General features: G+C 45.5%; 1 pseudogene; it reads left to right on the top strand.

Moving 5' to 3' along the window:
• The first annotated feature begins 21,691 nt into the window (after positions 1 to 21,691).
• Positions 21,692 to 58,835, top strand: LOC125506683 (annotated as a pseudogene).
• Positions 58,836 to 72,089: the final 13,254 nt, after the last annotated feature.

The following is a 72,089-nucleotide window of genomic DNA, read 5'->3' on the forward strand; positions in this document are numbered from 1 at the left end:
AGTTTTGGCTGAGGGTGATCATCTACGAAGGAGAATGTCTTCACAAATTTTTAGCTCAAAAGGAGGATCCTAGGTGGTACTTGCTTTGCAAAGTACCACGCTGGACAAAAATATGAATGTTGAAGCTGGGCTCAAAATAATGAATGAAGTGTGCTGAAATTTTGTGGAGGATGGTTATTTGGGCATAGGAAAGCATTGTAGAAAATTGATACCATTTGGACATGCCAAAGTAGTACTTCCTTCACAATGCTCTTCTATGGACAAAAACTTGGGAAAACTAGTGAGAGAGATTGGATGAATGAAATGAGCTCAAAATTGGTGTAGGTAAGTTACTTAGGTATGGTCATGCGCTGGTAAATTTTCAGATCATTTGGGTAAGCCTAGCTAGTACTTACTTCACAAAGCTTCTCTCGAGGTAGAAACTTTGGAAATTTCCCGAGAAAGATTTACTAGGAAAATTGAGTTGAATATTATCATGTGGCAATGATTTGGGTATGGAAGAGTGCCCGAAAAATTTGAGGGTAATAGGAGGGGTCTATATAACACTTGCTTTGCAACGTGCCAATTTGGCCATAAAATATAAATTGAACCTGGGATCACATAGATGATTTGACTGAGCTGCAATTTGGAGGAGGGTGATAATTTGGGATATGAAGGAACTGCATAAATTTCATGTCATTTAGAGATATAAAAAAGGTACTTCCTTCACAATGCTTCTAGGTGGACAAAAATTTTGGAAATTTGCCGAGGAAGATTTGCTAGGCAAATAGAGCTGAATTTTGTCATGCGGTAATGATTTGGATAGGAAAGAGTGCCCAAATATTCCGAGGGCAATCAAGAATATATAAATAGCACTTCCTTCATAAAGTGTTGTTGTGAACAGAATAGGAAAATGAATATTGTTGAATTAGTTTTGAACTAGGCAAGGAAGGATTTTTACATATTTGATGAACATATGCCCCAAAGAATTTATGAGATTTTTTTGGGAATTTTGGGAATGATAGAAATATAGGTTGCTTCACAACCTAGGGCAAAAACTGCCACATGGACATGACACATAGGCAAAACTGATGAGATGGCGCCTAGTCATCACAACCCACCACAATCTACAAGGCTATGACCATCTATATTGGTCATTAACAACTAGAAATAAGGCAGCGGACTAGCACTGTTTGCTTTGTGACCATTTCGTGTAAGGAAATTACGACCTTTCTGACCAAAATGGTCACAATGGTTTAGGGTTTGGAGCCCCCTGAACAGCTTTTGACCAATTAGTCTAAAATGGTCATAAATTTATGACCAATTCTTCGAGGGTCACTGACAGAAGGTCATCAGTTGACATATTTCTTGTAGTGGATGAAGAACCCAAGGAGATTCGTTCTGAGGACTACATCATCATCGACGACACCGACTCGGACCCCAACGATAGCGATGATGACTATCAAGATGAAGCTGGAGCAGACATTATGGAGTCTTCGACCGATTAATATTTCTAGAAGACCACCACATTAGTAGTAGTATTCCACCATGTATATAGTATAGTCCAAGCACGTTTCGTAACGATAGTTAGATCGATTGTATGCCCTGCTTGATTGATTGAGTGATATGATTGTGTTTGTCTCATGTGCATATGGGTAATGTTTTCTCACTAGACCTCATTCTATTCTATTCTCTTCCCTCTAAACCCTTAGATGCCTCCGAGGCGTGACCCCGGATTTACTTTCCCACCGGAGCTCACTCGGTTGATCAAGCAGCAGAATACCCTGATGCAGTTGTTAGTTCAGAATCAAGGCAACAACAACAACAACCCACCACCACCACCAGTTGACAACTTAGCCTGCTTCTTGAGGTTGCAGCCGCCGGTGTTTTCCAGTAGCACCGAGCCGATAGTGGCAGATGATTGGCTCCGCAGGATTGGAAGGGAGTTAACCACTGCAGGATGTACAGATGTTGAGAAGGTGCGTTTTGCCACACGTCAGATGGATGGACCAGTAGCCTCGTGGTGGGAGAATTACATAGTCACCTATCCTATAGCCACTGTTACATGGGATCAGTTTCAGCAAGCATTCCGCACCGCTCATGTCTCAATAGGAGCTATGAGCATGAAGAAGCATGAGTTTCGCAACTTGTGCCAAGGGAACCGTACTATGGGGTAGTACGTGGATGAGTTTAGTAAGCTGTCTCGTTATGCCCCTGACGATGTGGCCACAGATGCCGCGAAGCAGGAGAAGTTTATGGAAGGGCTGAACGATGAGATGAGCATGCAGTTGATGGTGGCAACATTTAACAACTACCAGGAGTTGGTAGACAAGGCTCTTATGATTGAAGGGAAGCAGCAGCAAATTGAGAGCTGCAAAAGGAAGTATGGACAAGGAAGGTACAACTCAGGAGCTCAGCGGAAGCCTCATCTAACCCCGAACTCGGGAGGACTTATTCATAACCATGGAGGCCACACCCACAATAGACGAAGTACCCATAATCATACTGGCCCAAGGAATGGGAATAGGAATGGGAATGGAGCAAGCAGCAATCAGACCCGCTCCAATCCAGCCACACCCGCCAAGAGAGACTTAAGCCACGTTACTTTTTTCAAGTGTGGGAAGACTGCACACTATGCCACGGAGTGCCCTGAAGCGAAGAATGGAAACGGTAATGGGAGCGCTGGGAAGAAGCCCAATCCATTCAACAAGGGACAAGTGAACCACGTTAACGTGGAGGAGGTTGAAGGGCAGCCAGACACAGTTATCGGTAAGTTTTTGGTTAAGTCTTTTACCGCCCTTGTTCTTTTTGATACTGGTGCATCACATTCATACATATCAAGGGGATTCGTGGATAAGTTTAAACTACCAACCCAAACCCTTAGAACCCCTCTGTTAGTAAGTTCACCTGGAGCAGAGTATATGGTCAGCCGATGTTGCGACCAGATACCCGTAACCATTGGTAGCCATGTTTTTCCGTCGGACCTAATAATCCTGGAGTCACAAGGATTGGATGTGATATTAGGCATGGACTGGATGTCAAAGTATGGAGGAAGCATTAACTGTGTTAGTAAATCAATTTGTCTCACCACCCCAGAGGGAAAAAGGATCAAGTATGTATCTAGACATGCGCCTAGGAGTAGCCAAATAGATAACCTCACGGGAATTGTTCAAGAGGAAGTGCCTGTAGTGAAGGATTACCCAGATGTTTTTCCATAGGAGTTACCAGGCATGCCGCCGGATCGAGACATCGAGTTTTTGATAGAGCTATTGCCAGGTACCGGTTCAATATCAAAGAGACCCTACCAGATGCCGGCGAATGATCTGGAGGAGATTAAGAAGCAGATCAAGGAGTTATTGGAGAAAGGTTACATCCGACGGAGTTCATCACCATGGGGAGCCCCAGTGCTTTTGGTTGAGAAGAAGGATAAATCTCTCAGGATGGTTGTTGATTATCGTGCACTGAATGAGGTGACGATCAAGAACAAATAGCCATTGTCGATGATCAATGATTTGTTTGACCAGTTGCAAGGAGCTAAGGTGTTCTTGAAGATCGATCTGCGATCAGGATATCACCAGCTAAAGATCCGGGAAAAGGATATACCTAAAACCGCATTTACCACAAGGTACGGGTTATATGAGTATACGGTCATGTCATTTGGACTGACTAACGCCCCTGCCTATTTCATGAGCATGATGAACAAGGTGTTCATGGAATATTTGGATAAGTTTGTTGTGGTATTCATTGATGATGTAATGGTATACTCGAAGAATGAACAGGAGCACAAGGAGCATTTGCGTTTAGTTCTCGAGAAACTTTGGAAACATCAGTCGTATGCCAAGTTCAGCAAATGTGAGTTTTGATTGAAATACGTTGGATTCCTTGGACATGTTATATCAGGAGAAGGTATAGCAGTAGACCCCACCAAGGTTCAGTCAGTCACTGAATTGTTGGCACCCACTTTAGTTAGCGAGATCCGCAGTTTTCTTGCACTCGCAGGATACTACCGGAGATTCATTGAGAATTTTTCCCAGATTGCGAAGCCAACGACGGAACTATTGAAGAAGGATACCAAATTTAAATGGACGGAAGAATGCGAAGCGAGTTTTCAGGAGTTAAAAAAATGTCTGACTACAGCCCTAGTACTGATTCTGCCGGATATACGCAAGGATTTCCAAGTGTATTGCGACGCCTCTCGCTTAGGACTTGGAGGAGTACTGATGCAGGATGGAAGAGTTGTTTCGTATGCCACGCAACAACTAAAACCGCATGAGTTAAATTATGCCACGCATGACTTGGAGTTGGCTGCCGTAGTGCACGCGTTGAAGACTTGGAGACACTATCTTATTGGAAACCATTGCGATGTATACACTGACCATAAGAGTTTGAAGTACATTTTCACACAGAAGGAGCTGAACCTTAGGCAGAGGAGATGGTTGGAGCTTATAAAGGATTATGACATGAAGCTTCACTATCATCCAGGCAAGGCCAACGTTGTAGCAGACGCTTTGAGCCGGAAGAGTTATGCCAACACACTCATAAGCGCAGGATTGCCAAAGGAGTTGGCGGAGGATCTCAGGGAACTTCGATTGGAGATTGTCCCTAGAGGTTTTGTTGCAACAATGGAGGTTCAGTCTACATTGTTAGGATAGATTCGAGAAGCTCAGAAGGAGGACAAAGAGATCGAGGAGATAAAAGAGAGAATGAGCAAAGGAAAGGCCAAAGGTTTTCGTGAGGATGAACATGACAACTTGTAGTTTGAGGACCGAGTTTATGTGCCCAATAGCACTAAGATCAGGAAGTTAATACTTCATGAGGCTCATGACGCACCATACTCGATACACCCCGGAAACACCAAGATGTATGTGGATTTAAAGGAACGTTTCTGGTGGACTGGTATGAAGAAGGATATTGCCGAGTATGTAGCCGTGTGTGATGTATGCCAGAGAGTGAAGGCAGAACATTAAAAGCCAGCCGGATTGTTACAACCCATGTCGATACCCGAGTGGAAGTGGGATAAGCTTGGCATGGATTTCATCACGGGATTACCCAGGACTAAATCAGGATATGATTCTATATGGGTAGTAGTTGACCGCTTGACCAAAGTAGCTCACTTTATCCCAGTGAAAACCACCTATACAAGTGCCAAGTTGGCCAAGATATACATGACCAGGATCGTATGTTTGCATGGAGTTCCAAGGACCATCGTATCAGATAGAGGAACCCAGTTTACCTCAAAGTTTTGGAATCATTTGCATGAAACTTGGGGAACCAAACTGGAGTTCAGCACAGCTTTTCACCCGCAAACAAATGGACAGACCGAGAGAGTCAACCAAATTCTGGAGGATATGCCGAGAGCTTTTTCACTAGATTATGGATCTAGTTGGGATGACAACTTCCCTACGCAGAGTTCTCATACAACAACAGTTACCAGGCCAGTTTGAAGATGGCACCTTTCTAAGCTTTATACGGAAGGAGGTGCAGGACACCGTTGTTGTGGGATGAAGTTGGAGACTGTCAGTTGTTTGGACCAGATTTGATTAAGAAATCAGAAGAGAAGGTTAAATTGATTAGAGATAGACTGAAGGTAGCTCAGTCCCAACAGAAGAGTTATGCAAATTCGAAACGCAAGGAGGTAGTCTATGAAATTGGAGACAGAGTGTATCTTCGGGTATCACCACTCCAAGGAGTTAAGTGCTTTGGAGTTAAAGGAAAGCTAGCACCACGTTTTGTGGGACCATACAGAGTTTTGGAACGTATGGGAGAGGTTGCTTATAAGTTGGAATTACCCGAAGGATTGTCAGGAGTTCACGATGTGTTCCAAGTTTCTCAGTTGAAGAAGTGTCACGCAGAGATGGCTGACATTCCCCTGAGAGATACAGTACCACTGGAGGCGATTCGGTTGGATAATGATTTGACCTATGAGGAGAAGCCAGTCAGGATTCTTGAATTTGCCAGCCGAGTTACCCGCAACACGGTTATTAAGTTTTGCAAAGTTCAGTGGAGCCACCATACCGAGGATGAAGCCACCTGGGAACGAGAGGATGATCTTCGCAAGGACCACCCACACCTATTTTCTAGCCAACCCGAATCTCGAGGGCGAGATTCATCTTAAGGGGGGGTAGGTTTGTAACATCCCAAATTTTCAATTTGGAATGTTATACACTAGGTCATCCTTGCATATCATATTTTATTGCATTTTGGTTTGATCCTCGAAATCCTAAGTAACTCAAGGACCCTCGGAGAGAGAGTTGGGGATTTCACTGTTTTCATATTTGAGATTTTATCAAATATTGAAACGAGGATTTTTGGTTTTAATTATTTTTCTCCCCAAAAATATTTCATGTTAAGATATATGAGAGGAGATAATATGACTTCTCCAAAATAAATGAAATATTGGATGAAAATATTAAAATCAAATATTTGATTTTATTAGGATTTTATTGCTATTTTATTTTGCTTTAGAGAAATTGTATGTTTTCAAAATTGCATTTTAGGGCCAAGAAAATGTTCATCTTGTTCTAAATATTTTATTCAGACGGTGAAAATTTGTTTTGGCATTTTTACATTTTTATTTTTTTTCTATGATTTATTTTCGGCGGAATATGTTTAAAAAAACTTCTTCCGCGCCCGACTGCGCCGAGGCCCAGCCAAGCCAGGCCACCAGCCCGCAAGCCATGTCGCCGCCTCCCGCGCCGAGTCCGGCTAGGACACGGCCGCCGCAAGCCGTCATCGTCCGGGACTCCGCCCCTCCCGCAAGCCACCGCCCCCCCCCCTTTATAAGCCGAAGCCCGAGGCCCCTCGGGACCAAAAGCCGCCCCCGAGCCGTCATCCTCGCCACCGCCTTCCCAAGCCGCCGCCGCACAGCCGCCCCGCCGCCACAACCGAGCCCCGCCGGAGCCTCGCCGGAGGTATACACCGCCGCCGCCGTCGTTCGCTTTTATTTTAAAACTGGTTCGGTTTTTTAAGAAAACCCTAGGTTTTTGAGAATAGATCAGTTCGTCGGTTTTCTCGGTTTAATTACTTAGCGGACGTTCGTCCGTACGTTCGTTTTAACGAACGGTGTTGACTCGTTAGCCGCAGACAGCGAACGTTCGTTCATTAGCCTGTTCATCAGTTTTTCTTTTTCTCGGATTTTTCCACGATTATTTCCGATCGCGATTTCTGATCCGATTTTCGTTTTAGTTTATCTTCTCGCTCGTTTATCAGAATCAGGCGATTCAAGCGCCTAGAGTTTCGTCTCGAAACCCTCTTTCCGTTTAACCAACTTGAACAAGATTTTGATACAGAAAAATTTGACCTTAGTCCAGATTAGTAATCGGATCTTGTTTCTTTCGCAGTTTGAGTTTCGTTGCTCCATTTGATTTGATTCCTTTTGCAAACTGGAGTTCTTAAGTTGAACTTTCTAGTTAGATCTCTTATTTGAGTTTTACCCGTGCTTCTTTGCTTGATTGCTTATGTATGCTATTGTTTGTTTGCGACAGAACACCCGGAGTGCGAAGCGTGCTACTACGAGTCTCTAGGTTTTGCGGATCATCAGCAAGGCAAGCAACACTTTGATCATATCCCTTTATCACCTAGTTTTTATGCATTAGTTTCAACCCTCACACATTGCATGGTTAGGACTTGATAATATGTGGGATTGGGAAGTAGTTGATGAGGTAGAACCTATTGCCCTGTTATTATCAAACCCCTGGGAGTTACTTTTGCGTATTGCTTATATTGCTATGGTATGCTCGTAGACGTGGATTGGGATTGAGTGAATCCAGGACAGATGTGAGATTGTTAGTTAATGGTTCAACTTAAGGTGGCAACTTTAATACACATCTAGGTGGATTGCTTGTCGGGCACCTAGAGAATCCAGTGTTGTCCTAGGATATCCCGGAGTACCCGTGTGATAATCCTACGGTCCGCCAACCAGGCTCAAAGGGAACTGAGATATTTCATGCTAGAAACTTCCATGTGCAACCACAAGCTATTATGGGCTCTAGCATAGTTGAGTCAGTTGTGTGAAGCTCTTGAAGAGGTAGACTAGCAGGTATTGGGTTGTAGGTGGTATAGTCTATCCAAAGTACAGAGTTAATGCTTCTGAAAAACTGTGTCTCGGTCATCTGTTTATCAAACATCATGTAGTGCGAGAAATCCAACGGAGGAGATCGAGTCTTGTGGGGAAAAGTGCGCAAACCTCTACAGAGTGTACAAACTAATCATGGTTAGCCGTGTCCCCGGTTATGGACATCTTGAGTATCTAGTACTTGGATTATCATAAGTATCTCATCACTCTAAATTAATATTGTTGGGTTGATAATTACTTTTAATTGGGATTGAGTTGGAGGAACCTTCTCAATGTTGTTTCACCTACCATGATAGTTAAATAAAATCTATTCCTTTGTTGTAGGAAAAAAATTGGCTTTTCGCTAAACTTTAACCGTAGAGCTTTCCACTAGCCAAATATGCATATAGTGATAGAATTATTCTGTTCTTGCTCTACTGTGTTACATTGCTAGCATATTCCATGTGCTGACCCGTTTCGGGCTGCAACATATTATGTTGCAGACTTTTCAAACGAGGAGTAATGTTCGTTAGGTCGTTGTCGTGCAGCTCAGCTATGTCGTTGGAGTTGATGGACTCACTTTATCTTCCAAGCCTTCCGCTGTTATCATATTATATGACCTTCAGCCATATTTATTGTAATAAGTTCTCTTTTGAGACATTCGATGTAATAAGTGTGTGATTGCTACTCTATTATAAATCCTTCGAGTACTGTGTGTGTCAGCATTACCGATCCAGGGATGACATTGAAGCACAGAGACTTGACCGTTTGAAGTCGGGTCGCTACAATAGAACTCGCAACACTAGGGAGTATAATCTGATGAAATCAGTAGATACTCACTCGTAATGCTTTATGTCATGACTTAGTAAAATGTGTGAGAGAGCACTTTATAAAGCAATCATAATGTCAAAATGACAAAATGTAGGCTTTATCAGTAGTCATCGATAATCTGCGTAGGCAGTAGATACATGTGACTACCTTGTGATCCCAAACATCAATTTGAAGAAATCATTTCGAATTTTGCATCTATATTTGCAAGAAATTGAAAATCTCAATTGCAAATAGTCATTTTAATCTCGACATGTGTTTAACATGGAAATAAATACATCATACAATGTTCCGGAATACCTAGGACTCAACGGAGAAACAGTACTGCACATATACTGAATTTATCGTTGCAAGAGATTAAAAATATCTCAATTGCAAATGGATGTAATTAATCTCAACATGTGATAAACGTGGAAATATATTACATCAACTTAAGATCTGGAATACATCTCGGTACTCAACAGATATACACTACAATTGTAACGAATAGTAATGATGTTGCAAACTTGATGTTTAAGTGAAAAACTTGGATTGTATAGACCTCAAATTAAATGAGATGATCTTGTATCAAGTTGCAAGATAATTCAGCAGGGTGAATTAATATTTTGCGATAGAAAATTGATCTCAATAGCAATGAGATTGTTTTGTGAGAAAATATATATTTCTCAATCGCAAATCAATATTGTTGTGCGAGAAAACTTAATCTCGATCGCAAAACAATGTCATTATGGTAATAAGACATGTTATAGAGATTGCTAAAAAGCAAACATATTGAACATGCCACATAATGACCACATATTTTCTGGAATATTAAAGCTCAACAGAAAAGGGCTGAAAAGCGTTGGCCCAATCTTATTCAAATGGGCCACGTTGGGGAAGCCAGCCTAGGGCCGGCCTGGTCAGCCAATTGGATAAGGAGCAAGCAGCTAGCATCCATCCCCAATCCCCACGACCGACGCGGGCGGCGACTGCCATGGCCAGTCGGCCGTTTCTCCGGCAACTCGTGGAGAGACCACGACCCAGGCGGAGCGCCGGCGAGCGTCGCGTTGGAGGCCGGAGAAGGCTGCGCCAGAGGACTCCGGGGAGGGCGTGCCGGCCCGATTGGGCACAGGCGAAGACGCCCACGACCGGTTGGCCGCACTACCGGCGGCAAGAGGATCTCCCGCCCCGCTCGTCCTCGGAGTAGGCGCAACACCGTTGGAGGCACCATTCAAGAGTCCGAGTGCCTCTGGGCTCCATGTGCCAGAGTGGCCGGAGCGCGGAGCATGGCGCAATGCGGGCGGCAGCCGGGCCTTGGCGCTCCACATGGGAAAGTGTGATGTGGTGGCCGCATCCTGCAGTGTGGTGGCCGAATCTAACGGGGCGGGCGGACGCAACACGGTGGCCGTGTCCTACGGCGCAGTGGCCATTCTATCCCGTGGAGGAGCAGCCAAGGCGCATGGTTGGGGCACCGCTAGGGATGTTGATGAAAAACAGCAACAGTTGCCGCTGGATCCGGTGCAAGAGGAAGTGAACGCATGCCATGGTATCTTTTTTCTTCTTTGTTTGCATCTCTCAATCGATGGGCACTCCTCTGTTTTCACTTGCTCTTCCCAGATCTTCTTTTCTGTTACTTTCCCTGATTGAAAGACTCGCCGGGCATGGCTTGTCACAGAAGAGCCTCACCGGTGTGCCGTGAACAGGCCGTGGCCATGTACGGCACGAGGCTGCCGCTTGGAAGCGCTTCCGCCGGGCCGAGGGCCACTGCGGTAGCGGGCGCCACCACGGCGAACCAAGGGTTGTAGCCGTCAAACTCGCGGGCGATGCAGTAGCCAGGAACCATCGCACCGATGGAATTGCTTCGCTGGGAGTGTGCTGATAACGTGTTAGATCTTAAAGGAGAGAGACGAGAGATACAGATGTAAGAGTGAATGCGTGTTTTCTTTATTGATGATATGATCACATATATATACAGTTTGAGGGGATGCCATTAGAGAGGTGTCTGTGTAAAATTTGCTTTGCTGAAATCTTGCTTTTTTTTGGTTGTTGTTGCTGTTGCCAGTTGGCAACATGGAGAGTGTGTTAATCTCTCTAGAGGTTCTAGAGCATACTTTGTACTCATCATTCTCATAGTGAAGTTGCGTGGACCGGTCAGTCCACAGCCGTGGTTTTTTACTCCTCAAGTTGAGGAGGTTTTTCCACGTTAAATCATGTGCATGTTGTTTGTGTTATTCCTTTGCTTACTTGTTGGTTGAAGTTGTCCTCAAAGTTCATCACAAGTGGAGGGGGTTGTGTAGTGTGAATATTTGTCATGTTGGTGAATTTGTGCAGCGCATTGTTGCTGTCCAGCCCCAACAAAGTGGTATCAGAGCCTTGGTTTTGTTGTGCAAATTGCTGAGTTTCTTGTGGTGAAAGATGGAAGTGAATACCAGCAGGATGATATCTTTGAATGGTACAAATTATCAAGCATGGAAGGGCAAGATGGAGGACTTGTTGTATGTGAAAGAATACTGGAAGCCAGTGTTCTCCACTAAGATGCCGGAGGGCATTGAGGAAGGTCAGTGAAAGGTACTTCATCGCCAAGCTTGTGGTTTTATTCGGCAATGGGTCTATGACAATGTTTTGAACCATATCATTGATGAGACACATGCACGCACCTTATGGCAGAAATTGGAAGAGCTATTTGCCCGAAAAGAAGGTACAAACAAGATGTTCTTGATCAAACAATTGATGTGCTTGAGGTACAAACAGGGCACTCTAATTGCAGATCATGTGAATAGATTTCAAGGCATTATGAATCAGCTTTCTTCAATGGGAATTACATTTGAAGATGAAGTGAGAGCTTTGCTGCTACTAGGCTCATTACCGGACAGCCGGGAGACCTTTAAGGTCACGGTTTGCAATTCAGCACCTAATGGAGTTGTCACTTGGAATCTTGTGAAAACCAGGGTACTAAATGAAGAGTCCAAAAAGGTGGATGAAGCTAGTTCGTCCTCACATTCAGAGGTGCTGGTCACTCAGTCCAAGGGGGAGAAGTAAGAGCAGATGTCCAGGTAAAGAGGCAGAAAGAGGTAGGAGCAAATCAAAAAGTAAGTATGCTGATTATGAGTGCCATCACTGGGATCAGAAGGGCCACATTAGTGGCAATGTGATAAGTGGAAGAAAGACAAAAAGAAAAGGAAGAAGCAAGATCGGAAGCAAGTTGACAGTGATAGTGACACAGAGGGCAACCGAGTTACTGCAGTAGAAGAGGACATACGGCTTGTTATGCATGAAGAAAATGAGGGCAGATTTGGTTCCACTATTGAGGAGAAGATCACTGTTGTTTCTGATGAAACCGTCAACCTCGTGGATGGTGACGAGATGATTTGGATACCGTACAGCGGTGCTACCATTCATGCTACATCTCGTAGAGAGCTCTTCACTAACTATATATTAGGTGATTTTGGTGTTGCGAAAATGGGGAACAATGATAGAGCAGCCATCATTGGAAAAGGAGATATGCATTTGGAGACCGCAAATGGTAAAAGGTTAGTCCTCCAATCTGTGAGGCATGTTGAGGCACTTTGTCTCAATATTATTTCAGTTGGTTAGCTTGATGGAGATGATTACTTGAGCAGTTTTGGAAAAGGGCAGTACAAGCTCACCAAAGGCAACATGATTGTTGCAAGAGGTAAAATGGTCTCAGTGTTGTATCATGTTCATGCTAAGATCTTTAGTGCTTCTGTCAACGCACTTGAGAAGGATGATCATTGTGCTCTATGGCACAAGAGACTTGGGCACATGAGTGAGAAGGGGATGACAGTGCTACTGAAGGAAAATTTGTTGAAGGGTGTGAAAGGAGTTCACATCAATAAATGTTCAGATTGTCTAGCAGGGAAGCAACACCGAGTTTCTTTCAAGACTCTACCTCCTCACAAGAAGCCCGAGAAGCTGGACTTGATATATTTCGATGTTTGCAAAATGTCGGTAAGATCTCTTGGTGGTGCTAAGTACTTTGTGACTTTTATTGATGACTTTTCCAGTAAAGTTTGGGCCTTCACTTTGAGGACCAAAGATCAAGTACTAGGTGTATTCAAGCAATTCCAAGCCTCGGTTGAGAGAGAAACTTAGAAGAAGATCAAGTGCATTCGCACTGATAATGGAGGAGAGTATATTGGGCCATTTGATGCATATTGCAAGCAGCAAGGTATTAGGCATCAATTTACTCCCTCGAAGACACCACAGCTGAATGGTCTTGCTGAGAGGATGAACAGGACAATTGTGGAGAAAGGTAGATGCTTGTTGTCAAGTGCAAAGCTACGTAAACACTTTTGGGTGAGGCTTTTATGACTGCAATTTATCTTATTAATCTCTCACCAAGTTATCCTTTACAGGGAGATGTTCCTAACAGGGTCTGGTGTGACAAGGACGTCTCATATGACCACCTGAAGGTTTTTGGGTGCAAGGCCTTTGTTCATATCCCTCAAGATGAAAGGTCAAAGCTTGATTTGAAGACACGACAATGTATCTTTCTTGGTTATGGTGGTGATGAGTTTGGCTACAAGCTATTTGACCCTATAGTAAGAAAAGTTGTGAGAAGTCGTGATGTTGTGTTTGTTGAAGACCAAACAATTGAGGATATTGTGAAGAAAAAAGGGTAGGTTCCTCCTCAGCAGCAACAAGACAAGATTGATTCTGACCCAATTCCTGTAGCTCCAGCTCCTGTACAAGTTGAAGCAGATGCAGAAAATGTACAAGATGATGTACATGGTGGTGTAGGTGAAGAAGATGCTCCCCAACAGCAGCAGCAAGAGTATGATGCTAAAGTTGATAATCCGGATTAGCGGGAAGCACCAGCACCAGAAAGTCCACCAGCTGCTCCACTCAAAAGATCCAACAGGGGTCGAATTCCTTCCAGCAGGTATCCCTCATATCAAAACATGGTGTTATTATCTGACGGTTCAGAACCTGAATGCTTTGCAGATGCAATGGAAGATGAGCACAAGAAGGAGTGGGAAAATGCTATGCAAGAAGACATGGATTCCTTGCATAAGAATTATACTTATGAGTTGGTGAAGTTGTCCAAGGGCAAGAAAATTTTGAAGAACAAGTGGGTCTATAGAATCAAGCAAGAAGAGCACACATCACATCCAAGGTACAAGGCCAGGCTAGTTGTAAAAGGATTCGGCCAGAGAAAAGGCATTGACTATGATGAGATCTTTTCTCCGGTTGTGAAGATGACATACATAAGAGTAATCCTTGGCATGGCAGCAAGTCTCAACTTGGAGGTTGAGCAAATGGATGTGAAGACTGCATTCCTTCATGGTGAGTTGGAGGAAGAAATATACATGGAGCAACCTGAGGGGTTTCTTGTGAAAGGCAAAGAAGATTATGTGTGCAAGCTGACGAAAAGTCTCTATGGCCTGAAACAAGCACCAAGACAATGGTACATGAAGTTTGAAACTGTCATGGGGGAGCAAGGCTACAAGAAGTGTAGCTCAGACCATTGTGTATTATTCAGAGGTTCTCAAGTTATGATTTCATCATATTATTGCTCTATGTTGATGATATCCTGATTGTTGGCAAGAATGTCTCTAGGATTGCTAAGTTGAAGAAGGAGTTGAGCAAATGTTTTGCTATGAAAGACTTAGGTCCAGCAAAGAACATTCTCGGAATGAGAATTGAGCGAGACAGAAATTGCAACAAGTTGTACTTCTCTCAAGAGAAGTATATTGAGAAGGTACTTCAGAAGTTCAGGATGGAAAATGCTAAAGTTGTGAGTTGTCCACAAGCAGCCCATTTCAAGTTGAGCAGAAAGCAATGTCCTACCACTAATGAGCAGAAAAAGTAAATGCATCATGTTCCTTATGCTTCAGCGGTTGGGAGTTTGATGTATGCTATGGTGTGTACAAGGCCTGACATTGCTCATGCGGTTAGTACTGTGAGCAGATTTATGTCCAATCCAGAAATACCTCATTGGAAAGCCGTGAAGTTGATTTTGAGATATCTTCGGGGCAGCACAAATTTGAAACTTTGCTTCAGTGATGGTGAGGCCAAGCTGATTGCTTTTTCAGATTCTAACATGGCTGGAGATGTTGACAGAAGGAAGTCTACTTCAGGTTACTTGGTTACCTATGCAGGGGGAGCGGTGTCATGGCAAAGCAGGCTGCAAAAGTGTGTGGCACTGAATACAACTGAAGTTGAATTCATTGTTGTAACAGAGGCGAGCAAAGAACTATTGTGGCTGAAACGCTTGGCTTGTGAGCTTGGTTTTAAGCAAGACAAGTATGTGTTGTTTTGTGACAACCAAAGTGCTATCCATTTGAGTAAGAATGCAAGTTTTCATTCAAGGTCTAAGCATATAGAAGTCCGTTATCATTGGATTCGAGATGTGTTGTATTACAAGCAAATGCAACTTGAGAAGGTTCACACCGATGACAATGGGGTTGATATGCTGACTAAAGTGGTGACAATGAAGAAGCTTGAAGTATGCCGCCAGCTCGCTGGCATGGCTGCCAGAAGGTAGTGAGACCATCCATGATGTTGGGAGAGGGGTTTGTTGGGCTAAGTCCCTCCACATGGAGGTGTGTTGTCAGCCCAACATCAGCCCATAAGTCCAACACATGTAAGCCGTTGATCCTCGCTGCATCCAACTGTTGAGAATGCTTCCAAGTGAAGTGAAGCAAGGAGAAAACCCTAGACACTCCACCCCTGTTGGTGGCGGCTTCCATTCGTGAGAGTGAGAGTGAGAGCACACAAGAGAAAACACAACCTGAGAGAGATGAAGAAGAAGAAGCAAAGGTTCTGTCCAGATTTGCTGCATCTGACTAGACAGTGTTCAAGCTGGTGGTTGGAGGCTCAAATGTGCTTGGATCGACCCCAAACTTGGTGAGCTCGTTCCTTATTTTGAGTACTTTGATCTGGTTAGCTGGTTTGAGGATTGGGTAAGTTGAGCATCAGATTTGAGAGTGGTTTTGTCAGCTCTGACTGCTGCAGTTTCAGAACAGAGTAGTTTTGGGAGACAAACAATTTGGGTAGACAAATGATGTCCGATTGAGCTGAAATTTGGAGGGGATTTCAAGAACTCATGTGTCTATTTTTATGCCAAATTTGGTGTTGTTTGGTTCAGTGGTTTAAGAGCAGTTTGCAAAACACTGAAGGGTACAGAAGCTGTGTAAACTCTGCTTTGCTGAAATCTTGCTTTTTGTGGTTGTTGTTGCTGTTGCCGGTTGGCAACGTGGAGAGTGTGTTGTAAATCTCTCTAGAGGTTCTAGAGCAGACTTTGTAGTCATCATTCTCATAGTGAAGTTGCGTGGACCGGTCGATCCACAGCCGTGGTTTTTTACTCCTCAAGTTGAGGAGGTTTTTCCACGTTAAATCCTGTGTCACATGTGCATGTTGTTTGTGTCATTCCGCTGCTTAGTTGTTGGTTAAAGCTGTCCTCAAAGTTCATCACAAGTGGAGAGGGTTGTGTAGTGTGCATATTTGCCGCGTCGGTGAATTTGTGCAGCGCATTGTTGCTGTCCAGCCCCAACAGTCTGTACAGAGATACGCCTGTCCGGTGAACCAACGTGACAGTTGCAAAAGCAATTGCCTATGGTTACAGAAAGCAAGAATTAATCCCTTAATTAATCCTAACAATGACAGTAGCATGTAATCGCATCTTCATCACATGTGCGGCCGGTCTCCCAGATCAGACGATGTGGCGCCCATCACGTTGTAAGGCATGAGCAGATACGCCCATGCATAAAGAATACAACTTGATTTATATATGAAATGCCAAGTAATAAAAAAGAAATAAAGTATTAAATATATTTTATTTCTTTAGAATTAGCTTATAGTGCTTAAGCATAAAATTTTAGCCAGTAAAATAGGACATAAGATTAAAGTTAAAGTATAATCCAATTCCAATCAGAGTAGACTATACTTTTCTTAAGAACAATAATATATTCGACAAGAAAATTTAATATCAATAGTTATTTCACCTCATATACCAAGAGATAATTTTTATGTATGCTCCATAAATATCATAATTTTCCTATATGGTCCGAGACTTACTCAGTAAATGAGCTGATGAATTTCTTCTTTGTGCCTAAATTTGTTGAACCGCTTCGCTTGTAACTGCATTGGTAGATGTTTTGTTTAGGTGCACATGACATGGTTGAACTACTTCTTTATATTAGAACTGTTGACGTCAAGAACTAAGATATTATGTTGTAATACTAACATTTGACATATCGAAATTGTTTAACTCAAGAGAAAAATATTATGTATAACACACACAAAAGAAACTATGTCTAAATCACAATAAGAAGTCATCCTTTTTTTGTTGGTCATATGCTATATTTTTCTAAGAACAAAATAAATTGTTACTCTTATTTTTCTGCTTGACTCAGAAGCCCTCATCACCAAAGTATAAGGAGTCAGACTCAGAGTCCCTGCTATGTGCGACACAAACTCCACACTTTTCTCTGTTATATTATACAAAGATGATGTCGTGATGTCAGGTGATGTGAGCCATTGCATTAGTGAAGTGAGGTTTTTGTCTCCCGTTGTAACGCATGGGCATTTGTGCTAGTTTTACCTAATCTAACCTCCCTCAAAAAAAATTCTTCGTGTACTTGTACGAAGATTGGGGGGGCCATGGCCCCTGCAGAAGTTAACATAGCTCCGCCGCTGCTGCCTACGTCTAGATTGCGAGCCTCAAAATTGAAGTTTGTGCGCTCAAATAAAAATTTGCAAGAAGAAAAACTAGAGCTACGAGCTATTATTTCATATGTGATAGCTGCATTCGGACCACCCATCCCCTGGTTGATGTCCTTGACTACTCCCTGACAGTCGGAGGCAATCACCACGTTGTGAGCAGCAAGGTCATCTGCCAATTCTAGCCCTTCTCTGCAAGCAAACGTTTCTAAGATCATCGAATCAGTGATGCCCCCGTAAACCACCACAGAGGAACCAAGGTAAATTCAATTTTGGTCGCGGCAGAGTGCTACCACAGCTCCACCACGCATGTTCCTTGCTAAGGCTCCATCCACGTTCACCTTGACAGCGCCAACTTCTTGAGCGAGCCATCGTTGAGGATGGACCATGGTTGTTGTCGGACTCACCGCCATAGGTTCCCTAGTAGGGAGAGGTTGCAACTCTGCTACACAATTATCCACAAATGATATGGTCTGTTGCAAAGCTTGAAAGATTGCATCATACACAGCTTTCCTACGTGTGTACCAAATAGCTAGCCCACAACGTAACAACCATCCTTGTCAACTTTGAGTGATCCAGATGTCGTTGTAGCCTACAAGTATTTTGATGAGATATAATTTGGTCCCATTCACGTGATATGGCTTGGGCATCACCAATTGTCGTTATAGCCTGATTTTCAATTTATTTATGGCCTTAGGCCAGTCAAGTGCTCTATGGACTGGGTTGTTTGTTAAACTTTCACTACTAGGAAAAATCTTATATGTGGAGGCTTATTAGTAGCACGACTTATTAGTAGACGCTACTGCTAACTAGCAGCAGCAAGGGTTCAGAGCACACGCTACAGGTAAGACTTAGCAGTAGCACGGGCCCACAGCCCAGGCGCTGCTGCTAAGTGGGCCACAAGGCAACCCCGGGTCTAGCCTTAGTAGCGGTGTAGTTTCCCAAAGTGCGCTACAATTAATATGTTAGATGTAGCCTCGGGTCAACGGCCCGATGTCGTGGATCTAGACTGACAGTAGAATGGAGGGTAGGTTCGAGGAGGCAAGATCCTAGCTATGGCGAAGTTGTACACACGGGTTTTACGAGTTCAGGCCCTTCGTAGAGGAAGTAACAACCCTACGTCTCGGTGCCCGGAGGCGGTTGACTGGATTATGTGTGTGTGTGTGTGTTACAGGGGGTGCGAACCCTTGTCCCAGAGGAGGGGGTGGCTTATATAGAGGCGCTAGGACCACAGGTCCCCTCCGTTACACAGGGTTCAATGTACATAAAGATGAGGCGTTACTGGTAACGCCAGCCTTAAATGCCTTAATGGCCTTAAAGATTACGGAGTGAATGCTCATCCATTGCCGTTCCAGATGACTCCTGGTCTTCAGTAGGTCAAGTGGATTCTTGTATGGTCGAGCAGTCGATTGGTCGAGCGACTGCAGGAAGGAGGGGTCTCCGAGTAGCTGATTGGTCGAGTGGATTGCACTCGACACCTTTGTTGGGCCCTCCCTGTGGTCTCTTGAGCTTCTTTGCTTCTATGACAGTGACACTGGATAGGACGTATAGGTCAGGCCTATGAGCCTACCCCAGGTCTATATCATCATCATTAGCCCCCGAATGGATTGAGGTCCGAGGGAAAAGAAGGTTGAAGTTGACCTTGCTTCGGCTCTTGTGTTTCACAACTATTCATTTTTGAACGGAGGATAGTGTTGGAACTTCGGCTTCGTTTCAGTCGCCTTGATCGATTCAGAAATTGCCGATTGGATTTATAACGTCATCCATCGAGTGTTATTTTTGACACGAAATTTTTGGCACGATTGGTTACGGCGTATCCCGGATTTTATGAGATTCAAAATTTCGGGGAAGCGCGCGGGGCGGAGCGCGCCGTGGTAAGTGGGGTGGATAAACAGGAACGTTTCGATTTCCGCACCACCTTTTTCGCCACGTATCTCGCGCACGACTGTTGAGGGATTTGACAGGATCACCCGGGCCCGTGCGTCGCCACTCGGAAGTGGGCCTTTAAAAGTGACGAGGCCGAGGCGCTTGCACTGTGCGCATCCATTCTCCTTCTTCTCCCTCAATCTGTCCACCGCATCCGGGTCCTCCACTCTTGACGCCGCCGCTCCGCCACCATGGGGAAGGAAAAGACGGCGGCGCTAGAACGCGCGAAGGCGACAGGGGCGATGAAAGGCAAGAAGACGAATCGGGGGTCGTCGTTACGGTCGGGGCTGCCGTCGGGTTGGATCCAGGGCGATTGGATCTGATCCTCGATTCGGCAGGAAGATTTGGATGAGGTGGCCGAGTCCGGGCTGATCGTCCATAAAGCTATGCGGTTGCCGGAGGAGGAGACGGAGCCGCATCCGCGACCGGGTGAGTGTGTCCTGCTCACCACCCATGTCGACCGTGGTTTCTTGCTTCCTCCGCACCCTTTTTTCCGGGGTTTCTTGAACTTCTTCGGGGCCCAACTCCATCATCTTTCTCCCAACACCACCACATATCTTGCTACGTTCGTGTCCATGTGCGAGAATTTCTTGGGGTGTCGACCGCACTGGGGTCTTTTCAAGCACATTTTCATCATCCGCTCCCAAACGGTGAAGAAAGAAAATTCGACGGACGAGAAAACCCACGTTATCCAGATGTGTGGGCGTCTGGGTATCCAGAAGAGGAAGAGGAGCTCTTTCCCTTCGATGACTCTTCCTGAGTCGGTTACAGGCTGGCAGTCGACCTGGTTCTACTGCCAGGACATCGCGACCCTAGGCCAGTCGACTGGGCTTCCCCCTTTCTCCTTCGATCGTGTTCAGACTCCCTCCCCGTTGAAAGCGGCCGCCGCAGAGAAGGCGGAGACAACCATGCTGGTCGAGAGGGTGGTCCAGCTGATCAACTAAGGCGTCACCGGCATGGATTTGTTGGAGGTATTCCTCAGTCAGCGCATTCAACCGCTCCAGGCTCGTGACCACTCTATGTGGATGTATTCCGGAGCCGGCGACACCTCTCGGGTTCATCCAGAGGAGGTACCGGCCAAAACAGTGGCCCAATGGATGAGGAGTATTACAGGAAACAAGGACAACCCCAGGGGCGCCAGGAGAGTCGATCCTTTCAGCAACAGTAATCAGCCAGACAAGGTTCGGCCGCTACAACCGATTACTCTTGGGTGCTTTTTCTGATTATTTTTGAATTCGACTGATTTCCACTCGACTTCTTGTCTTGTAGATTTATACAGAGATGTACTCGATGCCCAATGGTGAACAAGCTATGGAGCATGATCATGAGGGCGAGGACAGCACGGAGGAGAGTGGTGATTGGGAGTCGTCGGACGACGATGATGAAGACGAGAGCGACGAATCAAACGACGAGGAGGTAGTCGACTCACTGCCTCGTTCAGATGTTGATCCAAGCAGCACCATGATCCAGCGGGCAGGCGCGGCAAGGCTGTGGCCTCAAGCGCTCAAGCACAGAAGCGCGCTCGGTCTTCAACTCCGGAGCTGGCGGAGAAAGTCACCAAGCAGCCCAAGATCAACCCCTCAAAGGCTTGGAAAACCTTGCCTAAGATTAAGATGGATGTTCCTGTTGCCTCTAGGTAAATGTTATTTCCGTGTTTTCTTGCTCCGATTGATTCTTCTGCTCTGACCGAGTGGATGGTGAACTTTTCCAGCCCAGCCTCTGCCGCGACTGATATGGATATCGACAAGGTCCCAAATGATGAGGAAACCGATGACGCGGCTACCTCCAAAGCTAGTAAGTCTGCTCGACTCGAATTTATTCGGTCGATTGGATTGTTCGTCAGTGGCATCTCTAATTTTTTTTGTTTGTTGCAGCTCCACGAGACGTTGTCGTGCTTCCAGACGATGAAGAAGAAGTGCCTCTGAGGGAAAGAAGGAGGAGGGACAAGGGACCGAGCAGGAAAGCGCCTGAGGTTCAGGTTGCTCAGTCGACACTGATGCCTAGGACAGCGGTCGAGCAATCCACAGATCCGTCTCGCACCAACGTCACATTCGCTATCCCGTGTCGACTGATTGCCCATCAGGGTCGGCTGCTCAGGCCCCTGCTGCTCCAATACAACCCCATGCATCAGACCCAGCAGCTGCTTCGACTGCCCTGCCATCATCGCTTTTCACTGCGTACCAAACTCCAGACGACCCACCGAGTGCCGCCAAGGAATCTCTTCTTCAGTTGAATCTTGTGATGGGGCAGATGAAAGTGGTGCACGAGGCCAGTCAGGTGACCTACAACGTCGGCGCTGCTCTGCAAACCTATGTCCAGGTTAGTTGATTTCCGACTGATCTTATTTCTCATCCGATCACACACTGGGGTTTGTCTGCCTTAAAGTTGTATAGGTCTTCCACTTGAGTCGACTTGGATTGAGTCGATTGAGTTTTTGAACCAGTGGGGGCACGCTGAGTGCACCCACTGGGTGTAGTCCCCGAGACCATAGTTGACTGTGGGCAGTCGACTGTGGTATGAGAATCTAAATTTTCTCACTCGGCCTGGGCAGACCATGCCAAGTGAAACCTGAACTAGTGGGAGCAGGCTAAGTGCACCCACTGAATGTAGTCCCCGAGACTGTGGTCGACTGCGGGCAGTCGACTATGGTCTGAGAACACCTTTCTTTGCCTTTTTTTACAAATCTAGCTGGACAGACCATGCCGAGTGTTGAATCAAACCAGTGGGGGCACGCTAAGTGCACCCACTAGGTGTACTCCCCGAGACTACCGTTGAATGTTTGACTCGGAGGTAGTCTTAGAGTAACTTTCACTGTGATGTTCTTTTGTTTCTGTCGACTGATATGTCTTATATGTTGACTACAGAAATCTTGTGATCTTGGGGCTCAAGTTTCTACACTGAACAAGCAGCAAATCAGCCTCAATCTTGATCTGGAACTAGCCAAGAAGAACCTCAAGACTGCTCGTGACGAAGTAGCTGCCAGGGGAGGTAACCAATCATCAAAAAGATGTTCCCTATGCTTCAGCCATAGGCTCTATCATGTATTCAATGCTGTGTACCAGACCTAATGTGTGCCTTGCTATTAGTTTAGCAGGGAGGTACCAAAGTAATCCAGGAGTGGATCACTGGACAACGGTCAAGAACATCCTGAAATACCTGAAAAGGACTAAGGATATATTTCTCGTTTATGGAGGTGACAAAGAGCTCAGCATAAATGGTTACGTTGATGCAAGCTTTGATGCTGATCCGGACGATTTTAAATCGCAAACCGGATACGTGTTTATATTGAAAGGGTGGAGCTATCAATTGGAGCAATTCTAAACAAAGCATCGTGGCGGGATCTACGTGTGAAGCAGAGTACATTGCTGCTTCAGAAGCATCGAATGAAGGAGTCTGGATGAAGGAGTTCATATCCGATCTAGGTGTCATACCTAGTGCATCGGGTCCAATGAAAATCTTTTGTGACAATACTGGTGCAATTGCCTTGGCAAAGGAATCCAGATTTCACAAGAGAACTAAGCACATCAAGAGACGCTTCAATTCCATTCGCGATCAAGTCTAGGTGGGAGACATAGAGATTTGCAAGATACATACGGATCTGAATGTTGCAGACCCGTTGACTAAGCCTCTCTCACGAGCAAAACATGATCAGCACCAAGGCTCCATGGGTGTTAGAATCATTACTGTGTAATCTAGATTATTGACTCTAGTGCAAGTGGGAGACTGAAGGAAATATGCCCTAGAGGCAATAATAAAGTTATTATGTATTTCCTCATATCATGATAAATGTTTATTATTCATGCTAGAATTGTATTAACCAGAAACTTAGTACATGTGTGAATACATAGACAAAGTGTCACTAGTATGCCTCTACTTGACTAGCTCATTAATCAAAGATTGTTAAGTTTCCTAACCATAGACATGAGTTTTCATTTGATTAAAGGGGTCACATCATTAGGAGAAAATGTGATTGACCTGACCCATTCCATTAGCTTAGCACTTGATCGTTTAGTTTACTGCTATTGCTTTCTTCATGACTCATACATGTTCCTATGACTATGAGGTTATGCAACTCCCGATTACGAGAGGAACACTTTGTGTGCTATCAAACGTCACAACGTAACTGGGTGATTATAAAGGTGCTCTACAGGTGTCTCCGATGGTACTTGTTGAGTTGGCATAGATCAAGATTAGGATTTGTCACTCCGATTGTCGGATAGGTATCTCTGGGCCCACTCGGTAATGCACATCGCTATAAGCCTTGCAAGCATTGTAACTAATGAGTTAGTTGCGAGATGATGTATTACAGAATGAGTAAAGAGACTTGCCGGTAACGAGATTGAACTAGGTATTGAGATACCGACGATCGAATCTCGGGCAAGTAACATATCGATGACAAAGGGAACAACGTATGTTGTTATGCGGTTTGACCGATAAAGATCTTCGTAGAATATGTGGGAGCCAATATGAGCATCCAGGTTCCGCTATTGGTTATTGACCGGAGACGTGTCTCGGTCATGTCTACATAGTTCTCGAACCTGTAGGGTCCGCACGCTTAAAGTTGGGCGACGATCGGTATTATGAGTTTTTGTGTTTTGATGTACCGAAGGTAGTTCGGAGTCCCGGATATGATCACGGACATAACGAGGAGTATCGAAATGGTCGAGATGTAAAGATCGATATATTGGACGACTATATTTGGACACCGAAAGTGTTCCGAGTGGTTTCGGAGAAAACCGGAGTGCTGGAGGGTTACCGGAAACCCCCCGGGAGAAATAGTGGGCCTTATGGGCCTTAGTGGAGAGGGAGAGGGCTGGCCTAGGGCAGGCCGCGCGCCCCTCCCCCTCTGGTCTGAATTGTACTAGGAGAGGGGGGGCGACGCCCCCCTTTCCTTCTCCCTCTCCCCCTTCCTTTCCCCCTCCTAGTAGGAGGGGACTCCTCCTGGCGCGCCTACAGGGCCCGGCCGGCCTCACCCCTTCCTCCTTTATATACGGGGGCAGGGGGAACCTCTAGGCACACAAGTTGATATGTTGATCTCTCCCAGCCGTGTGCGGTGCCCCCTCCATCATAATCCACCTCGATCATATCGTAGCGGTGCTTAGGTGAAGCCTTGCGTCGGTAGCATCATCATCGCCATCATCACGCCGTCGTGCTGATGAAACTCTCCCATGAAGCTCTGCTGGATCGGAGTTCGTGGGACGTCATCGAGCTGAACGTGTGCTGAACTCGGAGGTGCCATGCGTTCGGTACTTGGATCGATCGGATCATGAAGACGTACGACTACATCAACCGCGTTGTGCTAACGCTTCCGCTTTCAGTCTACGTGGGTACGTGGACACACTCTCCCCTCTCATTGCTATGCATCACCATGATCCTGTGTGCGTAGGATTTTTTTTAAAATTACTACGTTCCCTGACAGTTTGGTTGCCCGGTTTTCCTGTTGGGCCTGCATCGCACGCTCCTCAAAGCAGCCCAAAGCCTGGCTCGCTGGAAACGCTTGGATCGGCAGTTTCTCGCGAGCCAGGCTAAGTGCGACGCGAGTTCGCATGGGCGGGAGCGAGGCGAGGGCGAGGGGGAGGGAGGGAGATGGAAATCTGGTGCGCCGTCCCGGCGCCAAATCTAGCCTCACCCCCCTTTCACTCGCTCACCCATAGCCACTGCCCCCTTTCTTCCCTACTGCCTCACCACCAGCGCCGGCTGCGATTTCAGATCTGAGCTATAGGCGGCGGCGGAGGCGTTTGCGGCGGTGACACCGTTTACGGCGGATCTGGTGCTGGCCTTGCTGTTGGCCACCGTCTGCTCGACCTAGTCTGTGCCATGGCTCCCCCTACGTCGTCCTCGTCTCTGATGCCGGTAATCAGCACCCCTACCCCCCTTTGTTAGCTCAGTGGTTAGGCCGTTAAGCTGGGTGTAGAATCGATTTCCCACTGAACGAACCGTCGATGTCGACTAGGTTATGGACGCACGAATGAGGCTGATAATCCAGGAAGCAGCACTGATTAGTGTGATTCAGGCATGGGTCATGTTCATGCACCAAAGAGCTGTTCGTCGTGCTGGGAGACCTTTGATTCGTTATGGTCCATTGTTTTCCCAGGAACAGGAGAGGATCCAAAATCTGAACTACATCTACAACTGCAATGACGTCGAGACTCTATGGATGCTTAGAATGAAAAGAGCACCATTTGCCAGGCTTGTCGAGACCTTCATGAGTATGGGGCTGTTACAAGATAGCATCAACACCAGTGTCGAAGAGCAAGTGGCCATGTTCCTCCATGTTGTTGGCCATAACCAGAGGTTCAGGGTCATTCACAACATCTTCAGGAGATCAATGGAGACCATCTCTAGATACTTCAAGCGGGTGCTTTTTGCTATTGGGGAGCTTAGAGGAGAGATGATCAGGAGACCATCTGGCCAGACTCCACCCAAGATTCGCGGAAGCCCAAGAACTTCAAGGTGAGCATTGACAATATACACTTTCCATGGCTTGATATTCTTGTATTGTTCAAGTTGAGCACTAACACAGGCTTGTGATGCCATTTTCAGGATTGCATTGGGGCAATAGATGGTACTCATGTCACTGCCAGAGTTCCTAGGTCACAGTCAGCAGCATACAGGGGGAGGAAGCACTACACAAGCCAGAATGTGCTTGCTGCTGTTGACTTTGATCTGAAGTTCGCAAATGTGCTGGCTGGCTGGGAGGGGTCAGCGCATGATGCTAACATTCTCACTGACAGCATGAGTCGACCTGATGGGATCAACATCCCCGACGGCAAGTTCTAGCTTGGAGATGCTGGCTATGCATGTCGGCCGGGTATTCTTCCACCCTTCAGGAAAACAAGGTACCATCTCAATGAGTTCTCTGGTAGGAACTATCCTAGGACTGCACAGAAGCTGTTTAATCTCAGACACTCCAGCCTTACAGTAACTGTTGAGAGGGCATTTGGAGCTCTGAAGAATAGGTTTAAGATCCTGGATCATAAGCCATTCCACCCATACTCCACTCAGATTAAACTAGTTCTTACTTGTTGCATTCTGCACAACTGGATCCTCCAGTGGGGCTTTGATGAACATGTGCCTGAGGAGGAAGATGTCGAGCCTGACGATGTTGTTAGCTCCGGCCATGGTGTCGAGGCATTTGACAATGATGCTTGGAAGAACAAAATGTTGGAATGGGCAGAGGCGATGTGGCTTAACAGAGGTCAGTGCAGGATTTGAAGAAGATGGAAGAAGAACAAGAAGCAGCAGCAGAAGCAGAAGAGGAAGAGGAAGAGGAAGAGGTAGATCTGATAGCAGCAACACCGATAAACTATCCCCTATTTAGCCAACGGCTCTTAATAATTCGAACTATCATTTGATAATAGTTAGGCTGAAATGTCATTTGTTTAAGTAGATGGCACTACATGTTCAGATTTTGTGTGGTAAGCCCACCACTAGTTAGAAGTGGTGACAACACCTTATGCAGGTTGCAACCAAACACCATGTCATATGTGCGCCTAATGCAATGCGGGCAACCAAATGCCGGGTCGAAAATGGTTGTCTCATGCAACTAGGGGCATGCAGGCAACCAAACTATGTGTATCTGGGGTTATTTGGCCTGCATCCCCTCAAACCGGCTCAATAGAGCTAGACTCATCGGGCCAGGCTCGATCGATAATGTAATCAAACACGCCCGTAGTGTGCAAGTTGTACACAATCACGTAAGGTGGGCTAGTCATGCTGGTTGCCGTAACTCCATGTACTGTAGGGGGTTGTGGGTTCGATCCCACTCCAACCGTATTTCTTTTTCTTTTTTCAAACTACAAGCAGTGTGTAGAAGCGGAGAAGCCGCTTCCTTATTAGTAGGCGATTAAGACGGTGAAGTGTGCCTTATTAGTTGATTGTTGTGTTTGATCCTCGGGATGATCGACTATACACTTGTTTATACTATGGATAATGAAGCTACAAAATGATATATTTCCCCACACTTTGATGTTACAGGAATTAGAGAGGGTACCCTTGGAACCTCTCCTTAGTTCAAGCAAATGAATATGATTTAGAAGTTATCTAAACTCTAAAAATATAGTTCATTTAGTTAGACCAAATAGGGCTAATTAGAGAATACTCTAAAGGATACCATTTGCACCTGGCCTTAAAATGAACGCAAACTAACCCTTAAATTCTGTCAAATGAGGATTTTGGCGGATATCCAACTTCAGAGAGTGGAGGCTAGATTGTTAACATAAATAGGGCTAATTAGAGAGGGTACCCTTGGAACCTCTCCTTAGTTCAAGCAAATGAATATGATTTAGAAGTTATCTAAACTCTAAAAATATAGTTCATTTAGTTAGACCAAATAGGGCTAATTAGAGAATACTCTAAAGGATACCATTTGCACCTGGCCTTAAAATGAACGCAAACTAACCCTTAAATTCTGTCAAATGAGGATTTTGGCGGATATCCAACTTCAGAGAGTGGAGGCTAGATTGTTAACATAAAAGATCACTTCGTATAGCGGTTAATTATTTTCTGGCAATACCCTACCTCAGTAAAAGAAAAAGTGTATTCAAAAGCATGCCAGCTAGCCAAAATCCTATTTAGGGGGCCAATTCATGAGGGGAAAATGATATTGTAACATACTTTCCCGTAATAATATGGACACCCCACCTTCAAAATAATACTATAAACACCCATGTGTATGTTTAGAAACAATGGATACATATTGTCATGTACGGAATTTTGTTTTGTAGCTCAGACTCCATGTAGCCTCTTAAATGAAAATTTTCAAAAATCATTTTTCAAGTTTTAACAAATTTTAGAAAAAAAATCCACATTTCTTATGTGTAAATTTTTATTATGAATGATTTAATATGTGAGCTACAAAAATTTGTGGAGTTTTAGTGCTCTCTATTCACTATTAAAATCTAAGAATTAGTTTTTTTGTGTGTAGCTCACATCTTAAGTCATTCCAACATGAAAATTTATACGCGTGTAAAATACATTCATATTGACATGTGGATTTTTTTTCTGATACTTTTTTGAAAACTGTAGCTTTTGATTTTTACCTTTTTCGGAAGTGTTAGAAGGGAGAGAGGGGTTTGGTGGAAGAGTTGTTCGTTATATTATTTGAGCCTCGTGGGCATATTTATAGGAGTACAACGATCAACTTGGAGTACAAGACAAGGCAGGACCAAATCATATTCTATCCTATACTTCCTAATAATCATATACTCAACATCCCCCACAGTCACAACAGTAGCGACGCAGACGGTGAGACAAAAGAAGAATCCGAAGGCAAGCCGACGGACACCCCCCACAGTCGTAACGGTTGATGCATCGCGGAGTCGTGGCTGGAGTGGAAACCGACGAGGTTGCTCAAGCAAGGCGGTAGCCCTTTGTGCCGATTTCGATGTAGCCGAGAGCGTAGGGTGGTGTAGCCATTGCTGAGGTAGCCGTGCGAGAGACGCCGTGGTCGATGTCGAGTCGGGGTGGCCGGTGTCGAGGTAGTCGCCGTGGACCTGAAAGAAGAGCGGCGACGGCGGCCCGAGGAGGTGGTGGCGGCTAGGTCAGAGGCACGGCAAAAGTGCTCGAAGTAGGCGAGGAAGAATCCGACAGCGTGACGAAGACCAGCGCAGACGGTGGCGTTCCCGCGCCTAGGGAGGCGGCGCGACACATACCACGTAGAAGTCAACACGCGGGGACGGCGAAGTGGGCCGTGCATCGTGACGCTACGGCCCGAAGGGGCGACGCAGTGGCAGCGTGTGGGTCGAGGCGACGGCGGGGAAGACCTCAAGGCGATCGTAGGGACCGCGTGTCACGCTCGCTAAGGCCCGACAAAGCGACACAACGGCAGCGCGAGGGTCGGTGCAGCCTCGGGGATGGCCTGGAGCGGACGGCCTCGGGGCGGTGGTTGACCGCGGGCCGTGGCATTACGGCCCGAAAGGGCGATGCAACGGCATCGCGCGGGTCGGTGCAGCCGCGAGGAGAACCACGAGACGGCGGCATGGACCGTGTGCCACGCTCGCTACGGCCCGACGGGGCGACGCAGCGGCAGCGCGAGGGTCGATGCAGCCACGAGGACGACCTGGAGTGGACAGCATCGGGACGATGGTAGATCGCGGGCCGCGGCACTATGGCCCGAAAGGGCGACGCGGCGGCAGCGTGCGGATTGATGCAGCCGGGGGAAAACCATGGGGCGACAACGCTGCGGTCTGAACGGACAACACAGTGGCAGCCTACTGCTCGATCGAAGAGGAAGCACATATATTATATACCAGATGATTTTCACTGAATCTCATAGAGGACGCACCACGTGCAAACACCCTGCATGCACGGGACACAAGCCTCCACGATTGGATCAGTGGATCTGCGTGGGAAACTGAGCAGCGTAAGAGACTTGCCTCCTCTTTACGCGTGCTTTCATCCGTGCTCCCGCGTATATGACTTGATTTGATTGGAACAAAATAAAGCCTGGTTCACCCTCTTAACAAAATCAGAAGGAGATGATTAAATTAGAAAAGGAAAAAAAATAGTCATAAAATGAAGTAGGAGCATGTATGAAAACATGAAAAAGGAACAGACAAGCCGAATCCCAGAGCAGCAGACCATGCGCGCGCATGCGAGCGAATGTCCGCGCGGGACGCGGGAGCGGCCAGAGGCCACTCGTTGCCGGAGGACGGGCTAGCCCAAGAGGCTCCAAGGCCGCCGCAGTAACCGATCTCGGTGGATGCAGGCCGGGTCGGAACGATGCGCGTATGTACGCGGGTGTTTCGAGTAGCCGCGTGCCAGCGTGTAGTCATCGTCAAGGTTGAAGCAGATGCGTGCAAAGGGTGGACAGACGAACTCAAACTGATCTTAAATTGAAAAATTAAAAAAACACCGATACAGAAAAAAATAATCTGAAATCAACTGATGAGGAAAAAGACTCTCTGAAGGAGCTGATCAACATGATCGAGGGACGAACCCTAGGTACGGGCGGCGCGGCCCCGGACGGCGGTCATGAAGGCCGGCTGCCTCGGAGGCGGCGCGCGGGTGCAGAAGCGACGGCGGCTAGGGTTTATGATCGATTAGGCCGATACCATGTTAGAAGGGAGTGACAGTTTGATGGAATAGTTGTTCATTATATTTCTTGAACCTCGTAGGCATATTTATAAAAGCATAATGACCAATTTGGAATACAAGACAAGGCAGAACCAAATCCTAATCTATCCTATACTTCCTAATAATCATATACTCAACAGGAAGGACTTCATAGAGCTGAGTTTCAAAACATCTAACTCTTGTCAGATTGTATTAATATACAAAATTTGAGTCATAATGCAATTTTTTTGCATCCCGTAAGGAACAAAAGGTGGATGCTTAAATGTACTTGATTTGTCTTCTGTGGACTAGGGAGTAGAGTCCATAGAAACAGCCATGCATGCAAACTATTAAGAGTACGATTGTGAATGTTAGAACTTGCAAGAAAATGGGGATTCGAGTTAAAAAGATGCAAATAGGAGGTGGCTCGAGGTTTAGAAGTTGTCATCATCCTGCTCCTCATTGACGGAGGTTCAAACCATGTACTTCCTCCGTTTCGAATTATTTGTCTTGGATTTGTCTAGATACGGATGTATCTAGACTTATTTTAGTGCTAGATACTTCCGTATCTAGACAAATCTAAGACAAATAATCTAAGACAAATAATTCGGAACGAAGGGAGTAGGTTATAAGACAACAAAATGTCTCGACAACACCGTCCACAAGGAGCCCACCAATTGCATGCCCACCTATCTAACTAGTGGCGGCATTAACCCCAAGACATGTCGGGCAGCCGCTTGGGGTGTGGCCGAGATGTGCTTCATTGGCTGTAGCGTACAGTGGTACTGTTGCATATTATTGCCCATGGTAGGTACAAGTCCGGCCTGGGCCGTGGTGAGATCTTGGCTCTGGCATTCTATCCAACCATGGCTTATGGACCACAAAGGTCCAAAGTCACTCGGCGAGGTCTTCCATAAACAAGGCGATGTCTGGATCCAGAACCCCGCAGCACAGACCCATCAGGTTATGCAGATGTTCCACGGTTATCGAACCAAAGGAAATGACAAAGCACTATCTCAGACTAGACTCATCTTCCACTGCCCTTGAGTGTTGTCGACGATACATCGAGGACTCATTCGATTTGGAGGAAATCAAAACGTAGGAATTAGGAGTAGTATAAGAATATGATAGGATGGCACTTGCCATCCTAAGAAATTGACTTGCCTCGTTCCTACGCGTAAAATGAGCTTTGAGTGAATGTGTAGTTTTCTCCAAAAACACGGGAAATGAGTAGTATTCCTACGAAATTCCTGCACGTATTTCCTACAAACCGAATGCATACATAGAAAATTTTCCTCTGGAATCCTTATTCCTATGTTTTTCCTACGAAAATCCTCCAAACCGAATGAGGCCTGAGTTATTGTCGATGGTACGTGCAGGTGGGGAGGGCATGCAAATAGAAACAACCAAGGAACATGGACGCGGTCCCTAGGTGTTCATTATTTGTATGCAGATCGCCGTGGCATCACCTGGATGGGGTGGCCTCGCCAGTGACAACGAGCTCCCCTCTCTTCCCATTGCCTTGCGGTAGCTAATGAGAAAATTTTGTGTGCAACAAAATGGGAAAGGGGGGAGGGGGTCTCGTGGAAACAAAATGAGGGCACATTGACTCCTTTACTAATTGTTTTTGGGAGGAGAGGATTCTGGTCGGCAGCCGGCCAACGCGGGAAGGAACTGGATTAACAGATGGCCAATTTTGTATTGGCCACATGTTGTTCTTTTGAGTTGCCATGTGTTGTTCTTTGTTCGATGTTGTGTTGTGTCATGCATGTCGCGCCGTGGAATTTGCGATTTTTATCCCATCGTGTAGGTGAAGGGACATAAATTACAGGCCGGGCCAGACCAATTCAGGCTCATCAGCTCGTTGACGAGCACTTTTTCTGCACCGCACCCGGACCGGACGGCTAGAAAAAATGGCTCTAGTTTGTCCACCATTTTGTATTAGCACATAATCCCTCCGTTCTAAAATACTTGGTGTAATTTTAGTTCAAAATGTGTTACGTGTTTTTACTACAGCCTGAATTCATTTATGCACACAATTCATTGAACTCCGGTATGTTCACACCCTGATTAACCCACTAAATATATGCATCCTCTGTCACAATAGATTTTCAACCAATTGTCGTTCTGATTATTAAGTGATAACGACATAACCCACTCAACCATATGTTTGATTGGATGCTAAAAACATATGTTTGACTCATTAAACATTGGCTAGTACGAGTAGGGCGTTTCGGTGCTCAGGCTCATCTGCACCCGGTTAGAAAATAATCATACAAAAATCAAAAGAAATTCAAAAAATTCCAATTTGTTGTTGTGCAATAGACAATCTGATGCCTGAGGCCTGTGCCAAATTTCATGGCATTTATATATCTGAGCAGCTCTCAGGAAAAAAAACAAATCGGATCAAAACAGTATATGAGCAGTAAACATTTTTACAGACCCCCAATTTGTCTTTTTTGCTGAGTGCTCCTCAGATGTCCCATTGATTAGAAAGTTGGAGCGGACCTCACGCATCAAATTGTCTCCCTAAAAAAATTGGAATTTTTTAAATTTTTCTGGTATTTGTTTTGAATTTTTTTCGTCAGCGCGGGTGCAGATGAGCTCGGGTGCAGAGATGGATTTTCAGGCTAGTACTTGTTTTTAAGATTGATTTAGTACACATCATTTTGGAGCATCTAGGGGTCAATTTGTTAAGGTTTGTTTAGTACACATCATTTCAAAGGAGCTAGAGATGTTCTTACTAAAGGAAATATGCTCTAGAGGCAATAATAAAATTATTATTTATTTCCTTATTTTATGATAAATGTTTATTATTCATGCTACAATTGTATTAACCAAAAATATAATACATGTGTGAATACATAGACAAACATAGTGTCACTAGTATGCCTCTACCACTATTAGGAAAAGTGCTATAAATAATATGGACACTAATGGCACACCAGACATGTGGTGCGCCACTACTATATAGCAGTCGTGCATCATGTGTTGGTGCGTCATTAGTGTCTGTCACACTAATGGCGCACCGCACCAATGGTGCGCCACTACTAACATTTTTTTTTCCGAAAATACTAATGACGCACCCGGTCAGAGTGCGCCATTACTGGTTAATGGCACACCACTCACCCCGTGCACCATTACTAACAATTTTTTTTCCAAAACTAGTAATGGCGCACCTTGGTACAGTGCGCCATTACTATTCTTCCCCCCTCTATCCCTTTTCCCCTCGTGGCCCCCCACGCCAGATCCCCCTCCATCTCGATCCCCCTTGCCGCCGACGACCCCCCGCACCCTCCCCCACTCCACCGCCGCCGACAACCCCCCGCACCCTCCCCCGCTCCAACCTAGCACTACTAGGAAAAGGCCTACTAATGGCGCACCGGTTTTGCCTACTAATGGCGCATCACCGGTGCACCATTAGTAGCACGCCACTAGTAATTTTTACTAATGGCGCACCACTGGTGCGCCATTAGTATCTGGTATACTAATGGCGCAGTATATAACACCATGGGGCACACTAATGGCGCACTGCGGATGGATGCGCCATTAGTATACTTGGCATACTAATGGCGCACTCTGTAGTGATGCGCCATTAGTATGAATATTATGTTTTATTTTTTTTACTTTTCTGATTTTTGCACATGTTACAAAATATATTATTTGACAGAATATAGACAGTAGCACACAACAACAGCAGATTCATCGAATACAATAGAAGATTAGTCTCCGAATACAATTCATCATATTAGTCTCTGAATTCAAAAGACCGAACAAAGATAAAACATTACAAGTCTCCAGACCGCGAGTATCGAGTTTGTCGGAAGTAATACTAATCCTAACAAGTCCTACTAATTATCATCATACAACTTCTACTCGTTATTCATAACAAGTCATACGATCATCATCTTGATAGTCTTCGAACCAACCCTACTTAATTATTCTTAGCACATGATCATCAGTATTAGGCAGGACTTAAATACCCTATTTAAGCTAAAATAGCATAAAACAATATAGACCCTGACTCTCCATTATGGAGAATGGAGAACATCCTATCTCCAATTCTTGCGCTTCGCTTCCTTTTGCTTCCAAGAAGCTCCTTACGACTGTCCATACATTTTTTTCATCCTTTGATTTTCATGTCTCCACTTCTTTTAGAAATCTCGTATGGACAGTTGAGATTCGTAGGACGACCTGGCTGTATGTTCAAAACATTAACACTACCTTTCAGATACATCATATGAGGCACACAATTCTCTGGGATTATCTGTTGAAAAACATAGTAATAACTTCATAGTTAGCAATGATGTACTAGTTTTAGAAGTATGCAAAAGATGTACGGATGTCGTAATAGTAAAAATCTTACCAGGGTATCTCCATGGTAGTTACCGTAGTTGAACACATGCACTAGTGGCACGTATTTACCATAATGTTGAGGAGTTTGATTGTAGATATTGTAATTATCAATGTCAGTACAAAATCCGACCAAATGATTTTTCTCCTTGTAAGTTGTTAATTCGGAGCCATCGGTGTAGTGGGTTTTGTCTACCATCTCCCGCACATTCTTTGAAGAATGAAAATAAGCTGTCAATGGAAATAAGTTGTCAACTATTTTGAAATAAACAATATAAATTAGCTAATAACTATGTTTGAGAAACTCACATAGCGGTAGAACTGGAGGCGTATCAACAAGGACCCAAATGTCCATATTGTCTTGGTTGATGTCAGGATTACCAAGATCCATGGTGATAAGCATACCCTCATCAAAACCATACATCTTGCAAAATGCTTCCCAATTTTTGCAACCAAAATGGGTTACGCCCTCAGAATTATATAGATTTACTTCAAAGTCCACATCGTGATGAGTCCTTAGGTGAATTTTCTTTGTTTCAGAAATTTCATGGTCTTCAAAATCCATCCTCTCCAAGACATAGTGTCTTGCATGGCATGGGATAATCTATACTCGAATTGTAGAAGATGAAAATTACACGTTGAAATAGTTGAAGTCATGCTTAATTATGAAAATAACACTTGTCATCGTTGTGTACCATTTCAACTTCGAAGGTCTCCTCGAGCTTAATGCTGAAGTGCCGATCATCGTCCAGGTGAGGCATGTCGCACAGACCTCGATCGTCGTGGCATCAGTCGCACTCCGCCGGGAGACTTTCGTCGTCCGATGATGATGACGACATATCCTACGTTCATAATTCAAAACTACATCATTTTGGGTTTGTCGACACCGAGGCATCCTAAAAGCTAAGCTTTTATCATTTAGGGTTTGTCGACGCCGAGGCACCCTAAAAGCCTAAACTTTCATCATTTAGGTTCTTATCGACACCAAGGCACCCTAAAAGCCAAGGTTTTATCATTTAGGGTTTGTCAACGTTGAGGCACCCTAAAAGCCTAAACTTTCATCATTTAGGTTTTGTCGACGCCGAGGCACCCTAAAAGCCTAAGTGTACATCATTTAGGTTATCATCGACACCGAGGCACCCTATAGAAGCCAAGTTAAGTTTTCATCATTTAGGGTTTATCGATGCCGAGGCACCCTAGGGCCTAATCACTTGGCACTAATCACTTGGCTCTATTGCCACCTATGTTGGGTTTATCATCTAGGGTTTATCGATGCTAACGAGAATTCTAAGTTGGGCCTAATCACTTGGCTCTATTGCCACCTATGGTTTAATGCAGCAAGAATGGCGGGGCAGTTGATCCTACTTAATTAAGTACTAAGATACCCCGACCCATGCATTAGTAGCAAGTACCCCATATGTCCGATTTTTAGCAAAGTCATGCTAAAATTCACGGAAAATTTCAGCATGACCTTTGCTGAAAATAAGACATATGGAGTAGCCGAATTTTCCAGAACGGAAGTTAATCGACATCCCGGCAAACTCAAGGGCCTCTCGGGGTACCTGCAAAATCATCACGACATGATGATCGGAGACAAAACCCAGCAAACTAGCACCACAATGTGCCTCTACTTTCATATGGATGAAAAGGCCACAGACCATATGGTCCTCTGCTTTCATATGGACAAAAATCAGCTCAACTTATGTGAGCTTCCATTCCAGATCTAATAGGTCACCCAACAAAAAATCATGAATAGTTTTAGCTGAAAAAAAATCATGGATTGCTGTTAACTAAAAATTAGTGAAAGAAACTGTTGCTGATCATGGATTACTATTAATTAAAAATAGAGCATCTGGCTTGTCTTATCATGTTCACTAAGTCCACAAAAATGAATAGGTTCAGTAAACTTGAAGTACTCAACACTAAACATGGTTCAGAGCTCACTACACTACACTACATCGTGCAATGGTTCAGACCTCACTACACTAGAACAAGCTCACTACACTACACTACACTACACTACACATGCTTAAACTCTGAACATAAACAAACACCAGCAATGCAATATGTAAACTACCTCTGTTTCTAGGCAACAAGATTTATCATCAATGCTTTTGAGTTTATTAAGTACCTTCAGTTCTGAGTTTTAAATGTCAAAAGAGCTTCACAGAATCTTGAATCCTCCAAATCACTCTTAACAGTTCTGCATTGCACAAAGGCAGCAATGAGCCAATGATATCAGTAGCAATAATAGGTGCTTACATTCTCATAACGTTAGTATTAGTTAACCAAAATTCAACCTATAGAGTTCTAGTACAGTGAGTAACTCCCAATTCTTTTAATAGAAGCACAATTAACAACACAACTAGGGAGTCTAGGACAATGCCACCAGATAGAATTTGAAGGAAAAACGTTCTTCCAGAACCTTCAAGCCACAATCATACATAGAGTGGCTGATCATATAAGCTATATTTAAATAAACATCAACTAAACTTGATGACAAGAAAAACTACAATCACATTGATACAAACTAGAGCATATAGCAATAGTAAATTGCTGCTCCATATAGCAATAGTAATGCACCTAATCAACATTGTAGAGCATCCTGTTACAAACTTGTTCTGATCCTGCAAATTAATGAGGAGGAAGAATGTGACGCCCCAAGACCGGAGCTTCAGATGCCTTCCGTGGTTTCCGGGTTTCGTTGTGTGTTTTGTTTCGTCTGTTGCATTCATTTTTGCATCATGTGCATTGTCATTTTCATGCATGTTGTTTTGTTGCATGCTCCATGTGTGGTTCTTGCACCTTCACTCCTCCTTCCCTCCCCTTTCTTTCATTTCTGCAAGTGCCATTTTTCCCTTCTCTTTTGATGTTCATCTCTTCCCCAATATTCTAACACCATCTACCTAGCCTCTCTGTCAAATTTCATCTCGTTTGAAATTGTTTTGGTTAGGTTAAAAAATGGTTCAAGTTTGAATTAAATTCAAACTTGAATTATTTTTACTTCCTTTAAAAATCTCCAAACCAATTTTGTTAAATAGGGCATGAATTCAGGGTCATGAGGATATATTTATATTTCTCATGCACCTCTCCTTTTCCCCCTGTGCTTTTCTCTTTATTTTCTCCTTGTAGAAAATTAGAGAAAAGATAACTGTAACTTTAGGCCAGCCGCAGCCCACTTGGGCCTCCCTCCAAACCGGCCCACCTAGGCCATCCTCTACCACCAGCCCAGCTGCCAGGCATCTCACCACCCCCTCTCTTCTGGGCCGGCCTCTAAGGCCCAGCCGCGCCGCGCGATAACCCTAGCCCGCACCTGGCTCTCCTCCTAGCGCCGCCACCAGAGAGCCTCGTTCGCAACCTCCCTCTCTCCCACGATCCCACTCCTCCTCGTTTCCTCGCACCGCCAGGGAACCGATAACCCGATCCATCGCTCCCACGAACCCATCTCCTTCCCTCCAGCGCCGCGCTGCCCGATCCCATCCTTCTCTCTCACTCCCTCCTGCCGCGATCTCCGCCTCCCTCCGCAGCGCCCCCATCTCGCTCGCGGGCCCTCTACTCTCCTGCACCATCCCCGACGCCGGCAAGCCCGCTGCCAACCGAGCTCGAAGCTCCGCCGCTGCACCTCGTCGCCGGAGTCCCGTTTCTCTGCCTCCCCTACTTCGCCGAGTGCCATCCCCCGCTGCAGTCGTCGTCTCGATCCAGCGGGATCAAGCATGATGACAAGGACTGGCGCCTCCCCTGCGTTTACTCCGCCCTCCAGGAGCCCGCGACCCGTGCGCCTCCTCCATGTTCTTCCTCCTTGCCGCCATGGGCGCGAGGGTCGAGCTCGCCCGCCCCACCGCGTCACCACGGGCGCACCAAGGGCGCCTCCCATGGCCGCCGTTGCCCGCTGCTGCCCTCCACCTTCTCCTGTGCGTTGCCGCCATCCAAGACCAGCAGGACGCCGCTGTAGCGCCGACCAGCGCCAGCCTCCTTCCTCCTGCCCGTGCCTTTCCTTTCGCCCATGCCTTTGTCGTGCGAGAATGTGAGGAGGACGACCGGTGCCAAGTCCTGCTCGAGCACCTGCCTGCGTTGCTGCGTCGGTGCACCGTGTCGCCTCTCGTTGCCTGCCAAGAACGCCTCCACCGGAGACCGCCAAGACAGTCCAGGATTCGCCAAGTACCACGCCGTCGGTGTCCCTCCAAGTGTGATGTTGGAACATGCATGACTACGCGGATTCGCCAAGTACCACGACGCTCGAAGACCTCGGATTCACCAAGTTCCCACGATGACGAGTGTGACCCTTCGGATGCGCCAGGTTCGTCTACACGAAAATGCCAAGTACCACTCATGTTGGCAAGAACCATAAGTCGGACCCCGAACGATCGACGTCTCGTGGACCGTGTACAACTACCGTCGCTCCGAAGACGTTGGAGTCATCAAGTACCTCTCCGAACGAACGTGAACGACTACTTCCACTACCGCCGTCGCGAGAACGCCTACTTCCCTCTACGAACTTGATCCGTCCCGTTTGCACGCTCCGAAGGTATAACCCCGAGATGACGCCCGTGGACCGAATGCTTGTGTTGTATGAGATGCATGGTTGGTTGTTGTTTTCGCTCGTGAACCTTAGTTGTTCCTCCTTGTTGCTATGCCGTCGACACGTGGGAACCCGGTAACCGGGAGCACCCCACCGTTCTTCGCATGACACGCTCCCGTCACACTTGTTCTTTTCCACCAGCATCTCAAGCGAGTTTCCGGAACGGGAACATTGTCGTGGTACCGTTTCCGTTATCGTCCCCGTGGCATCCTTTCTTTCCGCCACGATGACAGATGCTTCTTAATATGCTCTTATCAACTTATTCATAATTATTGCATAAAACTTGCATGTCATCCGCATCATGATAACAACTTCAAGAATGTTTAAAATTGTTGTTGCATCAAATTGCTAATGCATATGGGGATTTACCGGATTTGTTGTTTGTTATATCCGGCTCCATTTAAATTGTTTAAATGGTATAGTTTTGTTATGCTTCACCTCTTGCCATGTTAACCAATATTTAATATTGTGGAGTTCATAAACGAGAGAGAACTAAATAAGTCATGTGGTGTTTTCTTCAATATGCAACTCCGTTGCATATTGAGCTCCATTTAATTTGTAGGTTTGTTTGTGCATTTTTCCATGCCATGCCTCATTAAACCGGACATGCATCATACTTGTTTGTGCATCATGCCTTGTTTATGTGGTGGTTGTTTACTATGTTGTTTGCTTCTTTCCGGTGTTGCTTCTTCGGGTTGTTTCCGGTAACGTCGTGTTGTGAGGATTCGTTCGACTACGTCCGTTTGTCTTCTTCATGGACTCGTTCTTCTTCCTTGCGGGATTTCAGGCAAGATGACCATACCCTCGAAATCACTTCTATCTTTGCTTGCTAGTTGCTCGCTCTTTTGCTATGCCTATGCTGCGATACCTACCACTTGCTTATCATGCCTCCCATATTGTTGAACCAAGCCTCTAACCCACCTTGTCCTAGCAAACCATTGATTGGCTATGTTACCGCTTTGCTCAGCCCCTCTTATAGCGTTGTTAGTTGCAGGTGAAGATTGAAGTTTGTTCCTTGTTGGAACATGGAGATGTTGTTCCTTGTTGGAACATGTTTACTTGTTGGGATATCACAATATATCTTATTTAATTAATGCATCTATATACTTGGTAAAGGGTGGAAGGCTCGGCCTTATGCCTGGTGTTTTGTTCCACTCTTGCCGCCCTAGTTTCCGTCATATCGGTGTTATGTTCCCGGATTTTGCGTTCCTTACGCGGTTGGGCTATTATGGGAACCCCTTGACAGTTCGCCTTGAGTAAAACTCCTCCATTAATGACCAACATTGGTTTTACCATTTGCCACCTAGCCTTTTCTTTTCCCTTGGGAGTCGCGCTCCTGAGGGTCATCATTATTTTACCCCCCGGGCCAGTGCTACTCTGAGTGTTGGTCCAACCTGTCAGCTGCCGGTGACCACCAGGGGCAACTCTGGGCTGGCCTACCCGTACCTAGGACAATCTAAGTGTGCCCCGAGAAAGAGATATGTGCAGCTCCTATCGGGATTTGTCGGCACATTCGGGCGATGTTGCTGGTTTAGTTTTACCCTGTCGAAATGTCTTGTAGAACCGGGATACCGAGTCTGATCGGAATGTCTCGGGAGGAGGTCTATTCCTTCGTTGACCGTGAGAGCTTGTGATGGGCTAAGTTGGGACACCCCTGCAGGGATTTGAACTTTCGAAAGCCGTGCCCGCGGTTATGGGCAGATGGGAATTTGTTAACGTCCGGTTGTAGAAAACCTGAAGTTGACCTTATTTAAAATGTATCAACCGCGTGTGTAACCGTGATGGTCTCTTTCCGGCGGAGTCCGGGAAGTGAACACGGTGTTGGAGTTATGCTTGACGTAGGTTGTTTTAGGATCACTTCTTGATCATACTTTTATCGACCGTGCTATGCCGTCTCTTCTCGCTCTCATTTGCGTATGTTAGCCACCATATATGCTAGTCGCTTGCTGTAGCTCCACCTCATACCTTTACCTTACCCATAAGCTTAAATAGTCTTGATCACGAGGGTGCGAGATTGCTGAGTCCCCGTGGCTCACAGATACTTCCAAAACCAGCTTGCAGGTGCCGATGAGACCGTGCAGGTGACGCAACCAAGCTCAGGAGGAGCTCGATGAAGATCTTGTCCTTTGTGTTGTTTCGTTCTAGTTGATCAGTAGTGGAGCCCAGTTGGGGTCGATCGGGGACCGTCTCGCATTTGGGGTTTCTTCTTTTATTTTGGCTCCGTAGTCGGGCCCTGCTTGTATTTGGATGATGTAATGCTTTATTCATGTAATTGTGTGAAGTGGCGATTGTAAGCCAACTATGTATCTTTTCCCTTATGTATTACATGGGTTGTGTGAAGATTACCTCACTTGCGACATTGCTTTCAATGCGGTTATGCCTCTAAGTCGTGCTTCGACAAGTGGGAGATATAGCCGCATCGAGGGCGTTACAAAGAACTAGGGAGGGAGGGAATGGTAATGGTTCAGAGAAGAACAATAGTAATGCTCCATATAGCAATAGTAATGCTCCATATGTTCTGATCCATATAGCAAGAAGAACTAGGGAGGGAGGGAATGGGGAGGAAGGGTGGAGAGGGAGGAAGGAGGAGAGGTACCTGGGCGGGCGTGGCCAGTCGCCGGAGGGGTCGGGGTCGGCGGCGTCGTCGAAGGGGTGGCTCGAGGGCGTCCGAGCTCGTCCGGGTCCTCGTAGTCGAAGAGGAAGACGACGACGGTCCTCCTGGGCGCCTCGGTTGGTCGTGGGGAGGCCGGCGGCCACGTGCTTCGCGGGTCGGGGGGCGCGGGGGCGGCGGCGTGGGGGAGCTGGAGCGGGTGTGGCGAGGGATGGAAGGGGATCTGGCGAGGGAGAGGGAAGGAGGTATCGAGCGAAGGGCCGGGTATCCAGCTATAGAGGGGGTAATGTTAGTAATGGCGCACCGTCGAGGGGTGCGCCATAAAAACACTCATAGCAATGGTGCACCATTCTCTGGTGCGCCATTAGTAACTTTTTTTTTCTGATAGCAATGGCGCACCCTCCTCTGGTGCGCCATTAGTAACTTCTTTTTTTCATTATTTCTTGTTGCATCTAATAATTTGTTTTTTTATCAAATTTGTTATTTTCATGAGGACTAGAACAAAATATATCATCAAATATCATCAAATTTGTTTTTTTAATATCATCAAATTTGTTTTCTATTTTTAAGTGAAAATATCATCAAATTTGTTATTTGAAAATATCATCAAATTTGTTATTTGAAAATATTATCAAAAAGCGGGGGAGGGTGCGGGGTGTCAGCGGCCACGGTGGAGCGGGCCAGGGGAGGGTGCAGGGGGTCGGCGGCGGTGGTGGAGCGGGGGGGGGTGCGGGGGGTCGGCGGCGGCGGTGTGGGTCGGGGCAGCAGGGAGAATTAGCTAGGGGGCGAGGGAGAGGAATGAAGGGGATCTGGCGAGAGGGAGGGAATTAACTAGGGGGAATCTTACTAATGGCGCACCAGCGGTCGGTGCGCCATTAGTAATCTTTTTTTTACATAGCAATGGCGCACCAGGCAGAGGTGCGCCATTAGTAATTTTTTATATATATAGCAATGGCGCACCAGCCAGAGGTGCGCCATAAGTAATTTTTTTTGTTGCATGTAATAATTTTTTAGAAAATGAATATGAATATGAAACAGTAATATTTTTTTATAAAAACAGTAATAATTGTTGTTTAACAACAATTGTAGTCTACACTTTTTTATTATTATTATTTTTAAATGAAGAGGGGGGAGGAGGCGCGGGTGGGATCGAGATCGAGATGGAGGGGGAATCGAGATCGAGATGGAGGGGGATCAAGATCGAGTGTCCTCATGAATATTCAATATTTTATCATATTGAATATGAAAAAATATCATCAAATTTGAAAAAATATTCATGAATTCAAAAAGTGCCCATGAAATTTAAAAATATTCATGATATCAAAAAGTGCCCATGATATTTAAAAATATTCATGATATCAAAATATATACTAATGGCGCACTTCTACAGGGTGCGCCATTAGTAGTTTAAATTAGTAATGGCACACTGTGAGGCGGTGCGCCATTAGTAGTTTTGCAAAAAAAAAAGAATTAAAAAAAATCAGTACTGGCGCACTCCATGTCTGGTGCGCCATTACTAGTTAGAACTAGTAATGGCGCACCAGAGGTAGGATGCGCCATTAGTATGTATGTAAAAATGAAAAAAAAAATATCACTAGTGGCGCACCAGTTTTCTGTTGCGCCATTAGTGTCTTCCACACTAATGGCGCATCACCAACTGGTGCGCCATTAGTATATAGTAGTGGCGCACTACTTCCCTGGTGCGCCATTAGTGTCAATCCTATCTATAGCCCTTTTCCTAATAGTGTAGGTTAGGCTAGGTCGCGTCGCGCCCCCCAACCCCATTCGCCGCAGCCGCCCGGCCCACCCCACCCCACCGGCAGCTGCACCTTGTTCCGCCGCTATGACGAGGAAGCCGGAGCCCGGAGGTGAAGACTTCGGCGGGGCTACTCGCAGTCCATCGACGGCTGACAACGAACGCCGACGCGACGAGGCCGGCCCACGACCACAACCACGACCGGCGTCCTACTCCTTTCTACGGTCTGCATCTCCGATGCGATGCCAACCACCGCCTCGTCAACGAATGTAAATGCTCCCTCCCTCCCTCCCTCCTCTACTCCTCTCCTCTATATAGTGTCATAATTTTTATCAATAAAAAATAATTAAAAAAAGTTCCTAATGGCGCACCGGGAGGGGGTGCGCCATTGTTATCAATAAAAAAGTTACTTATGGCGCACCCCACGCTGGTGCGCCATTGCTATGGATGTACTTATGGCGCACCCCCGGGAGGTGCGCCATTGCTATCCCTTTGCCCCCTGCCTCCATCCCTTTCCCCCTCGCCTCCCGCGCCGATCAAATCCCTAGCCCCCGAGCATCCACCGCCGCCGCCCTTTCCCCCTCGCCGCCGATGACCCCTTTCCAGCGCGCCCCGCCCCCACCTACAGCGCTCCTCCACCATCACCGCCGCAGCTCTTCCACCCCTCACCACCGCAAGCCACCGCCACCCCCAAGCATCCACCGCCGCCGCCGCTACCAAGCATCCACCACCACCGCTGCCCCCAACCAACCATCCACAGGTGCCCCCCCTCCCCCCACCTCCCAACCATCCACCACCCTCCATTGGACCGCAAGCCACTGTCGTCGTCGCCCTGAAGCAGCAGATCGAGCGGAGACAAGACGCTGTCTCAAAGTAAGTTGCTCTCTCTTCATGCAATTATCTTGATGTTGCAGCTGCTATCCTACAATTATCTTGTGGTGATGGTTTTGATCAAAATAGAGGTGCTAGCAAAGTTTCAGAATTTTTGGAATTGTAGGAAATGAAGTTTCTTCACAAGCGGCAAATGTTGAAAATTTAGAACTTGTGATCAGGAGATGTTTGGGAAAAAGGAGTGTAGGTACTGTTCTTGTGTTGGGATAATTTTGTAGATTTTTAGGAGATAGGGGAAATAGGGTTGTAGTTGTAAACTGAAAATGGATCAGAATGGAAAAGTGGGTGTTTCTCTCAAAAATTTCAAAAGAGTAGGATGGGTCTTTGTTCAAAAATGATTTATAGGAATTATAGGGTCTCCCAAAAATTTTGTGGCAATTTTAAAAAAATTATTTGAATTAGTTTTAGTGCAACAGAGGCAACTCAGATTTTGAAAATTGCATTAAAGGAATTTGTTTTTGGGGTAAATTCTATTATGAAATAATTCCTACTGTTATTTAAAATATAAATGAAATGATTTAAGAAAACTACCAAAGTCCACAATATTATCTCCAAAATTTCTGAATAGAATGGAAGGAAGAATTTCTACTAAGTGATTTCAATATATGAAGTTTCAGAATAATATATAGGATTGTTGGTTTTTAACCTTGGTTGCCATTGTTTCTATTTGTAACGGTCTGAAGAATGACTCATGTTGTTTGTGCTATCGGCTACCTAACAATCTCTAAGTGAAAGCAACTAGCTGGAGTAGATTTGTGCACACAATACTCCTTCCAAGACAATTTGCTTCCAAGGAGTAGTTTCAGTTTGCTTGCAAGGAGTAGTTTCAGTAAAGTTTCAGCATGGTTTCAGTATAGTTTCAGTAGCTGATTTGCTATTCACTTTGTGCTATTAGTTTGCTTCCATCTTTGTGCCCACTCTGAAGATTATTCGTATATGCTTGGAACTAAACAGAATTATACAATGAACTTCATCAGGCTGATCTGAGTTGGACCATCCTCTGCAGCCAACTTCTCTTCGGCAAGAGGAAGAAAGGAGAATCAGGGTACGGTTTCACCCCTAGAAGATATATTGATGTACCCCGAGTGAAGGGAATGACTTTGTTGGGTTTTGTCTCCGACCATCGTGTCGTGATGATTTTGCAGGTACCCCGAGAGGCCCTTGAGTTTGCCGGAATGTCGATTAACTTCCGTTCTGGCAAATTCGGGTACTCCATATGTCCTATTTTCAGCAAAGGTCATGCTGAAATTTTTCGTGAATTTTAGCATGACTTTGCTAAAAATAGGACATATGGGGTACTTGCGGCAAATGCATGGGCCGGGGTATCTTAGTACTTAATTAAGTAGGATCAACTGCCTCTTGTGTTATACATATAGAAGTGTGATATCAACTCATAGTTATTACTAATGTCAGTTGCTCGTCATCGATAAACCCTAATCTGGTAGGATGACCTACTAAAAAAGCCCATACCACATATTCTATTTGGATGGCCCTGCTAACCCTTAACCATAAATACTTGAGATGGATGTAGCAGGCTTAAAGAAAGAAATGTTTTGAGGCCAACTCCACTGGGCCTGGATGAAAATGCACAAGTGTGCACGACTAGCAATATTCTATTGTAAAGCTAAACAGGAAAGATGAACCACTCATCCTAACCATTTGCTCTCAAAATTACCACTTCACTTCTTACTACTGAAAATCTTAGACCATCTCCATTCACCAATTGCTCAAACCAGTTCGAAGGGCGTGTTTTCATCACACTGTGGATTATCTTATTGGACCCAACAAAGATGATGTAGTTTTGAAATATGAACGTAGGAAATGTCATCATCAGACGACGAAAGTCTTCCGGGGGAGTGCAGCTGGTGCCACGACGATCGAGGTCTGTGCGACATGCCTCACCTGGACGGTGATCGGCGCTTCAGCATTAAGCTCGAGGAGACCTTCGATGTTGAAATGGTACGCAACGACGACAAGTGTTTTTTCGTAATTAAGCATGACTACAACTATTTCAACGTGTAATTTTCATCTTTTACAATTCGAGTAGCTTATCCCATGCCATGCAAGGCGCTATGTCTTAGAGAGGATGGGTTTTGAAGACCATGAAAGTTCTGAAACAAAGAAAATTCACCTAAGGACTCATCATGATGTGGATTTTGAAGTAAAGCTGTACAATTCTGAGAGCATAACCCATTTTGGTTGCAAAAAATGGGAAGCACTTTGCAAGATGTATGGTTTTGATGAGGGTATGCTTGTCACCATGGATCTCGGTGATCCTGAAATCAAGCAAGACAATATGGACATTTGGGTCCTTGTTGATACGCCTCCAATTCTACCGCTATGTGAGTTTCTCAAACATACTTATTAGCTAATTTATATTGTTTATTTAAAAATAGTTGACAGCTTATTTCCATTAACAGCTTATTTTCATTCTTCAAAGAATGTGCGGGAGATGGTAGACAAAACCCACTACACCGATGGCTCCGAATTAACTTACAAGGAGAAAAATCATCTGATCGAATTTTGTACTGACATTGAGAATTACAATATCTACAATCAAACTCCTCAACATTATGGTCAATACGTGCCACTAGTGCATCTGTTCAACTATGGTAACTACCATGGAGATACCCTGGTAAGATTTTTTACTATTACGACATCCGTGCATCTTTTGCATACTTCTAAAACTAGTACATCATTGCTAACTGTGAAGTTATTACTATGTTTTTCAACAGATAATCCCAGAGAATTGTGTGCCTCATTTGATGTATCAGAAAGGTAGCCTTAATGTTTTGAACATACAGCCAGGTCATCCTACGAATCTCAACTGTCCATACCAGATTTCTAAAAAAAGTGGAGACATGCAAATCAAAGGATGGAAAAAATGTATGGACAGTCGTAAGGAGGTTCTTGGAAGCAAAAGGAAGTGAAGCGTAAGAATTGGAGACAGGATGATCTCCATTCTCCATAATGGAGAGTCAGGGTCTATATTGTTTTATGCTATTTTACCTTAAATAGGGTTGTCGGTGTCAAAACCGGCGGATCTCGGGTAGGGGGTCCCGAACTGTGCGTCTAGGCCGGATGGTAGCAGGAGGCAGGGGACACGATTTTTTACCCAGGTTCGGGCCCTCTTGATGGAGGTAAAATCCTACGTCCTGCTTGATTCATATTGATGATATGGGTAGTACAAGAGTAGATCTACCACGAGATCAGAGAGGCTAAACCCTAGAAGCTAGCCTATGGTATGATTGTATGTTATGGTTGTTGTCCTATGGACTAAAACCCTTCGGTTTATATAGACTCCGGAGAGGGTTAGGGTTACACAAGGTCGGTTACAAAGGAGGAGATATCCATATCTGTATTGCCTAGCTTGCCTTCCATGCCAAGTAGAGTCCCATCCGGACACGAGACGAAGTCTTCAATCTTGTATCTTCATAGTCTAACAGTCCGGCCAATGGAGATAGTCCGGCCGTCCGGAGACCCCCTAATGCAGGACTCCCTCAGTAGCCCCTGAACCAAGCTTCAATGACGATGAGTCCGGCATGCGGTATTGTCTTCGGCATTGCAAGGCGGGTTCCTTCTCCGAATACATCACAGAAGAACTTGAAAACGAGGATAGTGTCCGACCCTGCAAAATAAGTTCCACGTACCACCGTAGAGAGAATAATATTTTCGCAAATCTAATTTGCTGGCTTGTTTTGGCAGCACGACATTATGTCATGGCCCGGTGATTATTCGAACCGTTTCTTTTAACTAGCTCCACACATAACGCGAGGCGGTTTCTTGACACGTCTTGCCGAAGCGGAGATCATGTTCCCTCAATTACGGGATTCTCATTAATGCGGTCGTGGGTAACCCAACCGTGTCTAGGACTCCTAGATTATAGGCAAGTCCTAAACGGCTACGGAAAGGACGCTTGATATTCACCCTCTTTATAAAGGGACAAGGTTTTCGCTTTTTCCCTCTCGTGCTCAATCAAACCCTTCCCCCGCCTCGAGTTCTAAAACCCAAAGCCTAGGTTAGGTGCTCCGGATCTTCAATCATGTCCGGATCCAGCCTTCAAGGCCAATGGATGCCCTCCTCCGTTACGGAAGAGGACATTAAGAAGTTGAGGGAGGCCAGATACCTGACCGCCGAGGTTTCGCATCGGCTGCCTGCTCGAGGGCAGATCGTCCCTACTCCCGAACCCAACAAGAACGTCGTGTTCGTCTCCCACTTCCTCCGAGGTCTAGGCCTCACTCTAGATCCCTTCGTCAGGGGTTTGATGTTCTATTACGGGCTAGATTTCCACGATCTAGCTCCGGACTCCTTTCTCCACATCTCGACATTTATTGTCATGTGTGAGGCCTTCCTCCGTGTTACCCCTCACTTCGGCCTGTGGCTCAAGACCTTTGAAGTAAAGCCAAAGATGATCGAGGGGCAACATGCAGCGTGCAGAGGTGCATCAATAGGCAAGATGGCAGGAGCCCCATGGCCGAAAGGTTCCTTTTTAGAGGTGTCCAAATTATGGCAACGGGAGTGGCTTTACGTCACGGCTCCCATAAGTGCCAAGTGGGCGGCTGCTCCCGCTTTCCGCTCGGGCCCCCCACCACGATCGATGTCATGGATTAGCAAAGGTCTTTGCTGGGGTCCAGCTAAGGACGTGCCTATACTGCAAAGCCGCATCCGAGATCTCTTCGAGGGAGATTTTAATTTGGTTGTGGTAATACAAGTTATGCTGGTCCGCCAAGTCCAGCCTTGCAAACGCCGGCCCCTTCGCTTGTGGGAGTTCAACCTAGAGGACCGCGTGCCATTCAAAGTTTCCTCGGCCTGACGCACGAGGAGATGTACAAGTCATTCTTCGGACCTCAAGTAGAGTGTCCGGATATTACCGAGGACGTGGGCCTGAGCAGTAACCGCGCCGCCGAACATGTAAGAAATTCCTTGGCCGAACACACCGTCTTTTATTCGTCATGACGTTATTTCTGAGAGTTTGCTTTTTGACCAGGACTGGCTAACAAAGGTGAAGATGATTCGGTGTTTGGCCCCCCTCCCTGAGGGTTTGGAAAATCCGGTATTGGAAAAGATGCTCGAGGTCGCACCTTGCCCGGAGCCCTCGAAGGAAGATACGGGGGGGGGGGGGGATAATACAAGCGGACGCGGGCCCCCGTCGCTGCCAGTTCCAACCGAGGGAATGAGCGTCTCCATGAAGGAGGATAACCGGGGGAGGAAAAGGACTGCTTACAAGGATTCGGAAGACGAAGCCTCCAAACGGGAGAAGAAGTCTCCCACAGAGGGTCCTGCCTCAGGGGGTGCTTGTGCCGCACAAAGTCCGCGGGGGGATCAGCCCTCCATCGAGTCGTAAGTGATCCAAAATACATTAATAGTAAAGGTATGTTATCTTTGTTCTGAGAAAATAACCACCGCATATATCTTGCAGTTCGGGCCTTAGCCCCTCTCAGTTGAGCTCATCTTCGAGGGATCTTCTTCCAGAGATGATGGAGAGCGAAACGCCTCCCCCGGACTCCTCAGCTCAAGAAGCGGGCGACCCCGAAGTGTCGTCACAGAGGGCCTCTCTGGATCCGGTGAGGCCAGAAGATAATCCCATAGACCCCCGAAGCACCCAGCGTCCGGCTCCCGAAGAGAGCAGACTAAAGAGTCCGGCACCGTCTGGTGTGCGGTCGGACGTTCTGAGGGAGTTGGTGGGGCGAGCGGCCATCTCAGAAGAACACCGTACGCTGATGGGTACGGTGATGGAGAGAATTTTGTCCGTCAAAAGCGGATTACATGAAGCCTTTATGAGTCTACTGACAGGCTTTGAGGTACGTGAGATAATATGTGATAGTACTGCACATGTTAGGTGCGCCCTGTGTAGATAGTAGCCCCTGAGACTCTGGTTGCCGTCGAGAACGGCGGCGAACAGAGGATCATATTCCCAGGCAATAACCAGACTGCCCCTATGTGTAGGTGGTGGAAGCTCCGGTGGCTAGCCGGACTAGTGGGTTTGCCAAATTAAAATGGCAACTGGATGTGGCAGACGCCGACATCGAGCTTGTTAACAAGAGGCTTGACGAGGCACAGGGTAAGTGTTATTATCTGGTGAACGCCACATAGTAAGAGCAGCATGACGCCAGTATCTTTAATATGTTGTGACTGCAGATGGAGCTGCTAAAGGAAATATGCCCTAGAGGCAATAATAAAGTTATTATTTATTTCCATATATCATGATAAATGTTTATTATTCATGCTAGAATTGTATTAACCGGAAACATAATACATGTGTGAATACATAGACAAACAGAGTGTCACTAATGTGCCTCTACTTGACTAGCTCGTTGATCAAAGATGGTTATGTTTCCTAACCATAGACATGAGTTGTCATTTGATTAATGGGATCACATCATTAGGAGAATGATGTGATTGACTTGACCCATTCCGTTAGAATAGCACTTGATCGTTTAGTTTGTTGCTATTGCTTTCTTCATGACTTATACATGTTCCTATGACTATGATATTATGCAACTCCCGTTTACCGGAGGAACACTTTGTGTGCCACCAAACGTCACAACGTAACTGGGTGATTATAAAGGTGCTCTACAGGTGTCTCCGAAGGTACTTGTTGGGTTGGCGTATTTCGAGATTAGGACTGATTGTCGGAGATGTATCTCTGGGCCCTCTCGGTAATGCACATCACTTAAGCCTTGCAAGCATTGCAACTAATAAGTTAGTTGCAGGATGATGTATTACGAAATGAGTAAAGAGACTTGTCGGTAACGAGATTGAACTAGGTATTGAGATACCGACGATCGAATCTCGGGCAAGTAACATACCGATGACAAAGGGAACAACGTATGTTGTTATGTGGTCTGACCGATAAAGATCTTCGTAAAATATGTAGGAGCCAATATGAGCATCCAGGTTCCGCTATTGGTTATTGACCGGAGACGTGTCTCGGTCATGTCTACATAGTTCTCGAACCCGTAGGGTCCGCACGCTTAAGGTTTCGATGACAGTTATATTATGAGTTTATATATTTTGATGTACCAAAGGTTGTTCGGAGTCCCGGATGTGATCACGGACTTGATGAGGGGTCTCAAAATGGTCGAGACATAAAGATCGATATATTGGACGACTATATTTGGACACCGGAACGGTTCCGGGTGAGATTGGGACAATACCGGATCACCGGGAGGTTATCGGAACCCCCCGGGAGGTATATGGGCCTTATTGGGCCTTAGTGGAAAGGAGGGGAAAGGAGCAAGGGAGGGCCCCCCCCAAGCCCAATCCGAATTGGGAAGGGGGCCGGCCCCCCTTTCCTTCCTCCCTCCTTCCTCTTCCTTCCCTCTCCTACTCCTAATAGGAAAAAGGGGAGTCCTACTCCCTGTGGGAGTTGGACTCCCCCCTAGGGTGCGCCACCCTCCTTGGCCGGCCCCCTCCTCCACTCCTTTATATACGGGGGCAGGGGGCACCCCATAGACACAACAATTGATCATTGATCTCTTAGCCGTGTGTGGTGCCCCCCTCCACTATAATCCTCGATAATATTGTAGCGGTGCTGAGGCGAAGCCCTGCGACGGTAAAACATCAAGATCGTCACCACGCCGTCGTGCTGACGAAACTCATCCCCGACACTTTGCTGGATCGGAGTCCGGGGATCGTCATCGAGCTGAACGTGTGCTAGAACTCGGAGGTGCCGTAGTATCGGTGCTTGATCGGTCGGGCCGTGAAGACATACGACTACATCAACCGCGTTGTGCTAACGCTTCCGCTTTCGGTCTATGAGGGTACGTAGACAACACTCTCCCCTCTCGTTGCTATACATCACCATGATCTTGCGTGTGCATAGGAAATTTTTTGAAATTACTATGTTCCCCAATAGTGGCATCCGAGCCTAGGTTTTATGCGTTGATGTTGTGCACGAGTAGAACACAAATGAGTTGTGGGCGATATAAGTCATACTGCTTACCAGCATGTCATACTTTGGTTCGGCGGTATTGTTGGATGAAGCGGCCCGGACCGACATTACGCGTACGCTTACGCGAGACTGGTTCTACCGACGTGCTTTGCACACAGGTGGCTGGCGGGTGTCGGTTTCTCCAACTTTAGTTGAACCAAGTGTGGCTACGCCCGGTCCTTGTGAAGGTTAAAACAACACTAACTTGACAAACTATCGTTGTGGTTTGGATGCGTAGGTAAGAACGATTCTTGCTAAGCCCGTTGCAGCCATGTAAAACTTGCAACAACAAAGTAGAGGATGTCTAACTTGTTTTTGCAAGGCATGTTGTGATGTGATATGGTCAAGACATGATGAGATATAAGTTGTTGTATGAGATGATCATGTTTTGTTGAAGTTATCGGCAACAGGCAAAAGCCTTATGGTTATCTCTCTATTGCATAAGATGCAAGCGCCAAATAATTGCTTTACTTTATCGCTATGCGATAGCAATAGTTGCAAGAGTAGTAGTTGGCGAGACAACCATGTGACGACACATTGATATAGATCAAGATGATGGAGATCATGGTGTCATGCCGGCGACGATGGAAATCATGACGATACTTTGGAGATGGAGATCAAAGGCACAAGATGATGATGGCCATATCATGTCACATATTTTGATTGCATGTGATGTTTATCTTTTATACATCTTATTTTGCTTAGTTCGACAGTAGCTTTATAAGATGATCTCTCACTAATTATCAAGGTACAAGTGTTCTCCCTGAGTATGCACCGTTGCGAAAGTTCTTCGTGCTGAGACACCACGTGATGATCGGGTGTGATAGGCTCCACATTCAAATACAATGGGTGCAAAACAGTTGCACACGCGGAATACTCAGGTTAAACTTGACGAGCCTAGCATATAACAGATATGGCCTCGGAACACGAAGACCAAAAGGTCGAGCGTGAATCATATAGTAGATATGATCAACATAGTGATGTTCACCATTGAAACTACTCCATCTCACGTGATGATCGGACATGGTTTAGTTGATTTGGATCACGTGATCACTTAGAGGATTAGAGGGATGTCTATCTAAGTGGGAATTCTTAAGTAATATGATTAATTGAGCTTTAATTTATCATGAACTTAGTCCTAGTTGTATTAGCATATCTATGTTGTAGATCAATAGCTCGCGTTTAGCTCCCCTGTTTTATTTTGATATGTTCCTAGAGAAAACTAAGTTGAAAGATGTTAGTAGCAATGATGCGGATTGGATCCGTGATCTGAGGTTTATCCTCATTGCTGCACAGAAGAATTATGTCTTTGATGCACCGCTAGGTGACAAACCTATTGCAGGAGCATATGCAGATGTTATGAACATTTGGCTAGCTCAATATGATGACTACTTGATAGTTTAGTGCACCATGCTTAAACGGCTTATAATCGGGACTTCAAAGACGTTTAGAACGTCATGGACCATATGAGATGTTCCAGGAGTTGAAGTTAATATTTCAAGCAAATACCCGAGTTGAGAGATATGAAGTCTCCAACAAGTTCTATAGCTAAAAGATGGAGGAGAATAGCTCAAGCAGTGAGCATGTGCTCAGATTGTCTGGGTACTACAATCGCTTGAATCAAGTGGGAGTTAATCTTCCAGATAAAATAGTGATTGACAGAATTCTCTAGTCACCATCACCAAGTTAGTAGAACTTCGTGATGAACTATGATATGCAAGGGATAACGGAAACGATTCCCAAGCTCTTCGTAATGCTGAAATCGACGAAGGTAGAAATCAAGAAAAATGTCAAGTGTTGATGGTAGACAAGACCACTAGTTTCAAGAAAAGGGTAAAGGGAAGAAGGGGAACTTCAAGAAGAACGGCAAGCAAGTTGCTGCTCAAGTGAAGAAGCCCAAGTCTGGTCCTAAGCCTGAGACTAAGTGCTTCTACTGCAAAGGGACTGGTCACTGGAAGCGGAACTGCCCCAAGTATTTGGCGGATAAGAAGGATGGCAAAGTGAACAAAGGTATATTTGATATACAGATTATTGATGTGTATTTTACTAGTGTTCGTAGCAACCCCTCGGTATTTGATATTGGTTCAGTTGCTAAGAGTAGTAACTCGAAACGGGAGTTGCACAATGAACATAGACTAGTTAAGGGTGAAGTGACAATGTGTGTTGGAAGTGGTTCCAAGATTGATATGATCATCATCGCACACTCCCTATACATTTGGGATTAGTGTTGAACCTAAATAAGTGTTATTTGGTGTTTGCGTTGAGCATGAATATGATTTGATCATGTTTATTGCAATACAGTTATTCATTTAAGTAAGAGAATAAAATGTTGTTCTGTTTACATGAATAAAACCTTATATGGTTACACACCCAATGAAAATGGTTCGTTGGATCTCGATCGTAGTGATACACATATTCATAATATTGAAACCAAAAGATGCAAAGTTAATAATGATGGTGCAATTTATTTGTGGCACTGTCGTTTAGGTCCTATTGGTGTAAAGCACATGAAGAAAATCCATGCTGATGGGCTTTTGGAATCACTTGATTATGAATCAGTTGATGCTTATGAACCATGCCTCATGGGCAAGATGACTAAGACTCCGTTCTCCAGAACAATGGAGCGAGCAACAGATTTGTTGGAAATCATACATACTGATGTATGTGGTCCGATGAATATTGAGGCTCGTGGCAGGTATCATTATTTTCTGATCTTCACAGATGATTTGAGTAGATATGAGTATATCTACTTGATGAAACACAAGTCTGAAACATTTGAAAAGTTCAAAGAATTTCAGAGTGAAGTGGAGAATCATCATAACAAAAATGAAAGTTTCTACGATATGATCTCAGAAGTAAAATATTTGGGTTACGAGTTTGGCCTTCAGTTAAAAACAATGTGAAATAGTTTCACTACTCATGCCACCTGGAACACCACAGCATAATGGTGTGTCCGAACGTCATAACCGTACTTTATTAGATATGGTGCGATCTATGATGTCTCTTACCGATCTACCACTTTGGGGTTATGCATTAGATACAGCTGCATTCACGCTAAATAGGGCACCATCTAAATCCGTGGAGATGATACCGTAGGAACTGTGGTTTGGCAAGAAACCAAAGTTGTCGTTTCTTAAAGTTTGGGGTTGCGATGCTTATAAGAAAAAGTTTCATCCTGATAAGCTCAAACCCAAATCGGAGAAATGTGTCTTCATAGGATAGCCAAAGGAGACAATTGGGTACACCTTCTATCACAGATCCGAAGGCAAGACATTCGTTGCTGAGAATGGATACTTTCTAGAGAAGGAGTTTCTCTCAAAAGAAGTGAGTGGGAGGAAAGTAGAACTTGATAAGGTAATTGTACCTTCTCCCTTATTGGAAAGTAGTTCATCATAGAAATCTGTTCCTGTGACTACTACACCAATTAGTGAGGAAGCTGATGATGATGATCATGTAACTTCAGATCTTTGCCATCTGCTAGCAGATGGCAAAGAACGTCTTTGCCATCTGCTTACAAAAAACAGATGGCAAAGAAATGACAGCTGGCAAAGAAATGACAGATGGCAAAGAACCTGGTTGCCATCAGCCAGTTCTTTGCCATCTGCCAGCAGATGGCAAAGAATCTTTGCCATCCGCTGGCAGATGGCAAAGAAGTGTGTGGGGCCCAGTGGATGACGGAGCTGTAACGGCCCACTAGCCCCACCTTTTTGCCATCTGCCAGCCGACGGCAAAGATTCTTTGCCATCAGCTGGCTGATGGCAAAGAGGTGGGGCTTTGCCATCCGCTGGCTGATGGCAAAGAGGTGGGACTATCTCCTCCCCCTCTTCTTCACAAAAAAATCTCCTCCCCTCTCTCCCAGCCCAGCCCCCCCTCTCTCTCTCTCTCCCAGCCCGGCCCCACCCCTCTCTCTCTCTCCCCCCAGCCCGGCCCCACCCCTCTCTCTCCTCCCCACCTCTCCCAGCCACCACCCCGCCCCTCCCCGTCACCGCCCAGCACCGCCGCCGGCCCACCCCTCCCTGCCACCGAAGCCCTCCCCCGACCAGCCCCGCCACCACAGCCCGCCCCTGCGCCCGCCCCTCAACCGTTGCAGGCCGTGGCGCCGCCCCCTCCCCGCGGCCCTTCCGGCCACCGCGGCCGTCCCCGCCACCGCAGCCCACCCCTGCGCCCGCCCCTCCACCGAGCCAGGCTGCGGCGCCGGCCCCTCCCCGCGGCCCTCCCCGCCACCGTGCCATCCACCGAGCCAGGCCCCTACGCCCGCCCCTCCACACGAAAAAGGTGCAGATGTACAACACTATGTCACGATTTACAAGTTTTTAGTACACGATGGACTCAGTTTGGGGTTCTTCATCTATTCTCAGTGAGATGTAGAGAATGCTCATGCTGATGATAGACTAGACTAACCCGTCTTTTGTTCTTGTGCTTTGTTCATCATTTAATCAAATTATCATTATTTGATTTTCTCTCTAAATCAACTCGGGAGACACAAATCGGCCTGATGTTGGTAGTATGCTATCATGAAAATCTTTACATGTCTTCGCTGAACACCTCTTTACATGTTCTCATCCATACGAGGTTTCAAACTTGGTCTCCATTTGTTACAAGTTTTGAGCATGATACTGAACCTGTATATATATATGTATTGGTGAGAAATCCACTAAGGAAATTCTACAATGATGATGTAATCCTTTCTCTGTTTTTGAGCAGAACGTGCACAGTAACTGTGATGCTAGGGTTCACATCTATACACGGACTTGCAGGTCCCCATGTCAAATTATGCAGTTAGGTTGAATTCCCATCAGAAACTGGTAGGATGGGATATAGGCCTCTGAAAAATCTTTCAGAGAAACATCTTCTGTATGTGATCGAAAGAAGTTGATGAACTGAAAGCAAGATTTATAGTGTTAAAAATCTGCTTGCTGTTTCAAAAAATAATGTTCAGACTTGCAGTCGAAGTTGCAATTGGAATTCAATCAAAATTCACAAAATTCTCTTCTTGCTACATTACAAAGTAATTGCTAGGCAGTTGCAGTGTAAGTTGGCAAGTTCTGCTGGTGTAAATCTTGGACTGTAATTTGTAGGTGTTCTTGGACTCTTTTGCACTATAATTCTTGATAATTTTTAGTGTCATTTACTTTGTCAACACAGTGTGTAGGCTCTGAATGTTTTTATGCTATTAGCCTATTAGGTGCACACATTCTTTTGTATTTTTCTGCATGCTTTCACTAATATTGAGTCTGCAGTGTAATTTTCAGCTACCTAAGGATTATAGTGTAGGTTCTATGATTTTTTGCCACTGTATTTCTTCATTCTTGACTTCAAAGTTTTTGTAATTTCCAAAGTATCCTGTTTGTTTCTAATTTAATATACTAATATTTCTCCAGATTTTATTACTATATAGTAAGTAGAAGTGTTTCTGACCTGGTGATCTTCCTGGGATTTCCCTCAATGTTTGGCTGTTTGGTGGGTCGCAAGCTGATGGGCAGTTGTTCGCCATGGTCCAGGGTATTTGTGGTTCAGGTTTAGTTGAAACCGGGTGATAGTCTAGCCCGACCCATTTTTTAGAAATAGAAAGCGTACAATCGCTGGGGTGGGTTTTTTTGGACATACAAGTGTCCTCAGTTTATTTGTCAGGAAATGTGAATGTTACCAAATTGAAAAGCAATCAAGTACTAAATAGACACTCCCTAATTTTAAGATGATTTTTAACCTAGCCTTTTCTGTTTAGTGCTGGTTTGGCTTACTTAGCTTTTATATTTGACCAATCAGGTTCACAAATAGATACCAACCTAGACACGAGCTGGATAAACCCTATCTGATTTTGTTTTCTCCACTTGAGATTTGCAGGGGAGGTTGCATTGCCCGGAGGAAAGGCAGAGGAGGGTGATGATGATGATGCAGCAACAACATTAAGGGAGGTAAAGGAGGAGATTGGGCTTGATCCAGCCTTGGTCACTCTCATTTCCTCGCTTGAGCTCTTCTTGCCCAAGGTAAGATGTCTATGAGTTCTCGCCTATACCCCTACTGAAAAAAAAATCACATTGTATAGTGGATAGACTATTTAAGTGCACACTGAAAGGCATGTATATTTGTGTTGATCGGGTGGATTTAAATGTGCAGTTGTTTCGTCGCTGCGAGGGTCTGGTGTTCGACGACCTCCCCGTGCGTTCAACGAGCTCTGCCCCGACGTTCGTGGGTGAGCACAAATGACATCTCCTCCTCCCCTAATCATTTTTTGTGTTCCGGTCTTCGTGCCGATGAAACATGCTAGCTATAGGTAGATTGAATCATCAGTATGCGTGACCACTATGCGTCTCCCATTTGAAAGGGTTACATCTATAAATATGCATGCATTTGCATATTTATAACCGTGATTCTTTCGAATTGTCCAACGTTATCCATGGACAGCCCGAGTATGTGTAGATTGGGTTCGTTTTCCCATATGCTCTGCTCCGGATCCGATGCAGAATTTCGTCAGTGCCTCCCTGTTGTTCTCCGGGTACACATCCTCTCTGCTTATTGCCGAGACGTGTATCAGGAGAACAACGGGGAGGTGCTGCCGAAATTTTGTGTCGGATCCGGAGCAGAGCATGGGAAAACAAACCCAATCTACACATACTCGGGTGGGATTAGGACCTATCTTTACCTATTAGCGTCTAGGTTGCATGGACGTAATAAAATTGAGAAACTCTATTAACTGATGAATATGGTTTGCTGAATTATGTATGTATTTCTTGTGTGTCCAGTAGCTAGGCAAGATGAGTGATCGTGCGTGGATGTACACCGGTCACCCTAGTCAGAAAGACATGACCCCTGAATGGATGACAAAAACCAAGGGGTTTATCAGAGCCGCATTTGCAAATGGACAGGAAACAACCTGGTGCCCCTGTGTCGAGTGCGACAACTATCATAAGATGTCAGAGTTTGAAATGATCAAACACCTGCATAAGTGGGGTTTTATGCCCGGTTATACGATGTGGACATTTCATGGTGAGTCTGCCCAACGTTCCAGAGCTGAGGAGGGCCGTCGTCCCACTGACGAGCATGGTACCGGGATGGAAGACATGGTGCAATACTTTGATGATGCTCGGGATTCGGACGATGAGATGGAGGAATATGCAAAGGCCTTCAATGATATGTTGGAGTCTTTGAAGCGTCCTCTCCACGAGCGCATCGAGCTTTGTCAGCTGGATGCCATCGCACAAGTAATGGCTCTGAAGGCTCAATTCAACTTGGGCAGAGAATGCTATGGCGCGATGGTGACACTATTTGGACGCTTTCTACCCAAAGGCCATATAATGCCTGCAAACATGTACCAGTCGGACAAAATCCTCCGTGTACTTAAGATGCCCTATGAGAAGATAGATGCCTGTGAGAATGGATGTGCCTTATTTAGGCTCCAGTATGCGGACTTGAACTATTGTCCCATTTGCAAGTCTTCCAGGTATGTTGAGGTAGACAATGGTATGGGTGAGAAGAGTCAGACCAAAATCCCCATTAACGTTCTTCGGTATATGCAAATCATACCAAGACTTCAACGTATGTTCATGGTCGAAGAGACGGCCAGACAGATGACATGGCACAAATTGGGCAAAAGAACCGAACGGGATGCAGATGGGAATCTGATGATGGTACACACATCGGATGGTGCTGCATGGAAACACTTCGATGCATTGCATGATGAAAAAGCGGAAGATCCAAGGAATCCTCGAGTAGCATCAGCACAGATGGGTTCAATGTGTTTGGTATGATGGCAGCCCAATACAGATGTTGGCCTGTATTTGTCATTCCACTCAATCTCCCCCCCAGACAGATTATGCAAAGAAAGAACATTTCCCTGACGTTGATAATTCCGGGGCCTAACTATCCGGGGAAGAATATGAACTGATACATTGTAGTAGCACTCTCCCGCAGGTCAAGAAGCGCCAGACCAGCTCTGATCCTGAGATACCGCCTCGTTTACGACTAGTGGAAATCAAATTCCAGGTTTGTTATACGGACTCAGTAGCCTTTCCTCCATTACATTGTGTTTGCGGCCGTCGATGATTACAATGCTAACGAGTGGTGTTGCAGGCTGCTATTGAGGCAGAGAGAGCGAAGACCTAGGCTGCTTTTGAGGAGAGGGACCGGCAGTTGGCGGAGAGGGACCGGCAGGCGGCGGAGAGGGACAGGGAGAATGAGGAGAGGACGGCTAGGCTGTTGGAGGAGGAGAGGAACCGAAATGACTCGGCTAACTGGGCCATGTACGAGCTCTTCATGGTAAGTTTCTTCTGCATATTAGCTAAATCATGAACGCAATGTTCCTTTCATTATTAACTAATATGACTGACTCGTCAGAACCAAATGTGCAGTCCATGTGCGAGAAGAACGGCCAGACCCCTCCGCCGATGCCAGTCATTGCTCCGGCGGGCACGGTGAGTTTCATTTGAATGGTCATTAGTTACTAGTCTTCACATTTGAGTTGCATCATGCTAACGATACATTGGAAATAATATTTGGTGCAGCGTAACTCCCGACAAGCATCGACCGATCCTTCTCCGTCTGCCACTAGCGCGACCGGTCCTACACCTACACCTACACCTACACCTCCATGATGACGGTAAGTTTCCTAAGTGTTTTGCTTAATAGGGTTTTGTTGTGATGCCATGTTGTATCTACACATATCGTGCATAATGTGTGTATGTTTGAAATGCATTGTATGTGTGGGATTCGACACCTAGTCGCGTGCCTTTGGTAGCCTTCCATACAAGGAAATGCCTCCTAGTGCTTCCACTGAGCCATGGTAGTTCGCTACTGCTCCGGAACACATGGATTGACCGACATGTGTCCTTCTTTGCTCCTGTGTCTGTCCCTACGGGGAAATGTCACGCGGTGTATCACCGAAGTCCTTGTAGCTTGCTACGACTTGGTTGCACTCACTGATGACCGACACGTGCATTGCTGGGTCATGTATGCCTGTCCCTGTACGTTTGTGCCACCTTGGTTCTATGACTAGTCATGTCGGCCTGGGTTCTCTGCCATATGGATACTAGCGACATAATCATATACTTAGCATTTTTTTCCTCCAAAATGACTCAATATGCTTAGCTAGCTCAAAAATGACATAATAAGCTTAATTAGCTCCAAAATGACATATTTAACCTAGGATAGCTCTAAAATGACCTATACTTAGCATTTTTCCTCCAAAATGACTTAATATGCTTAGCTAGCTAAAAAATGACATATTTAACCTAGGATAGCTCTAAAATGACCTATACTTACCATCTTTTCCTCCAAAATGACTTAATATGCTTAGCTAGCTCTAAAATAATATAATATGCTTAAGAAATGACATATTTTAGGTCCTAAATGACTTCATATGCTTAGCTTGCTCCAAAATGACATAATAACCTTACTTAGCTCCAAAATGACCTATTTAACCTAGGCTAGCTCTAAAATGACCTATACTTAGCATTTTTTCCTCCAAAATGACACAATATGCTTATCTAGCTCAAAAATTACATAATAAGCTTAATTAGCTCCAAAATGACCTATTTAACCTAGGATAGCTCTAAAATGACCTATACTTAGCATTTTTTTCTCCAAAATAACTTAATATGCTTAACTAGCTTCAAAATGACCTATTTAACCTAGGATAGCTCTAAAATGACCTATTTTATAGATATAAGTTGCATCATAATAATCTTCACATTTTAGTTGCATCATAATAAACTTCTTCTTCTAGTCTTCTTCTAATAACTTTCTTCTTTCCCATTTTACAGATTTGCTTAAGATCATGGAAGCTTGGGTTGATGGAGTGCTTGTATTTAGTTTTTGTTTTGACCTTGTGAAACTTGTTACCTATGGATGAAACTGTGTAATATTGATGAAACTATGTATATGTACGGATGAAACTTGCTACTATTGGTAACATGTATTGGATATATGTGTTCATGACTATTGGTAATATGTGTTGAATATGCTATATTGGTCATATAAATATATTTGTGTTTGATATTCTGTGAAAATGAATTGATATAAGAAAAAACAAAATTAAATGGGGCAATATAGTCACTTTGCCATCTGCTGGAAGATGGCAAAGAGCTTTGCCATCAGCTGGCAGATGGCAAAGAGGCCACGTGTCATCTACACGTAAAATTTGGGCTGACCTATTTGGGCTCTTTGCCATCTGCCAGCAGATGGCAAAGCTCTTTGCCATGTGCTGGCAGACGGCAAAGCATGCAGCCTTTGCCATCTGCTGGCACACGGCAAAGCATGCAGCCTTAGCCATCCGCTGGCACACGGCAAAGAGCCTGCATACTTTGCCATCTGCTGTCGGATGGCAAAGAGCCTGCAGCCTTTGCCATCTGCTGGCTAACAGCAAAGTATGTCGTTAGCCTTCTAACGGGGCTAACCCCGTTAAGAGGCTTTGCCATCTGCCAGCTGATGGCAAAGCCACAGGCTCTTTGCCATCAGCCAGCAGATGGCAAAGAAGCCTTTGCCGACAGGGTTTCAGACAAACTGTTTGCCATCTGCTGGCTGATGGCAAAGCCTTTGCCATCCGCCGACCATGCCTTTGCCATCTGCCATGGCAGATGGCAAAGTGCCAGATTCTAGTAGTGACTACCGAATCTCGTAGGTAAACCAGAGTGAGATCCGCACCAGAGTGGTACAGTAATCCTGTTCTGGAGGTCATGTTACTTGACCATGACGAGCCTACGAACTATGAGGAAGTGATGATGAGCCCAGATTCCGCGAAATGGCTTGAGGCCATGAAATCTGAGATGAGATCCATGTATGAGAACAAAGTATGGACTTTGATTGACTTGCCCAATGATCGGCGAGCCATTGAGATTAAATGGATCTTCAAGAGGACACTACTAGGGAAAAGGCTAGCAACAGCGCGGGTTTTAGGCCTATCAGCAGCGCGGGTGCCCGCGCTACCAATAAGGCGCTACAGCTAACTCTTAGTAGTAGCGCTGCCTATACCCGCGCTACCACTATTGACTATAGAAGCAGCGCTTTTCAGGAAAACGCTGCTATTACTTAGCTGTAGCGATTTCCCGGTCCAGCGCTACTGTTATATCTTTCACCATTTCCCCATTCCAGCTTCGATAAACTGCAATTTCCAGATACTAGGTACTACTAGATATCAATTTCATAAAGCATTATAGGTACAAGGTAGTACTCCCTCGGTTTGAAATTACTCATCGTGGTTTTAGTTCAAATTTGAACTCAAACCACGACGAGTAATTTGGAACCGAGGGAGTACTAGATAACAATTTCATATATACTCAACATGCATCCTCAAGCAGTACAAGGTGACATCGACGACAATCATCATATTTAGTTCTAGATGATATCGACGACGATCATCATATGTAGTTCTACATGATATCGACGACGATCATCATATGTAGTTCTAGATGATATAGCCACACACACATATGTAGTTCTAGATGATATCGACGATGATCATCATCCTCAAGCCTGGGCGGTGGGTGTTCCTGATAGTAATTAGGATGGCATGTCCAGCACGAAGATTCTTGCCAACGAGGAATCTCTTCCACCCAACCGAGTTCAAGTGTGTGCGACCATCTGTGCCCATGCGGTAAGTACATGTGGTGACGGAGCCCCTTGTGGTAAGGCGTAGTCCAACTGAGCCTTCTTCATCAGGCTCGATACCACAACTCACAGATAGGTTCTTTGGCAATCTCTGAATAAGAAAAACATATCAATTAATAAATAGCCTCACACATACTCTTGCAAATATATTTCTATTAAGTCTAGATTTCTACACTATCAAAAGACACAGTACTACGCATTTGTACTAATTAATCATGAATTCTATAATAAGTATATATATATGGATTATCTACACTATTAATAGTTCTTTGGATTCTACACTAATAAGCATGTGATCAGACTCTACACTAAAGTATATCATCGACTAGATTCCACAAAGCATATCATTGGACTCTACACTAAGCATGTCATCGGATTCACTAAGCATATAATCGGATAATTTGCATTTGTAAGTATAACAATAAAGCATATATATATCATCAAATTACTACATGCAGTACGTATAACATACCATTTCATGTCGATCGACCATGGTACTTGTCAGGCGGGTCACGAATGGCACCCCGACAAAGTCATCATGTGGCGGAATTATGTCCCATAGGTTGCACACCTCCTCCTCGCTCAGCCTCATTCTTTGAGCTATGATGGCTTCATGAAGTGGGTTCTCATCATCTTCATTGAGTGGGTCCTCATTATCTTCATCATCTTCCTCATCTTCATCATCTTCCACCAGGTTGATATAAATGACAACCAGCTTGGGTCTTTCTACTCTGAAGGAGAATCTGATCAACTCACCACCAGTAAGACGCATGCAAGCGAGGAAACGGGCCCATCCATCTCCTCCAATCTGCGACATATTGCGTCCTTTCTCGACCTCCATAGTCTACGGCCCCCCAGGAGCCTCAAATGTCACAGTGTCTCCTGTCAGCTTGTTGAATTTCAACCTCACATTGCATGGGACGATCTGTAAAAGAAAAGCAAAATGACACAATGCAGTAATGCCAACACTAACAATAAAATAGTTGTTACATTTCATCTAATTTCTTACCACTGCATGACGAAAACTCGGATGGAAGTAGATGCCAAACAGCTTGCCAGTTGCAAGGCTGCTGGCACACCTTGACTTGCACAGTCGACATAGTGGTGCTGGTGGTGGCGCCATTTTCCTAAAGCAATATGAGCAAAGGATTAACGATTCACTTCATAGGAAACAAGTGGCAAATTTAACTAAATTGGCACCTACATTTTGCCAAAAAATAACTTATTACAAAAAAACTAAATCGAGCATACTAAATCAACTAAATCAACTAGCATACTAAATCCACTAGCATACTAAATCAACTAAATCAAAATGTTCTAAATCAACTAAATCAACTAGCCTACTAAATAAACTAAATCAAAATGTTCTAAATCAACTAAATCAACTAGCCTACTAAATCAACTGAATCATATCAACTAAATCAAAATGTTACATATGAAACCCTACTAAATCAAAATGTATCAGGGAGGAGGGACAAGGAGGGGCGACTCGAGGAGGGAGAGGATAGTAGGATGGAGGAGGAAGGCGGAGCGAGGAGGGGCCGGCCGGCGGCGAGTGGAGGGAGGACGGATCGAGGAGGAAAGCGGAGCGAGGAGGCGAGTGGAGGGAGGACGGAGGAGGAGGCCGGTACCAAGTCCAGCGAGGAGGATGAGGCGACAGCGGCGCAGATCGGGGGAGGACCGGCGGCGCAGGGGGTGAGGAGGAGACCGTGAGTGTGTGTGAGTGTGATCTATGGATGAGGCTAGTGAGTGGGGGGAGATGGAATGGAATAGCAGTAGCGCGCTATAGGTAAACGCGCTACTGCTAAACTACCTATCAGTAGTGCCTTTCGGCCTCAACGCGCTACTGCTATGTGTCAGTATGTAAAAATAGACATAAAAAATAGCATTGATCATCAATGGTCTTTTTGTGTACAATCTGATTTGTCAATAGGAATCCTCGCCGGTTGGTTTAAGAACTGGCGAGGACTCCTATTGCAGCCACAGAATCCTACACATAGAGTTCAATGAAGACCAAGTGCTTGTGAAAGTTGTCAGAAGAAACATATTTAAGGTGGGTAAAACTCTCTTCACGGAGCGAGGTGGGACTAAATTTTTGTAGTTAATTTAGCAGTCAAGCAATTATTGCCTGAATGCGCTGCTGCTACATTACGTAGCAGTAGCGCTGTTTATTTTAACGCACTGCTGCTATAACTGGCCTCCAGGCGGCGTTGTGGGAATTTTAGCAGTAGCGCTTCTTGGAGTGCACGCGCTACTGATAAACTTGTTTCCGAGTTTCCATGGCCCGCGCTACTGCTACTTAGCAGCAGCGCCTGATTTTAAAGTGCGCTGCTGGTAAGATTCTGTGTATAGGCTTTTCCCTAGTAGTGGGAAGACGGACGCTGATAGTAGTGTTACTATCTACAAAGCTAGAATTGTCGCAAAAAGGTTTTCGACAAGTTCAAGGTGTTGACTACGATGAGAGTTTCTCACTCGTATCTATGCTTAAGTCTGTCCGAATCATGTTAGCAATTGCCGCATTTTATGAAATCTGGCAAATGGATAAACAAAACTGTATTCCTTAATGGATTTATTAAAGAAGAGTTGTATATGATGCAACCAGAAGGTTTTGTCAATCCTAAAGGTACTAACAAAATATGCAAGCTCCAGCGATCCATCTATGGACTGGTGCAAGCATCTCAGAGTTGGAATACACGCTTTGATAAGTTGATCAGCATATAGTTTTATACAGACTTGCGGTGAAGCCTGTATTTACAAGAAAGTGAGTGGGAGCACTACATCATTGCTGATAAGTATATGTGAATGACATATTGTTGATCGGAGATAATGTAGAATTATTCTGCAAAGCATAAAGGAGTGTTTGAAAGGAGTTTTTCAAAGAAAGACCTCGGTGAAGCTACTTACATATTGAGCATCAAGACCTGTAGAGATAGATCAAGACGCTTGATAAGTTTTTCAATGAGTACATACCTTGACAAGATTTTGAAGTAGTTCAAAATGGAACAGTCAAAGAAGGAGTTCTTGCCTGTGTTACAAAGGTGTGAAGTTGAGTAAGACTCAAAACCCGACCACGGCAGAAGATAGAGAGAGAATAAAGTATGCCATGCTGTGTACCAGACCTATTGTATACCCTGCCCTAAGTTTGGCAAGGGAGTACAATAGTGATCTAGGAGTAGATCACTGGACATTGGTCAAAATTATCCTTAGTGGAATAAGGATATGTTTCTCGATTATGGAGGTGACAAAAGTTTCATCGTAAAGGGTTACGTCGATGCAAGTTTTGACACTGATCCAGATGACTTAAGTCTCAATCTGGATACATATTGAAAGTGGGAGCAATTAGATAGAGTAGCTCCATGCAGAGCATTGTTGACATAGAAATTTGCAAAATACTTACGGATCTGAAAGTGGTAGACCCGTTGACTAAACTTCTCTCACAAGCAAAACATGATCACACCTCAGTACTCTTTGGGTGTTAATCACATAGCAATGTGAACTAGATTATTGACTCTAGTAAACCCTTTGGGTGTTGGTCACATGTCGATGTGAACTATGGGTGTTAATCACATGGTGATGTGAACTATTGATGTTAAATCACATGGCGATGTGAACTAGATTATTGACTCTAGTGCAAGTGGGAGACTGAATAAAATATGCCCTAGAGGAAATAATAAAGTTATTATTTATTTCCTTATATCATGATAAATGTTTATTATTCATGCTAGAATTGTATTAACCGGAAACATAATACATGTGTGAATACATAGACAAACAGAGTGTCACTAGTATGCCTCTACTTGACTAGCTCGTTGATCAAAGATGGTTATGTTTCCTAACCATAGACATGAGTTGTCATTTGATTAACGGGATCACATCATTAGGAGAATGATGTGATTGACTTGACCCATTCCGTTAGCATAGCACTTGATCGTTTAGTTTGTTGCTATTGCTTTCTTCCTGACTTATACATGTTCCTATGACTATGAGATTATGCAACTCCCGTTTACCGGAGGAACACTTTGTGTGCCACCAAACGTCACAACGTAACTGGGTGATTATAAAGGTGCTCTACAGGTGTCTCCGAAGGTACTTGTTGGGTTGGCGTATTTCGAGATTAGGATTTGTCACTCCGATTGTCGAAGAGGTATCTCTGGGCCCTCTCGGTAATGCACATCACTTAAGCCTTGCAAGCATTGCAACTAATAAGTTAGTTGTAGGATGATGTATTACGGAACGAGTAAAGAGACTTGCCGGTAACGGGATTGAACTAGGTATTGAGATACCGGCGATCGAATCTCGGGCAAGTAACATACCGATGACAAAGGGAACAACGTATGTTGTTATGCGGTCTGACCGATAAAGATCTTCGTAGAATGTGTAGGAGCCAATATGAGCATCCAGGTTCCGCTATTGGTTATTGACCGGAGACGTGTCTCGATCATGTCTACATAGTTCTCGAACCCGTAGGGTCCGCACGCTTAAGGTTTCGATGACAGTTATATTATGAGTTTATATATTTTGATGTACCGAAGGTTGTTCAGAGTCCCGGATGTGATCACGGACTTGACGAGGAGTCTCCAAATGGTCGAGACATAAAGATCGATATATTGGATGACTATATTTGGACACTGGAAAGGTTCTGGGTGAGATTGGGACAATACCGGATCACCGGGAGGTTATCGGAACCCCCCGGGAGGTATATGGGCCTTATTGGGCCTTAATGGAAAGGAGGGGAAAGGAGCAAGGGAGGGGGCGCCCCCCCCCCAAACCCAATCCGAATTGGGAAGGGGGCCGGGCCCCCCTTTCCTTCCTCCCTCCTTCCTCTTCCTTCCCTCTCCTACTCCTAATAGGAAAAACGGGAGTCCTACTCCCTGTGGGAGTTGGACTCCCCCCTAGGGAGCGCCACCCTCCTTGGCCGGCCCCTCCTCCACTCATTTATATACGGGGGTAGGGGGCACCCCATAGACACAACAATTGATCATTGATCTCTTAGCCGTGTGCGGTGCCCCCCCTCCACTATAATCCTCGATAATATTGTAGCGGTGCTTAGGCGAAGCCCTGCGATAGTAAAACATCAAGATCGTCACCACACCGTCGTGCTGACGAAACTCATCCCCGACACTTTGCTAGATCGGAGTCCGGGGATCATCATCGAGCTGAACGTGTGCTAGAACTCGGAGGTGCCGTAGTTTCGGTGCTTGATCGGTCGGGCCGTGAAGACGTACGACTACATCAACCGTGTTGTGCTAACGCTTCTGCTTTCGGCCTACGAGGGTACGTAGACAACACTCTCCCCTCTCGTTGCTATACATCACCATGATCTTGCGTGTGCGTAGGAATTTTTTTGAAATTACTACGTTCCCCAACAGCTGCCACCGTGGAAACCTTGCGGGTAGAACTTACCCGAGCCAAGGAACAAGCGGGGATTAGTAATGCGGCTGCTTTGAAGGCGGCCGAAGAGTTGAAGGCCGAGAAGGCCGCACATTGCGAGAGCCAAGAGAAGATGGCCAAGATGGTCGTAGAATTAAAAGACACTGCCGACCGTTGCCGGGTCCTTGAAAAAGAAAACCGAGCGAAGGCAGCGGACCATGAGAAGGCCACGATGGCGGACAAAGACACCCGTTCTGCTATGAGAGCGAAGAAGGAGGAGCTGCAGGAAGCCGGGGATATTGCGGCTGGGAAACCCTTCATGTTACGGAGGAAGTCCGGAGATCCACGGTATGCCCCTCTAGATTGGCTGTGGAGTTCGGCAGATGCGTATATGGATTTGGCGGCGAGCGCTGCCGATGCGGCCAAGTACTTCCAAGGTCAGACAGATTGTGAAGTGGACAAGCTGTTCTGGTTGCAATTCCACGTTCCAGAGTGTCCGCTTTCATTGACTGACCAGTTAGCCGAATGGGCCGAACTGAATAGGTTGTTCGGACTCGCCATGAGGTCTATTGTGGATCAGCTATGGCCGGAAAAGCCAAAGCTGAACAACTATTTCAGCTTAGCGCAGCAGTTCCTTGGTGTGGTGCCGTGCATTAATGCGATGAAGAGGTCGGCGTGCATAGAAAGCTCGCGGATGGCCCTTGCCCGTGTTAAAGCATACTGGGCGGAGATGGACGCTACCACTATTGCGGTGCAGGGTTCGGCCATAAGCCGAGTGGCTGCCGATCATTATTTCGAGGAGGTTCTCGAGGGTGCTCGTTTGATAGAGGCCCAGTGCTTGAAGAATATTATGTTTGAGTGATATGTGTTCTCATTGTAAACATAATGCTTTTATTAATTTTTATAAGGCTATGTTTATACTTTTGCCTGAAAGTAGTATGATGCCTCCTGTGCGGCCGTTTGTGTATACATGTGTATAACCCGGAAGATTGCAGCCGTCGGCTTCAACCCCTACGCATATAATGCGGAGGTGCTCGCGAAAAACGCGTGTACACACTTAACCCAACGTCTTGGTCCTATTAAGGAGGTGATAGCATAGCGAACGAGGAAACCGGACTATAATGCTTTAACACTTTCACTTAGCCATAGGAGTTTGACAGTGGGGCTACTAGACAGCCCCTGGTGGCTCCGCACTCTCCCGATCGCGGGGTGCGTACATGCCTGGCCGGAAAATGGCCCTTCGTTAAGGCGAAGGAATTCTAACATTCCGATAGGTCATCGAGTGGTTGACTAGTCTCACGCTATATCATGACAGTCAGTTTTCGGCTTTCTCTACTGAGGTGCTCGTCCGGATAAACCAGGGCACAATCGCAGTAGTTCTCCTGGTGCTACCCTAGCCGGTAAAGCGGAACGTAAGGCACCAAAACACAGGAGCCGGTCAAACCCAACATTTGACCAAAGACAATGATTCATAGCTGATGCATATAAGGCCAAACTCACGACGTCGATCACTCCCTAAGGTATTCGGTCTTTATGGTATAAACCGGGCCTAAATAGTGCCCTTTGTAAGAAGCCCCTTGTGTCCAGGTACGTGCATTATTGTGACGTGGCCACATGCCAAGACGTCAGCATCCTTCTCAACTGTGCTAAGAATTCGGTGGATGTGTATCAACAAGAGACAGTAAAAAAGGTTTACGCAGGGTCTTAATCTAAAACGAATCCTTGGAGCTGGTCCCTGCTGCACGTCTGCGCCCGTGTCTCCATTGTGCCGTATCCTGGACGGGTGTAGCACGATGATCATTTGTAAAAGAGAGGAACTTAGGTGAAAAAGTTGTCGTGCAAAAAGATAGTTTTTAAAGAAACCGTGTGTAATTCAAGATGAGTAAAAATTGCCACTTGTCTGCGCGTGTTGAGCCCCTTGTATTTGTAATAGGGTCTGACCATTGATGCGGTATGAATTACGTATAGCTGCGCTGGACTCGTCTAACCGTGTCCGAGGTCTTGACGACCTGTTAAATGCTTTAGTTGGTGAGGCCGTTTTTAGTGTGCGGCTGCCAAGGCGGCCGCACTCTCTTCGGCGCGCAAAGATCGCTTAATTCTTCCGTTCACTGTAATGATGCCATGTGGGCCGGGCATCTTGAGTGTGAGGGAAGCGTAGTGCGGTATTGCATTAAAGCGAGCGAAAGCTTCACGTCCGAGTAGTGCTTGATAGCCACTTCGGAACGGAGCGATGTGGAAGGTTAAATATTCTCTACGGAAGTTATCGGGGAAGCCGAATATAACCTTTAGTAGCAGGGAGCCCGTGCAATGAGCCCCTGGGTCTGGGGTTACTCCTTTAAAGGTACTATTGCTATGGCAAATTTTTGTTGGGTCTATCCCCATTTCGTGGATTGTATCCTGGTATATCAGGTTTAGACTGCTACCGTCATCCATCAAGACTCGTGTGAAGTGGTATCCGTCAATTATTGGGTCTAATACCAGGGCAGCCCA

The sequence above is a fragment of the Triticum urartu genome, chromosome 5 (assembly GCF_003073215.2).
Source record: "Triticum urartu cultivar G1812 chromosome 5, Tu2.1, whole genome shotgun sequence".
NCBI classification, from domain to species: Eukaryota; Viridiplantae; Streptophyta; class Magnoliopsida; order Poales; family Poaceae; genus Triticum; species Triticum urartu.